Here is a 72089-nt window from a genome sequence, read left to right as displayed (position 1 = left end):
ATTTCTGCAAATCTGCGTTCAGGACAGATCATATGGAATATTAATGGATGAATAATATCATGGGGAACACCATAATGGACTTCCGATTTCTGACTGTCACTGGTTTAACATGGTGTAGCTCTCGTGGTTATACAAAAATAAACTTTTTGTTATGAGCATGCAGGGTGTGAAATGTATTCTTTTTCCCCAATGCATTCATAATCATTACTTAAGCTGGTGCTTTGCTGCAAGCCTTATGAATGCGCTTGAGCATGGGAAAAGCTATAATACACCTAAATTCCTATATTAAAGGATGGTTTAATAGGTAATTATACTCATCAATTTAATATAAATGTGTGACTAGTTGACTACAAAAATCTTTAGTCAGATGCAAGCCTACTTGGCACAAAGGAACCGATCCATTTTTTTAAATAAAATGGTGACATTATGAATTGTGCGTCTGCAAATCACTCATATTGTATTGCAGTGCAGTAGTTATGAATGTGTAATGAGTCATTTTTTTTTTTTTTTTTTATGGGGATGAAATGGGGGTGCTTTGGTTTTTATTGGGGGTGCTGGAGCACCTGCTAGCCCCTCCCTAGTGCAAACCATGTCTGACAGCCATTTCCTTGTCCACAAAATGAGACAAAAAAAAGTGTTGCAATCATCACTGGAAAACACTGGGATGTAGCAGGAGAAACAATGTTGTTAATAGTCTCAAATAGAGTTTTAGGATTCATTTTGCATGCTAATATCAGCTTAGATTCACTAGCATCCTTGAACATCTCATTAATATCTGACAAGAGCTCTTTAATGCAGGTGGTGAACTTGGAGATGAGTTGCTTTCCATAAACGCTCAAGACGCTGAACACCTCTGACTGGCAATTGCATTCATAAGCTCAACAGAATTGTGTTTGATTGGTTATAATGTGGCATGCTGTTTATATGCATAAAAAACATATAAGACGCAACATGAGCAGAGCTAAATTTAATGCCACCATCGATACTTTTAATTTAAATTTCTCTTTATTCATGACAGCCGTAATAGATCATTTTATTGTGCAGTCACAAAAAGTTTTTTTTTTTTTTCTAATTTGGTGACCCCAAGACTTTTTAACTGTGCAAAATTATTAATTGCTTACATCTCCTAGAAATTTCCATGCAATGTACAGAGATGTTGTTCCCTAATGTCTGCCAAAGCCCTTTTATACTTAGGACTCTAAAACAGTGACTGTATTCATAGAAACTCATATGCACAAACTAAAAAATCATTCATATCCTACCAATGGAAATGTTATAATGGGTAAAAAAAAAAAAAAATTTAAATATGCACTTCATCCACAGAGTAAACATAGGAATGAAAATAAACAGCTGTTTGAGTCATTTTTGTGGCCGTCAGGTTGTGATTCATTCTGCAGTGTTTTGATGAGGTGGAAGTCCTCATAACACACACATACTGTATGAAGAGAGACAGCAGAACAAAGATCTATTTTCATAAAGGATCACAGTAATCAGAGCATGGCGCACAGCCCACATCGAGACTTCACCGCTGGTTTAGTGTTATTCTTTTGTTCAGTTTGAAGGCACAATTTTTTTTTCTTCTTCGTCTTCCTCTATTTTACCCTGTTGGCACCCAGACACATCATAAAGTTAAGTTAAATGTTGGTTTTGATCACATCTGTAATGAGAGTGTTCTCAAAGCACACTTTGATTTTATGGTGCACGTCTCCGGATAGCCGCTGTGTCTTTGTGTGCTTCCCCATGTGCTTTTATCCTGTTTTCTTATGGATAAAACTACTACACAGTACATTTTTTGGGTTCATATGACGTCACAAAAAAAAACCTTATTATGTGTATTTGGTGTAATGCAATGTATTTAAGCTGTTTAAGGTAAAAAAAATACATTATTTTCCACGTAAGGTATATTATTGCAGTATCGTCTTTCTGAAGCATGTCAATTTTAACAAAGCTCATCGTTCTAAAAAGTGAGGTGTTCTAAGATTGGCCAGCTATCCAGTGCATTGTGATTGGCCGAAGGCCACAAGCATGTGACGAAATGTTACGCCCCTTATGTGGTGCTGTGTCCCGGCGTTGCGCACATCTGAATGTTTGGGTTGAATTGTTCTGAAACATTGTTGTAAATACTTCACCACTGATTTCTAGTTGTGTCCACTTTTGGACGGCCAAACAAAGTAGTTTCACATTCACAACAAAACACACAGCATCTCCATGACATTGGTGGTGGCTGCAACAATACTACAGCAATAATCAAAGTTATGCCTTCTGTCTTTGCGTGGAAATTTGAGCGGTGTTGTGCAAATCTTCCCACACAGTGATGTAGACATGTGGGGGCGTGTTTAAACGAGGCATTTTAGAAGGACATGGATGAGTCTTTACTTTTATAAAGAATAACGTACTCGGTTACTAAACGTAACCTCGGTTCTCTCTAGAAGAGACGAACGAGTACTGCGTCTTAGCTAAGACGCTACGGGAAAAGTCTCTTTTCACGAAATACTGAAGCAAAAAATTATCCTTAATTTTGTATTTTTGTAAAGCACATTTGCAGCAGTACACAGCCATAGGTGAGACGGCTCGTTTGCTCATTGGCTTGTTCTGCGGCAACTGCACAGCCTATCGAGCGCGGGCTGATGCAATATCAGACCAATAAGGGCGCTTCGCGCCCTTCTTGCCACTTCCCGCCGGAACGGGTGTGGCCCAATCTATAAAAGGAGCTCGAAAAGGCTGACTCACCTGATTTATTTCATCGCCAAAGCGAACCAGAGTGAATCGTGTGCACGGCAGAGAACGCAGTACTCGTTCGCTCTTCTAGAGAGAACCGAGGTTACGTTTAGTAACCGAGTACGTTCTCTTACGAGAGCTCTCTCGTACTGCGTCTTAGCTAAGACGCTACGGGAACCCAATGCAAAACGCCGTGCACGCAGGGATCACACACCAATAAACCTGAAGCAACACCCAGGATTTACAGTGCACAGTCACCTGAGGGACTCACAGAGAGTCCAGGACAGAAAAGGGGGAAAGCCCTCCGTCCCATATCTAGCAGCATCCGTAGATGCGGCAATATGACATCACACAGCCGAGGCAAAGCCTGACCAATGTGGCAATGCGGGTCTTACGCAATACTGCCCATATAACAGTCGGCAGCGCATAGCGCTCTTGAACTCAGAATTCCCCTCAGGGCCCTAATTCGACTATACCGACAGCAGCCTTGCTTGCAAGGCGGGAACCTCCAGGTTATAGAACCTGATAAATGTAGATGGCGAGGCCCAACATGCTGAAAGGCAGCAGAGCGAGACACATAAGCTCTTAAAACCCTGACAGGGCAAAGAAGACTCGAGTCTCTATCCTCTCCTGACACCGGCAGGGCAGACAGGGCAATAACCTGAGCCCGAAACGGCGTGTTGAGGGATTTCGGCACATAACCGTGCCTAGGTTTGAGTATGACCCTTGAGTCATTAGGCCCAAACTCCAAGCACGACTGGCTCACCGAGAGCGCGTGCAAATCACCCACATGCTTCACCGAAGTGAGAGCCAACAAGAATACTGTCTTGAACGACAGATGCTAAAGGCTAACCGATTGGATAGGCTCAAAAGGGGGACCCTTCATGGCCTCCAAAACCGCCGCGAGGTCACACATAGGGACTGACGGAGGTCTGGGAGGATTCAGCCTCCTAGCTCCTCTGAGGAACCGGATGACCAAATCATTCCTTCCTATTGACTGACCGAGCGCTGTTTCAGAAAACGCTGCGATGGCCGCCACATAAACTTGGAGCGTGGATGGGGCTCTGCCCTTATCCAACAGCTCCTGTAGGAAGGAGAGAACCTCCGTCACCTCACAACTAAGGGGTGAATATCCTCGAGCTGTGCACCAGCTGGAGAACACCGACCACTTCGAGACATACAGACGTCGTGTCGACGGAGCTCTAGCCTGAGTGATGGTATTCAGCACTCCCACTGCGAGATCAGCGGGTAACCGTTGAGCGCCCACACATGGAGGGACCACAACTCCGGTTGAGGGTGCCAAATCGAGCCCCTGGCCTGCGAGAGGAGGTCCCTCCTCAACGGTACTGGCCACGGGGCGACATCTGCTAACTGCATCAAATCTGGGAACCATGGTTGGTTCCTCAAAAGAGGTGCTACAAGCAGTATTGAACATCTCGTTTCTCTCACCCGTTCTATCACCTGCGGAAGGAGGGAGACGGGAGGGAAAGCATAAAGCGGGCAGCACGGCCATTCCCGTGACAGCGCACTTTCGTTCTTGCCACTTCGTTCTTGGCATGCGGAGCAGGCCCAGCTGCAGAACCGGAGATGCTGAGGCCATGAGGCGGTCGCGCCGCAGCGGAAAGAACTCGCTGCGCGCTGAATGCCCATCTGTGGTGACAGCCGCGCCGTCATGGAACACGAGTTCAGAACTATACCCAGAAACAGAATCGTCTGACTGGGGTTCAGCGAACTCTTCGCCCAATTGACACTGAGGCCGAGCTTCTCGAGGCGATCGAGTAAAACGGCCCTGTGGTCCACGAGCTCCGCTCGTGATCGGGCCAGAACCAGCCAGTCGTCCAAAAAATCCAGCACTCGCATGTCTCTGGGTCTGAGAGGAGCGAGCGCTGCATCCATGCACCTCGTAAACGTACGAGGAGCCACGGAGGACTGTAAACTGGTATGCCTGGCCCTGGAAGGTGAATCTCAAATATCGCCTGTGGTTTGACGCTATCTGTATTTGAAAATACGCGTCCCTCAGATCTATTGACATGAACCAGTCCCCTCTGCGAATCTGCGCGAGGAGTTTCCTGGTCGTAAGCATTTTGAAACTGTGTTTCATCAATGCCTTGTTCAGCTGTCTTAGATCCAGTATGGGCCTGAGACCCCCGTCTCTCTTGGGCACCAGAAAGTATCTGCTGTACAGCCGCCCCTCGCTTTGAGCTTGAGACACAGGCTCTACAGCCCCTTTGCTCAACAGTTTTGATATTTCGGCCCGAAGTATGTGTGCTACTTCTGTTTTGTCCGTAGTTTCGACGCGTGCTGAAAAGCGCGGAGGGCGTCGAAAAAACTGTAGCGAGTAGCCTCTCTTTATAATGCCTAGTGTAACCCAGGTCATTAACTCGGGTCACTAATATTAATAATTATATTCTTTTTTTTATATCACTATAAAATAATTAGTAAGAAAAGAAGAACATGAAGTAAAATGTATTTACTTTATTATAAATAATCCAGAAATTTAGAAGTTGACTGAATCCTTATTGGTGAGGTGAAAGGTTAGCTCCGCCCCTGTTGGAAAGTTTCCAGAAGTATCGCGTACAAGCAGAGAAGAGAGAGAGTGAGAGATTACGAACGACACGAGAGATCCAGAACGACACGAAAGTGATAGTAGATTACATGATTTGTGAATAGCTGTTTAATAATTCAGCAAAAGATCATTAAAAAGTGAGAAGTAGATTTGTTTAAGCTTTGAGAAGTTTGTTGAGAACCTGATTACGACGAGAAGATGAGAGACGAGAACGAGACGAGAGCACAAACGTGATAGGATAAATCTTCCGATCTTTTTTCCTTGAAACTATTTTTCTATTTTTTTTCTTTTGTTCTCCGATTTATATTTCTTCTTGGTTAGTACCGTTTTCTTTATAAGAAATGTATTTTGGGAATGTAGATACTGTTTTTGTTATTTTAATGTGTAAAATACATTTGGAAAATGATGAATGATGTAAAAAATAGTTTGGAAATGCTTTAAGTGTTTTCTGATATAATATGTGAGTGCATATAGTTATGTTTGAATGTTTGATAGACGTACTTTTTATTGAGATTATATTTTTCTCTATTGTAAAGTGTGTGCCATGCGGTGCTAGCTTTGCTAGCTCTGCATATAGACCCTAGTGTGTTTATTAAGCACATGGTGACTAGCATTTATTTGTTTCCTGTATCCAAATGATTGAAACGGACATCTTAGTAATTTGAAACTGTTTATTTGAATGAGTTTAACTAATGATTGTTTCGGCTTTGTTTTTGCAAGGCCGGGTTTTTTGTGTTTCTTGTTTTATTTCTCTCTTTTGTGAGTTCTGAACTGCTGCTGTGATCTCGAATTCTGTCCTGGCTGTGGATCCTCATCCCTGGTTTGGACTGGCGAGCCATCCCATTTTTCGTACCTGGAAACAGAGTAAAAGAGTTGTGAGAGTTGCGAGTAAGAGTTTTCTGATTGGGTAGGACAGAACTGCACACATCACGTTTTTTTCTCTTTTCCAATTTTTTTCTGGATTTCCCTGAGGACAAAGTTTTTCTTCCCCTTCATGGACTGAACTCATTAACTCATTTTTGATGAACATCCCTTATTTTTTTGGGAATTTGAAATTGAGACTTTGAACTTGAGATTGAAACACTGAGGTCAAATTTCAGAAACTGAGATTGGGAATTCTTGACTGTTTCTGTGTTTATCATTTATTTCAAATACTGTGTGTTACTGTTATCCATTTGTTTTTATTTGTTTTTTTGTTTTATTTCAATCTGTCAATTTCGAAAAAGTACAACATAAGCAAGACAACAACAAAAAAAGAGAAAAGAAATACACTTACCTTTTAATTAGCTGCATTCCAGTAGTTTGAGTGGTTCATTTATTTTATTAATTTTTACTATCATCTTTGCTAATAATTGCTTCTGTGAGTCGATCCAGGTCTTCTGTTTCTGGTCCATGGTTTTTGATTTTGTAGGATCTAGTACCGAGCTGTGTGCTACACTAGCACCCAATCCGAAACCCCTGGAAGCGCTGACCATGGTTCCACGCTGACTCAGGGCTCGTTTTTACAGAAGCCACGCGCCGTATGTGACATAGTGTATGTGGGCACTGGGGAGTGGGCATGTTTACTATGCGGCGCGCTCGACCGATCTGTGTCGATCTTATGTGCGCGAGCCCTGTGTGCAGGGCTGTGCTTACATGTGGAGATGGGCACTGAGGAGTGGGCATCGTCACTGCATTTATAGCACCATCGGCCGTGGCCGGACGAACGTGCACGGGTTTCGTTTTTACAGAAACCACATGACGCGTGTGACATAGTAAATGTGGGCACTGAGGGGTGGGCAAGTCTACTATGTAGTGTGCGTGATCGACTTGAGTCGCTTTTATGGGCGCGAGCCCTGTGTGAAGGGCTGTGCTTATATGTGGAGATGGGCACTGAGCAGTGGGCATCGTCACTACATTTATAGCACCATCGGCCGTGGCCGGGACACCAGAAATATCTGGAAATATCTGGGTAGCCGTGATAACGGTTTTTGCGGCGCGGCGCGGGGCGACGGCCGGTAGAGCGAGAACGGGGATCTCAAGCTGCGTTGCTGAAGCTGTTGTGATAATGGCTTTTGTGTGCAGGCAAGCGGGCAACTGTGCAGGCTTGCGCGTTGCAGAAAACGCTGAGACAGTCACAATTCCTGGAACTGAAACAGCGGCGCGCTTGGGTGAGAGCTCGGCCACAGCGGAACTCGTACACCTGCGCTTCGATGAAGCAGCCATCGCGAGTAGTGCAGACGCAGCGTCACACAGCAGGCTTTAGATGGCAACACCGCTTTTGCCGCCGTCCAGCAGAGGGCGGACAAAGGTGCGTCGCTATCGCCTGTTCCACCGGTGGAAGTGACTGGTAGTTCCTGTTTTTAGCATCATCAGTGTGGAGAATGCTAGTGAGACAGATGAACGAGTTTGCGCTGAATATGGAGCATTCCAAGCCTTCGCCACCTCTTCGTGAAGCTCAGGAAGAAATGAGGCGGGCTTTGAGAAGTACGCTCATCCGAAAGGGAAATACCATCCAGCCGGGAACGAGAGGGGGGGCGCTGGTGCAAACCACTCGCGGCCGAGACTCGTCGCGGCTAACACGAGCATTCGCCCCGGCTCCTTCTCGATGTCAGCTCGTCTGCTGGGCTTCTGAGCAGAAGGCGCGAGATCCTCTGAGCTCGCCCAGCCCTCACCGCCCGAAGCTAGCAGAGAGCGCCTGTCCTCTTCCCCCGACGCGGCCCTGAGATCGACTTCCTCGGACGACGTGCCGGCAAACAGCGGGCGCTGCCCACCGGGAAGCGATGCAGGGGGGGGCGGTGAAGCAGGGCGAACCGGCGAGCTCGGTTGAGCTGAAGAAGGTTCCGGAATCCGCTGGAAGCGATGCTTTTACGGCGCCTCAGCGCAGCGGAGAATGCAGGCTCAGAGAAAAAGGCCAGGCGAGTCCTAAGAGTCACCATGGCAACAGCTCGCAGTGGGGGCATCCGCCGTCAGCGAGCGCGAGCGCTTCATGATCTTCACCCAGGCAGGAGACACAGATGACGTACCGTTCTCCCTCGCTGAGTGGGGCTCTGACGAGCCGCAGGAAGGCATCTTAAAAAAGACGCAAGCTCTTTTGCGAGTGTGTGTCGCAGGGCGAACACACACACACACATAAAGAACAGCTGGATATAACAGAATTGAAAGGATATAGGCGCCGGATAGCGCAGCAGGAACGGCAGTGGAAACGATGCGTGAGCTTCGCTGAAGAGATGAAAAATCAGGTGAGTCAGCCTTTTCGAGCTCCTTTTATAGGTTGGGCCACACCCGTTTCGGCGGGAAGTGGCAAGAAGGGCGCGAAGCCCGCGCTCGATAGGCTGTGCAGTTGCCGCAGAACAAGCCAATGAGCAAACGAGCCGTCTCGCCTATGGCTGTGTACTGCTGCAAATGCGCTTTACAAAAATACAAAATTAAGGATAATTTTTTGCTTCAGTATTTTGTGAAAAGAGACTTTTCCCGTAGCGTCTTAGCTAAGACGCAGTACGAGAGAGCTCTCGTCAGAGAACTCTTTGGGTTTGAGGCTTCAGTCTTTGCAACTTTAGGGATCTTATCTATTCATGAACAGCTTGTAATAAATTGTGTTAAATCACATCAAATGACCCCTTTAAAGTGTGTTAAAAACAGTCATGATGCATGACTTGTTAAGATGCATGATGCGTTCAGACTTTTTAAGAACACTTTAGTGGCTTAAGTTTATTATCTGTTAGTTTTTATAACATTTTAAGAAGTAATTACACTAAAAGTGCACAGTCAAAACAGTTAAGTGAAAATATTTGAGAATCAATTGAAACGTTTCTGAGTTGAAACAATGTCAAAATATTAAAGTTTGAATATAAATGCATTTTGAGTAAGAAACACAGACTCAAATGCTTAGCCAACACATTCCAGCTTGCAAAACTCTGTTCAAACCGTTGCTTTGCTATGACAGTTGTTATCCTGACAGAAAAAGAAAAAACTGACCATAGAAGAAGACATATTATGACACATTTTCCGTCTTTTTGTCTGGAGGACAGTCAGTATGGCTAAAGCTCATGGCTGGTAACCCCGAAGGCTGCTGATTCAATTTTCACAATAAATAAGCAAGGACCTTTTCACTTTCACTTTTGCTTCAAGGTTATTGTCTCTAAAATAAAAGTATTTTAAGTTGCAATGAATGAAGTGTCTATGAATTATTCACTTACAATCTTCTTCACAATTTTGCCATCCACACCATCACTGACAGCCTGCTTGAAAAAAGGGTTTTTCATACTAGCTTCATCCATTATGTTCTTAGCCCCATTTCACCTTTATCTAATAGTGATGATCCAGATGCCTGCAGAAACTTATTCTGATGTCAGACTCTCCTGGTCTCTCTTCCTCTTTATGTGGCTTAATCTCTAGAACACCGTGTATTTAACCAAACTTAACATGTTCTTGCCAGTAATGACTTGCTGACAACTGTGAATAAGGGATCAAATCAAGTCACTCTACCAAAACAGCTTTTTTTGCCATAACCAAAGCTCTCCATTCGCCTGAGTGTTTAAACCTCCAGAATTTGTCCCATATTACATCACTATTCTGGTCTCTACACAGGCATCCATTATATGTTAGTATCTAACTGTACTCTCAGAACAAAATGTTGTAACAGAATAAAAACTGTACCTTTAGAGGTACAACAGCTTGTCACTGCAGTGCCCTCAAAGTGTACCTTCTTTACCCCTAAACAGTCCATAATACCATAAGAGTACATCTTACTACTTAAAAGATACATATTACTGCTTTAAATAATTTATTTAAATTGTACAACCCAGCCCAGACATAAAGTTCAGCCACTTGCTGTGGTTGGCAATGCTTTCACATATACCCATGAAGGGTTTACTTATCATGGTCAAGCTCCCCAAAGGTGACCTTTACTCTGGTAAGAAGGTGGAGAAGGTTAGTCATATGGTAGCTGGAGGTCTGTGTTTTGTGTGTGCTGACTCATTAAAGATCTCTGAAGGTATGATGAAGGACTCCCTTCCTCACCAATTTAAAAACCTTTCAGGTGTGGTCACATTTACCACTACTCGGAAATCTAGTTCAGGGGACCTATTGCCACAAGTTAAATAAATGCATGGTGTAAGTTAAAAATTAAAAGTAAACATTTTTAGTTGCATACTGTATATAATTTTGTTGATCACTGCATTAAATTAATATTGTGTGTAGTGCAAGCTCAAATTTCTGCGTTAATTTAATTTCTTTAAAAAAATAAGATGTAGTAACTCAATTCAATTATTATAATTATTGCAGTAAAACAACTTTTATTATTTTTCACACTAATTATGATTGACAGGTGCCAGTGTTTCGATTAAGAAAGACTAATTTATGTTATGACAAAGATGATGTAACAGTTTGGATGAGAAAGAAAATGCACATGGAGCATTTTCACTCCTGAATCACTTCAGTAATCTTGTTTCTTCGAGCAGCATAGCTTGAAACACATATTTTGCTCACAATATCTTCCAGGCAAGGAAAGTAAACACTGGCAAGCGATTCGTTTGGATTGTGGGAGACTCCGTTGTGATCCCAGAACTGAAGACGTTTCAACGGAACATTCCTAGGAGCAGGTTTGTGCCAGGCATGCTGCATCAGGAGCAGGACATACTGGAGCTCTGTGTGGACTGTTAGCTTAAACTCAGTAGGAAAGAGAAGCTGAGGTATGCTAGAGCACCTACACCTACTGATGCCAATAATCTGTCCCTCACAAGCGAAAGAGGATCTTGGGAGAGAAAGGAATGGGCTGGAGTGGGGAAGGGATAAACATTTCTTTTTTCCAGAGAGGATCCAGCGCTCAGCATTCCTAGCATTGCCACAAGAGCTGGAAAACAATCTTGACTCTATCCTGTGTGTGTATCCAGGCCTGAATGGATGCAGTGTCTGTAGCCCAGCTTATAGTCCAGTGAGCTCCAGGCCAGCTCGCTGCTTCCTCACCACTAACCCAAACACACAGACGTCTCAAGAGCCGGCATGGTGTCACGGCACAAGTCCACCACCACCAAATATACACTCTGTAAAATAAACAGGAGGCCTTCTGCAGGAAGAGAAAATATTTGATTGAGCTTTGAGTGGAGGAGAAAAAAATCTCTTTAAAGTCTTAATTGTTTCTCCTAGACAGCAGGAGATTAAAGGGTGAGCAAAAGGAGACTTTTAGGTTAGTAATTTTTGGGTTAGTTTAGCCAGAAAAGAAAATCCTATCATCATTCATTTCATCTTAATGTCATTCTAAACTCGGATGACTTTTGTTCTTTTGTGAAAAAATGCTTCTGTTTTCATTTACAAAAAGAAATACCCTTGTGGGAAAAAATAAAAATAAATAAATAAATGGAGTACTTTAAAATATTTACTGAAGTAATATACTTTAAAAGAAAAGTTGTGAACTGAATGTAGTTTTCGGACACTTAATGACATGTCACTTGCAATTAAATTGAAATGTTATACAGTTTAAAATTAAACTGAATGCTGTTCTGCTACATCTGCTTTAATTTTATCCTTCAAAGGAATTTTTATTTAAACATGTACACGGGTGTACATGTTTAAATATATTTGTAATTACACATTTGCAATGAAGTTGCAATTTACAAAATACAGTAACATTTTGTAATTTCAAATGACACTACAGTTAAATAATATTCAAGTGCTTTACATTGCATGCTAGTCAACACAACACAAAAATAACCGATAAAATATAAATCAAATAATAATGTAGTTCTTAAAAGCACATCAAAATATTAAGATATAATGATTTAAATGTGCTTAAAAGGAAAACGTTCAATAGTGTGTTAAGAATCAGTCATGAAAGTGTCTCTTTTGTTTCATTGATATATTATTATTTTCAAGTACAGTGTGCTTTTAAGTTTTAAAGTATTCTACAACTGCACATTCAAACTAATGCTAGTACAAATTTAAAGCTGCCAATGAAAATTACTGCACTGTAATTATACTTTGAGGTGAACTATTCCCTGTAAAAAAATATATGAAAATTATTTTCCTGGAAAAAAAAAATCACACGTGTCTCCTCTAGAGTTTCAGAAAAGATCTGAACAACGTCTCAAGCTGTGCTAAGATTTGTCAAGATACCAAAGTCTGCAATCAAAAGCCAGTTTCTTTCATTTATCTCCTTTTTTCTTCTTCTAAAGATTTTCAGACCTCTGATCAATTCAATTGACTTTTTTCTTAAAAAGAGAAAAGAAAGAGGGAAGAAATGTGCTAAGAACTAAAAATGAAATGCTTCTTCTGATATTTATAACAACAGTGCTTATTCAATTTAAAGCTTTGTAAGTAGTATTACAGTAAATGAAAAAGAGGGTAATTGAACTCTCAGTTTAACATCCAAAAACAGTATTTTTTTTGTTAAAAAAAAGTGAAAAAAAAATAGGCAGGGGAATAACTGGGTTATAATTATTTTGTTCATCTACTGAGGTAGCATGGGAAAATAAAGCTCATGTTACACCAAATCCCCAGACATAACTCAGTCTATCGCTCTCCATGCCTGAATAATGTCTTAAAGATTGTTGTTAAAGAGAAATTGTAATTTTATTATTTCCTGTAATGTCAACACAGGATTGAGGATGATAGAAAACAGCACCGATTACACATCAGTCCCATGTGAGTTTGTGTATGTGCATGAGTGATGTCCAGATATCCCGATTATTGCCATGATAAATGACCACAAATGGAAAAGCATGATCACCTGCTCAGCATCAATCATTATGAGTCAGTGTCGTAAACAGTGTGGTTGTGAAGTAAACAAATCCAAAGAAGCCAAATGGTTGACAAACACAATTTTCTGTATAATTAATTGGTGTGCTGGACGCAAGTGAGCAATAGTTTATGCAAATACAACACGTGATCAGGGTTCCTGATTACACAGACAACACATTAGCCATTCACAAGATAATTTACAGATTATTTACTAGTTTAACAAATAATGAGGCAAGACGAGCTGAATAAAGGCACCCATTTCCCATTGAGTTTCACAACTACTTGATGTATAAGTAGAACAGGCCATTCGTCTCTGCATTTTCAACTTGTTTTTCTCATATTCATGGTTCTGAAAGCATTTTCCCCAAACCAACTATTCATAGGCATTTCTTCCACAGGTATTTCAAAACATTCTTCAATAAAGAGGTCTAAACCATCAACCAAACCAACCAGATTAAATGAATCACAGCTTTATAAACACAGCTTTACAAATTCACAAAAAAGGGGAAAACAAGCTACAAATTACACTGAAAAAAAAACTTAAAACAAATATTGTGATTTGTTTCTGACAGAATTCCATTTGTGATGTGGTTCAAATGTTAAAATGTAGATATAATAGGAATATTTATGTTCTCAAATACAAATTTTGCCACAAACACAAAATCTTTAGCTATAATATCAAAGTTGAATATTCCCTAATGAGAAACTAAAAACATTTTGTCAATCAATGTTTAATTTATTTATTTACATATTAAATAACAAATACCACACAACACTTTGGTATTTATTGTGATGTCTTTTTTTATTATTAAATAGGCATCTTATTTTATAACAAAAAAAAGAAAAAAGAATCTGATGTTGTGCAAAATTCACTTTTACATGTTGTTATAACTGAAATGTGTGTTGGTAGTGTGCGTACACTACTACCCTAATGACAAAAATCCACCCAGTGTTTTTATTTTTTCTCAGTTCTCAGATACTTGAATGTGACATCACACAGACCTATGCCCCTCCCATGATTGTTGATTGACACTAGTGTTTTACCTTAGACACGCCCTGAGTGAGCTGTCATCACTCCACCATTGTTTTGATGCAGGAGCAGAATGACCCCTAAGGGATTGAGATGTTCTGTTGTTGGATGTAAATGAATATACTGTAGCAGTCGGCATTTACTCCTGAGCTGCTGAAGACACAGGGGATTACATTAGTTTCTGAAGGTCATGCGCCCTTGATCTACTTAAATGTATCTATGTTTATGCGAATGATCCGTGATCCAGCTTCATCTCCAGGAGATATATATATCTTTTTTTTTTCTTTTTTTGTTATGAATTTTGCCAATCGCCTTTTCTAATAATGTGCTAATTAGCAAGTTTCATGAAGAATGCAGCTAAAGCTTAATGTCTCTCAGAGAGCAGCTCGGGAGAGAGGGGCGGGGTCAGCAGAGCTCATTAGCATTTAAAAACTCTTGTTTTTGATATGTTTTGTAATGATATGTATGATAAAGCTGTATTTTAATATTTTTTACAACGAGATACGTCTTTGCATGCAGTAGTTTTTCCATTGGTTTTAAGGGGAATTAAATTATCACCTTCTCCATGTGTGTAAATATGGGTTGGTGGCTGCAGGTCTAGAATCACAGGGCAAATGTTCAGTATCAGCCCGTCGTTGTTGATGATTTCCAGAAGAGAGGTGAATGTCACATGACTGAGCTCTTTATACCAGCAAACCACGATTACATAATTCTGTTGCATAAGACTCCAGAATAGAGGGGAGACTGAATGGCTGGGGCTGAAAGCTTATTCAGAAAGATGGCCTATTGTGAGTTTTGTATTCCAGACATCAGTCAATCAATCACATATTCACACCTTAAAGCCGGCTGTCATTAGAATGTCTGCTTCAATAAGGCCTTGTGGGTCTGTGACAATAAAACTGAATGGGATCCAGATTTTCTGATGGTCAACATGCCAGCAAATCTTTCTTTACTACCATATGTTGTTGTACAGTCACAGGAACCTGAAGCACTAATATATTTGTCCTTCAAACTCCAGCATGCAAAACAGCAGGCAATTTAATTACAAAATCAATGTAATCGTAATCATTTACAGTTACTGAGAAAGAAATGTGTAATTAAATTACAGTTACTTATGAAAATGTCAACGATTACAAACAGGGTTATAACCATTTATTTGTTTGTTTGTTTATTTGTTTTTTATGCACCCACATACAGATTGAAGTGATTTCTTTAATAAATTGCAGTAACTGCTCTAAAATATGAGACACCAATGTTTTAAGAGTTAAGTAATTAAGATTGAGATAATTAGGATTCAAACTACACTACAGTTGCCCATGTTTGTTACTGTAAAGCTGCTTTGAAACGATCTGTGTCGACTGAAGCACTGCATAAATAAACATGACTTGACTTGGAAATGAATTACTAGAAATTGAGACACTGTAACTTTAGGTTAGGGTGTGCCCAATATGTGACCAATATTACTTAAAATGCCCATTATATAATAACATAATGATATAATGAGACATAATTACCTTAATTAGATAATGAGAGATTTATTATTTTTGTGGGAGGAACATATAAACATCTAGGTGAACTTGGTAGAAGATATTTATCAAATATTGTCATTTGCCCCACAGATTATTTTGAGCTTAAACAATAATGAGCTATAGATGTAAGAAAGCTAAAGGAAAGTAGCAGAAATGGTTGATTGGATAATGTGAGCTCTCACTCCTTCAGTTTCTGCTCAGGGGCCCCTGTAAGATTAGGCTGTATTAATATTCAGAAGGCATTCGCCCCATATGGGGCCCCACAGAGACACACAGACCGAGCTTTCAGAGAGGCCGTGTTTAGATAGCGGCACACAGGATGCTGGGAAGACAGGGGTCCCCCGTCCTTCAGACGAACACGGTTTCACATATGCTGTGAGGCACTCAGGAAATTCAAGTGAGACTGAGCAGGCTCGTGTACGATGTGCTGTCCTTTTCTGCGTGTCTGAAAGATTTTCTGCTTTTTTCTCTAACGCGTTTTGTACTTCAAATTGGATTTAAATTGTGTTTTTCATTAAAACATTTTTGGATCTTGAGTCACACAATTTATTGGTTAGAACGCACAAAAATGCTCTATTTAATAATATAAAGTAAGTATATGAGTCTGTTTTGGTTGTCTGTGTGGTTAAGCATGAGATCAGTATCGTCATGCTTCTGAACTGCTTGTATTCAAGTGGAAATAAAATGACAAATTGTATACATAAGTCATTTTATTTAACGTTACAATCAGTTATTATAAAAACAAAGAGGGGAATCATATTCCAGCAGCTATAAATTTGACCAGATAGATTCGGTGACCCTACTGTATCTAGAAAGATATCAATGTCTCATCAACGTGCTTAATAACATAGATAGTAAAGAAACGACACATCACATGGGTCACCTCATTTAACATTATAATCAGTTGTTATGAACAGAATCCTTTTTTTTTTTACATTTTCTTAAATATATTAGTCAAAACATTGACATACTGTCAACGGAATACTTCTTTAAAGCATGACAAAAAAAAACTATTTAAAATGTAAGTGTAAGTAAAACTTAATTGTGTTAAGAAACACAGTCATTAAAGTATCTCTCTTTAAGTACACTTAAATGGCCTTTTATTTAATTAATTTATAATTATTGTATTATCTGGAAGTAAACTTTTTAAAAGTACATTTTGTTTTCACAAGGGTTGCTAAAAAACATTCAAATGGATTACAGACACATCATTTTTCAAGCTATGATCTTGTTGTTTAGAGGCCTAATATATGAAGATTTACTATGGTAAGTGTTTGGTCTCTTTACATTTCATTCAGACGATCTCTTCTTGTTGAGCTTGGTGGTTCTTGCCCAGAAAAAGTTCCAAAGTGAACCAGACTTTACGACGCAAGTCAGAGGTTACTGAGGTCAAAAGTTTAAACAGGAGCACTTGGACTTCCTTACATTTTCCCTCTTGGTTAACGCCAATGCGCTAAACGTCAACAAACACCTGTGAACTTCGACCTTAAAAAGAGAAATCATAATGACAGGCAAGTATGTTCAAAGAAGGTGAGAAGATGATAGCAACCCATAGTATTTTTTAAACCTCACTTGAGATTTGGTGTTGTTTAGTCTGTGTTTGTTACTTTGTTTTATTTGTTTTCCTCGGTTACCCTGGCAACCACTTCAAGTGTTCTAAAGTGGGATGAGGGGTGAGCACTGAAACAGTTTGGTTCTCGCTTCCATGGGAACAAAGATTCCCTCTTCAACACACACACACACACACACATCTGGGAATTCTTTTGCATGTCATTACAGGTGGCTTCCCTCACAGAATGAGTGGAAAAGTAATTAAACTCCACGTTCCTCAGAGAATTAATGTTTTTCACCATTAAACACACACACACAATGGCATGTGTCAGTGACACTGACTGCAAAAAAGTGGCAATGCCTTAAATAACAGCTGATATGCCATGGTTGGAGTCGCCCACCCAAGTGGCAACAGAAACTGAGCGTTGACACTGGTTTTTCTCATTATAGTAGAAGGCTGCTTTTCCCAAATGCTTCTTGAAGCTACACCTTTCGTAAGTTATAGCTCAAGCTGTACCTTAAGGATAATACGTGTTTCCCGAAATGTTCTTAGTTAAGTATACCTTCACAGTTCTTCACATCTCAGTCAATACGAACATAATTCTGAAGTTGTAATACACCCAGTGTTCAATTACGCTAACTAAAGTGTTTTCATGCAAAGAACTGATGGTTGTTAGCTTTTTATTATTTTATCCAAAGGTACATCTGTTTGCAAACCTTAGGCAGTAAAGGCTTAGGAGTCTACTTAAAGGGAATTACTGAGGAGTTTGGTCAAACTATGGCAACGATATAATGAATGGTTGTGCTAAATCAAAGTGTGTGTGCACCAAAACTTTAGTCTCCAGGATACCATGTCAGAAGCTGTAATTCTTCAATTCTGGCAGAAAATTCAGTAGCTTTTAGATCTTGTTGGTCCATAATAACTCTTCCATAATCAGTGCTGGGTAGATTACTTACAAATTATATACTGTTACTGATTTCAGAATACATAACAAAAATTGTAGTTCATAATGTAATCCATTACATTACACATTTTAGGTAATATAATCGGACTAATTTAGATTACATAGAAGTTACTCTGCTACAGTACATACGCCATGGAAATCATCCCATGGAAGACTATGTGGAGGAGTTTTGTGGGCCATGCTACAAGGTAGGATTCAATGTTTTGACATTTTCTGGAATGGATAAGGTGTCTGGATAAAGCCTCCACCATGGTTGTCTTTTTCTCCACTGTGGTGATCATCTGCTCCACTGGATCTGCCCTAGTGGTCTCTATCACCACTGGCTCCCCCATGCCAACATGATCCTCCATGGCCGGATTCACTGACCCAAGGGTCCAAGATATTGTCTACTGCTCCATGATCCAAGCCCACTACTGCTCCAGAGTCTATGATTGCCACCATGTCATAAGCCAGGCTCCCTTTTTCTCATTGGTCCCAGTCTGCCATGATCCAGGCCCACTTCCACTTCACAGCACAACCCTCCATCGCAAAGACAGAATGCACGGTTTTAAGTATCACAGTAGGGTTGTTGCCAAATTGTTGTGGAGACTATGTGTTGTAGGAGTTTCTATGTAAAAATAAAAGCACTTTATTGGCTTGGTCATCTGCATTTTCAGAATCTGACTCAGGCTCGAACTGATGGTAAAACTGACTACATCATTAACTATTAATATAATTGCTTTGGAAACTGAAGCTCACAATTATGGTAACAGGCATACATTTCCAACAAACTTGAGATGTTCAGCCAGTAACAATGCTCTGGATCTGCTGGCCAATCAGCACACTGTGATTTTCGAAGGAGGGGCTTTGTAGAAATCAATGTGTTTAAAAAAGACCAGACATAGAGGATCTACAATAGCGAACAGTACATGAAGAAATTATGTGTTTTTAAGCATTAAAGCATGCTAACCTATTCTATTACACTCAGTATTCGAAAATAACATCAAATGACCCCTTTAAAGCACAACAAAAGATTTTTAAAGGAGTAGTTCATCAAAACTATTTAAAATTATGCCATGAATTACTTACCCTCAAGCCATCCTAGGTGTAGATGTCTAGGTCTAGGCTAAATGCCTTTATTCTTTCAGGCAAACACAGTCAGGGTTATATTAAATAATATCTTGGCTCTTCCTAGCTTTGTAATGTTAGTGAATCGTGTCTGAGCTCCAAAAAGTGCATCCATCGATCCATCATAAAAGTAATCCATACAACTGCAGTGGGTAAATGAATGCTTATTTTAAAATGGCCACTTTTAAAAACTATTATCACTTAAATTCTGTCATACACAAGTTCACAAGAGTCACATTATGACGTATGATGTTGGCGTAGCAGAAGCTAAGGTGAGAACTGATGCCAAATCTCAAGAAACATTTATTTTTATTATTATCAATGTTAAAAACAGATGTGTTGCTTCATATTTCATGGAAACTATGATACTTTTTGTTCAATAATAGTTCTTTTGATATATAGAAAGTTCAAAGGATCATAATTTCTTTTAAATGTAAGTCTTTGGAAACATTCTAAATGCCTTTAACACCAAGTGTGATCAACTTAATGTATTATTTTTTAACTCTAGCATATATTTTGAGTTTAGAGAAAAGCCCTATTTTGACAGTAATGTGATGAGAGGGGGATAAACCGAGAAAGGAGAAATAAATGGAGACTGAAACACAAAATGAAGCTAATGTATCTCTAATGTCTTCCTTACTGGAGACCAATTTTGACTATTACTACTAGTTCTGGTTTATGCTGGTCTGGTTGGTGGAACAGTATAATAATGCCAAAACTTTGCATCCCAAAACACGGCATATGCTGATCTTTTTAACATCACTGTCACTCAGGGAGAGTTTCCCATATTTGCTTGAAAATATAAATCATGATCTGACCTGATTAGTCTCCAGTTTCAGATAGAGAAAGAGGAAGAGAGAAACACACAGATGAGCAGAAAAGATGATGGGCTAATTCTGATGGCAAAAGTTGTGTGATTTTATTTTTAAACTCAGGCTTAAACATCAACCAGATGCCTCTGTGCAACTCTTACTTTGTCAACTGTCATTTACTCCATTTACAGAAAACAGCAGTGAGCATGTAAACAATACCGTATTTTGAACTGCAAAACATGTGGTCCTCCATCTCAGCCTGGCTCCCTTGAGGGCCCGTTTTGTTTCCACAAACAGTAAGTTTCATGATTTACATCACGATTCCATTGCTTATGAACAGTTTGGAACAGAAATATTTGGACTGAAGCAATCAAAATAAGCTTCAATCTGATCATTGGAGAATCAGTTATCAAGCGTTTGTCACAGCAAGCCATGCTTCATGGTACACATGCACGGCTGTCTGAATCTGACAGCAAGCTGTATTTATGCTTCCCATAAGAGTCTTAAATTAATATCCCAGGGAACGATCTGTCACACTTGAATGGTCGAGGCGCCCTGTTTGCCATAGTTTTTTCACCAAGTGGTTTTTACTGTTCTTCTATTAATTGCAATTCCATATTCTATAACTCATGCTGTGCAATTACAGTTACAGCCTTTGCTGCCCAGAAATCATTAACTTGTTTAAGAAATAAGATATTTTCTGTCTAGTACACTAGTTTGTGTTTCCTTTTATTTATTTTTATGTGACATTTACAACTTCTGTAATGGATGAAGCTAGGCCAGGGTTCCGGAAACAGATTTTTAATTTTTTTTTCTTGTTTTTTTTTTCAAATACACAACTAATTAGATTGGATTTCCTGAGGCAAACACCAGTGCAGCAAAACAATAGTTTTCAATAAAATAAGAGTATGGAAAGTTGGTAACCCTAACTATGCAAAACAGGTGAATAAGTAAAGGTGGTTTCAGAATTCTGTAAATCATTTCAGAATTAGAGTTATTAAGAGTTTTGTATCTTTCAACTTGTAATCTAGCTGGAAATTCTGGATTTTATGAAAGCTTTGACTTTTCTCTTTTGTGATGTCATGTAAAAACATCCAAAATGGCTTCAAAAGTAGTCAGGTAGTAACTTCTAAACACAATTGAATTTGATATGTCATTGTATTTTTGCTAGCATTAATTGCATTTTATTTCTTTTAAAACGTATTCAAATGCTAATCTTGAATTGCTGAATTAGTATTTAAGTTTGTAAAGACAAAAAAATAAAAATAGCAAAGCTAAGTCAATTAATTCAAGAAGTTGAAGAGAAAGAAGCAGATCAGTTAATTCAGTGTTTGCCTTCCTTTGTGAAAAAAAAGTATGAAAAACTTTTTTCTTATTACAGAAATAGTATACTTTCAAAGAATATACTTAAGTGTGAGCTGATGTTTTCAGACACTTAACTGCACGTTATTCTCATAGCTTCAATAAAAAAGAAAGTAAGAAAGAAAATACAGTTGTGATGTCACATGGACTATTTTAACAATGTCCTTACTGCCTTTATGGGCCTTGATTGTGGTACTACCCTTGCTGTCTATGGAGGTTCAGAAAGCTCACAGATTTCATCAAAAATATCTTAAAGGGATAGTTCATCCAAAAATGAAAATTATGTCATTAATTACTCACCCTTATGTTGTTCCAAACCTGTAAGACCTTCAATCATCAGAACGCAAAGATATTTTTTTTTTAAGTGAAGTGACATTCAGCCAAGTTTGGTGACCCATACTCAGAATTTGTGCTCTGCATTTAACCCATCCGAAATGCGCACACACACAGAGCAGTGAACACACACACACACTGTGAACACACACCCGGAGCAGTGGGCAGCCATTTATGCTGCGGCACCCGGGGAGCAGTTGGGGGTTCAATGCCTTGCTCAAGGGCACCTAAGTTGTGGTATTGAAGGCGGAGAGAGAACTGTACATGCACTCCCCCCACCCACAATTCCTGCCGGCCCGAGACTCAAACCCACAACCCTTCGATTTGGAGTCCGACTCTCTAACCATTAAGCCACGACTTCCCGAACATATTTATGATTAAATCCAAAAGCTTTCTAACCCTGCATAGACAGCAATGCAACTGAAATGTTCCCAGGCCCAGAAACGTATAGACATCGGTAAAATAGTCCATGTGACAGTGTAGTCAGTGGTCCAACCGTAATTTTATAAAGCACCAAGAATACCTTTGACTTCCGCCATTATTAAGAGTACCTCTGCATGTAAACAACACATGCATGCGCTCACATTGTGATACGCTATATAATGGCACCCTAGGGTAACGCAAAGGAGAAGTTGTTATTTTTGCATTGTTTTTTCTGCATGCAAAAATGAATTTTCACTGCTTCCTAAAAATTACGGTTGAACCACTGATGTCACATGGACTATTTTAATGATGTCATTGCTACGTTTCTGGGTCTGGGTACCTTTCAGTTGCATTGCTGTCCATGCAGGGGTCAGAAAGCTCTTGGATTTCATCAAAAATCTTTATTTGTGTTTCGAAGATGCTCTTACAGGTTTAGAACAACATGAGGATGAATAATTAATGACAGAATTTTCATTTATGGATAAACTATCCCTTTAAGAATCATGAACGTGAACTCTCTTTAAGCAAACGTAATGTGTCTTTTATTTAATTCAGGTTATTTTTTTCTTCTTTTTTTAAATATCCTTTTAAGATTTTAAGTACACTACAAGTGCACAATCATTGTACTTCTTTTTCACAAGGGTTAAAAGCAGTAAATATCCATTCTGAGCTAAACACATGTGCTGTACACACCTGATATCTCAGTTTAAGAACAGCCCATGGCACAGTTTCCCGTCTGTCACACCGAATGATATTATTAGTCAGTGGTACATTAGGTACCATGACGCCAGTGCTTCAATGATGGCCTGTAGCATATACACAGAGTACAACAACATGTGGAGCGTCTGTTTCTAAACTGCATATTCAGCAAGCAGCACATTCACTGCTCTCCTAACAGCTGTTCATCAGCTGTGTCCTCAGCAACAATGAGCACAACACGGCCAACACAAGCACAGCCTGCCCTATGAGAGAAATAAACCCTCCACATCCCACAGACATACATTACAATGGCCCAAAAACATATTTAGACATTAAAATATCAGAATGTCACTTAATTAGATAATAAAATAACAATAAAATATAATCATAATTTTATAAATGACTTGTAATCATTTGGCATTCAGTTAATTTTTTTTTTGCAATGACTTTAATCAACTGGAGATTTTTAGTGGATGGGTGAATAAATTTTTCCCCAAATTCACAGATGTGTCCTATAGAGCAACCACAGGCTCATCATTAGTGTCATAATACTTAAGATATTTTTGTTTGTTTGTTTTTAAATTGGCTAAAAAATAATAATATATAATAATAATATAATATCATCCACCATAAAGTTTAGCAACATTCATGTTATTATTATTTTGTAACACTCCATGAATATTTTCCTGTACTCTTTATATTGTGATATATGTTCATGCATATATACAAATATAGGAAAAAGACTAGGAGCAATTTTAGCTTTATTTCTTTTTTTTATGATTTGGAAAGGAAACGCCATTACCCTGAAAATAAAAAATACTGTACTATACAGTAGCCTGGAGAACAAAAGAATAAACATTTATAATTTACATACAGATCAGTTTGTAGTTGGTTTCAGGCACTTGAAGTCACAGAAGTAACATTCCACTTAAACTGCAACATATAAAGTCTTTGGTACTGCGTTTTTCAAATAAGGAAAGTAGCAACTGAACTGAACATAGTCTCCAAGATTTACTGTTTTTCTTGATTTTGTTTCTTTCTTTTTTTCATAACCTCAACAAAAGCGGTTTCATAACTTAAAAATGTTTCACTTATAAAACATGAATGGGTTACACATACATAGAGTAAAGAAGTGCTTTAGACATTTCCCCACCTTCCTCCCAATGATCATTGTTGTCATTTCATCCAAACTGGAAAAAAATCCTCAAAAAAGAGAGCAATCTGAAATATTTTGAGTCTTCCAGTATAGTAGAGTTCAGTAAAACAGGTGTGGATTGGTGGCATCCACATTAAGACACAATATCTCACATTTGGTCTCTATCCAATTTTGCACAAAAGCAAAAAAAAAAAGGTAAAATTGGATACTGAATCTCATGAAATCATATATTATAATATATATGATTATATTATGACAATATTATGCATAAAGAAATTTAAGCCTACTTGTAAGACCATTATTTTTTTTATTTTTTTATTTTCAGCGTGAAATAATTTTAAAGAAATATTTAGTACAAGAATTTTCCAAATCCCAAAATATCTCGTATTTGCTGTAATGTCTTGATTTACACTTTAATTCTCATAAAAAATATGAAAGTATAATGAGAATCACAATTGAGAAATGGTCATTTCTTTGTAAAAAATATATGTTATTTTTCTGTGAGTTGTGACATCAACATGTTTTAATGAGATTCCCCCTGGAAAGTCTGAGGATTTTAACCAAACATCATCTGAAAACTGCAAATATATAACCAAACATCATCTGAAAACTGCAAATATTCCTCAGCAGTGTTTTCGTCCTTTTATAGCTCAGCTACAAGGCAGCCATGTCTGATAGGAGTTGTTACAGGCAGAAATGGGCGAATGCACATGTGCTACATAATAGTTGCTGAAGTTGACGTCTCTGACGTAGGGCGCCGGTTGGTAGTAACACGTAACATTAGACAGTGCAGGAATCGCGTTCTGTTCGGCCAGCACACGTAGTGCCAGAGAGGAGATGAGCATGAGCGTCTGCCTCCGCTCGTGGCCCATGAGACACACGGTGCTTTCATCTACCACACGATGGAGAGTCACGAGGCAATCATACCTTTTGTGCTCCATGCCGTTAAAGTGGTTCTGCAGGTACGCCTCCAGCTTCCTCTGCTGCTCATTGATGTCTGGGAAGTCGATGAAGAAACGTGAGCACATGTAGCGCTGGAGCGTCTTCATCTGCGTCTCAGACGCTGGACGGAAACCTCTTACCAGCAGGTGGCAGTATTTCAAGAGCCCGCCACCACGGATCTCTTCCGGACTGTGCGTAGCGATGATTTTGGCATGTAGGTGTCCCAACGCTTCTTTAAAGTCTCCAAACATGCTCTCTCCAAGCACAGTGGGATGGAAACTCTCGGACATGGGTGTCTCGGAGCAGCGGTCGAAAAGCAGCAGCGAGTCCAAGCCGATCTGAAAAGAGTCCACACTGAACTCAAACTGCCGTCGCAGGGAATCCACAAATTTTAGCTCCACGTTTTTGCCAGTGTTGTTTGAAAGTGAGATGAGGCTCCAGCGGTCCGTGTCATTGCAAACCTTCACCAGCTTCTGCACGTACGCTTCCTTCAGGGTCAGGGCGTTGATGCGGTCCCGGCTCACGCCGGCGGGCAGGAACTCCAGGAGGCTGTCCAGGACCACGTCCTTCACCAGACGGAAGGTCCTGTCATCGGTCAGACTCAGACCGAAGATCAGGTCAAGATCTTTGTAGCCCAGTCCAGTGTCCTGGTGGAGCACATAACTGGCAGCTGAGCCATTCAGCTTCACATCACGCACCACAACGCCTCGCTCCTCCAGACGAGCACGCACCACCTAAAGGTGAAGGAGACACAGAAAGAGACACTATTAAAGGCAGGGTAGGCGATTTGGTTCAGAAACATTGTTTGTTTTGCTGGTTGAAAGTGTCTTCCCATGCAGAACCTGATTTTACCAAGTGTGAAATGTTCCTGAATCAACATCTATGTTGACTCTGGAACAACATTGTGATTAACCAATCAGATTTGAAGAACAAAATTATAGTTTTTTGTGAAGTTTGGGCTTGCAATCAATGTTTGATGCTTGTACGTCAGTGTCATACATCTATAATTTCCTCTGATTTTAGAGATTATTCATGGTTAAGGATGGGTTTAGGTGTAGGGATAGGTATAGGGATAGGGTCAAGACTAAATTTTTTGATTAAAATGTTGTGAAAGGGTCAACAAAATATGTCAGAAATCTTCATCCATCCGGTCCGAACATTACAATAGACTGTCCTGCCTGCCTGTCAAATATGTATTTGCAAACCTCTGCGCACCGTTTCCAGAGACATGATACGTCAGCAGTGCATTCTGGCATGAATGAAAGGTGCTATTATTGTAACATTATGCACTTTTTACTGTAATGTTTTCTCACTGGTGAATGAGACCTGAGATAATCTGACAGTGTTGCATTCAATCCTCCACAAAAACTCAGTCCTCCCAGCAAGCACAGGATGTCAATATAAAGTCAGGTTGACAATGAACATGATATCAGACAGATGGAGTATTTTGGCTGAGAATGAAAATTGTGTTGATGTCAGTATTTGATACCAGTTTGAGGTTGACTTTGCATTGGTTTTGGTTACACAACCTAAAAACAACAAATAGCAACATCATCTGATGTTGGTATTGGACATCTTTTAATATTGACATAAAATGCTGAACTGATATTGAATTTTGGTCATCCGACGTTGTTACCAAAATGTAACCAAATCTTATGGCACCGTGTTGCTCCTGGGTTGACTCTGACTCAAACTATGCAGATGTTCTGGGGTCTTTGATGACTAAATTTGTGCTATTGCTTATCTCTGGACCAAAGTACATTTTGTGGCACATCTTGTGTGACAATGGCACAAAACCAGGCTACATATACCCAGAAATAAAAGGATATTTACACTGACTCCGCTGGTCTCTGTCTCGACTTGGTCTCAGTTTCAGACCTTGGTCCAAGTCAAAACCGAGATCAAAAAGGGTCCATTATTCAACCCTCTTCTGGTCTCATTCTTGACTCTGACTCAGTTTACCTGGGTCTTAAATAGCCTGGACTCTTGAAACAATTGATTTTGAACTCTTGAACTGGTCTTGACACAAAAAACTAAAGCATTCTACAAACTGTATAATTTTAGCAATCCTGTAAGACCATTGCAAATCACACTGTGCAACAGATCTAATAAACTTGGGTATGGCATGCATGTAGACTATACATGACATCTATTTACGCATGTTACTATCATCAGTATGCGCTAGTGGTAAAGTGGCGAAAGAGGTAGGGATAAGAGCTTGAGGTAAGCATATCGTGTTGATTTCCTGTTGCATTTTTATTGGCTGGTCAGTAAATATAAAGGTAAATCGGTAGCAAAACTCGAGAGGTTGAAGATCTGAATATGAGAACTTGTCATATTAATATTTGTATTTGTAAGTTAAAATTTACACTCACAGCTCTGATGTGAAAAGCTGAATCTTTCAATTTGCACACACAGACAATGATCAAAACACCCGTGTTTTGAATTGGAAGTTGTAGATTAATAGTCACAAATGTGTAGAATGACATTCACACAAAGAAAATGACATACACACATGTTTACGACATATTTACTTTTGCACTTTACTTCAGTTTCGCTGCACAACGTCAAGTCGGCACTTACAACCTCTCAGATCTGGAAGTACAAGTTCAAATCCTAGCGCTCTGACTTTTGCTACTCTTTTTGCGGTATTCTGTTGCAAAACTCACTTGTGCACTTGTATATGCAGATGTGAGAGAGCAGAGCTGGGGGCGGGGCTTTGGTGCGAATGAAGACATTTTATTGGTCGATGCCCGACCAATGAACAACGCCAACTGTTTTCACTGAATATCCTTAGCTTTGACAGGATTTTAAGACACTGCATTAATTTTGCCATTCAGGTATTATCTAGTAGACAAATAATGCAACATATTTTATATGTATATCCCACTGCATATTGCAGAGTAAACTCGCTGTACCAGAGCATGCTTTGATCTCACCGCCACGCGGTCACGTGGTTCATGGAGCTATCAATAGTACTAAACTAAACTAAACGTTTAGTCAATATGCTTGAAATGTATTAAATGGGACAGACAGTAGTTTCATTATATTTGCAGCAATTTCTAGTAATTTGTAACACATAAAGTGCATTGTAGTGATGGGATTTATGGCTCTTTGAGGGGATCCAGATCTTCGCGATCCGTTCCTTTCAAAGAGCCGACTCTTTTGGCTCTTTTTAAATATTTAGTCAGTTTTAAGAAGCCAGCTTGGGGGCATCTCAGTTTATCCTGGAAATAATCACTGGGAGGAATGATGAGGTGAGATTTGTAGTCAAATAATTAAAACTCAGATATCACACACCAATATCTGAGTTTGAATTATTCTGAAATATTGATTATTACCTCATTTGTCATGTGTGGACTATATTCCATAGGGTTGCACAAATCCCTCTGCTTAGACAGTGACATCACTATTTTGGATTTACCTTTAGTACAAAGTGTGTGTGTGTGTGTGTGTGTGTGTGTGTGTGTGTGTGTGTGTGTGTGTGTGTGTGTGTGTGTGTGTAAAGCTACGTTGACTTATGTTATTCATACAATACCTACTCAAATAAACATCAAAAAGAAAGCCGGCTGCAATGAATTTCTGTGCAAAACAGCTTTTACTACAAACACTTTCACACAAGAACATTGTTATCACACAAGAACATTTTGATAGAAAACAAAAAATATTTAAAGTAGATAAAATTAGAATAAATAAAATGGAAATGTCTACATACTACATATTATTACTAGTGTAAACTTTGCAAATAGGACATCAGCCCCTTCAAGTCAATGAACAATAACAAAGTGGGCTGCAATGAACATGCACAACTAATATCATCACGCTATAAAGGGTTGGCCTGCGCTGGGTGCGCCCCTCCCCCTACAACTGTTCTGTCTCGCGGAGGAGCTCATTTGTGTGCATCTGTGTGAAACACGCATAGGATAAAAGAACGACAGAAAGAACGGCTCCCCTCCAGCCGCGACTCGGCTCCCATCGTTCATGTTTATGAGCCGTTCAAAAGAATCGGTTCGTTCGCGAACGTCACAACTCTAGTGCATTGATTATGCATGGATAACTACGTTGACTAATGACTATGCCTTACAATAGCATTTTAAACTGGAAAATGGAACAGCATTATGTTCTCATACTCCTCCTTGGCAGTTAAATGTAACTAAACAATTAAGTGTAACTTTTAACCAATAAAATAACTGTACTACATGTTAACTCAGTCCTGTTTAGTTAATTTGAAGAGATCATGGTACTAAATAATATGCGCAATAATTATGATCCATGAATGACCATTTGAAATATAAGATTTTCTAATATGGTTATTATTTATACTACAATAACTGTAGTATTTAGTGTTAAATTCCAGTGCAAAGAGGCACGCTTTAAATTAGAGGCATTTGGTGGACAGAAAGATAATATTCATATGCAATTCCATTGCTTAAACACTAGATGGCCTTGTTGATGTTTAATAAATACATGTATTTAGCTCTACTAGCTGCTCAAAACAGTAGGCTATTTCTGGTCATAAGTGCTTATTTTTTAGGTTTTGCTGTTTAATGTACATTTAGACATTATTAAACACTCGATTTTTTTTTTTTTTTTAAATAATAATAATAATGTTGCATTTAAAAAGATTCATTACTGACAAGCAAATTAGGAATTTAACCCAATGAAGATGTTAAAATTATTTTTACAAAACATAAAAATAATAAAAACAGCATTATATTGCAACTCTGGTACAGTGATATGCAGTGGGATATACATATAAAATATGTTGCATTATATGTCAACTAGATAATACCTGAATGGCAAAATTAATGCAGTGTCTTAAAATCCTGTCAAAGCAAAGGATATTCAGTGAAAACAGTTGGCGTTGTTAATTGGTCGGGCATCGACCAATAAAATGTCTTCATTCACACCAAAGCCCCGCCCCCAGCTCTGCTCTCTCACATCTGCATATACAAGTGCACAAGTGAGTTTTGCAACAGAATACCGCAAAAAGAGTAGCAAAAGTCAGAGCGCTAGGATTTGAACTTGTACTTCCAGATCTGAGAGGTTGTAAGTGCCGACTTGACGTTGTGCAGCGAAACTGAAGTAAAGTGCAAAAGTAAATATGTCGTAAACATGTGTGTATGTCATTTTCTTTGTGTGAATGTCATTCTACACATTTGTAACTATTAATCTACAACTTCCAATTCAAAACACGGGTGTTTTGATCATTGTCTGTGTGTGCAAATTGAAAGATTCAGCTTTTCACATCAGAGCTGTGAGTGTAAATTTTAACTTACAAATACAAATATTAATATGACAAGTTCTCACATTCAGATCTTCAACCTCTCGAGTTTAGCTACTGATTTACCTCCATAGTAAACGTGGGTTATAGCAGCACTGTGCAATGATCATGCTGAATTTCTCACACTGTCTTAAGACCATGACTATGGACATCTTTGAACCTCACTGTATGACATAGGACCACCAATTAGGAGCCACGATCACAGAAATCACCACGATTGTTTCACGATGCCAATCTTTTATCTGGGACAGCCAAAAATCGAGCAGTGTGTCTCAGGCTTAATTCCACAAAACATCACGTGATTCCACAAATCTATTAATAAACCTTTCACATGTATGGGCTGTTGTTTTTCCACTAAAATGTATGTAATTTCCTGAAGGATGATGTCACTACCCAATATTATCTAAGTAACAGATCGATGTATATAGAGAATTTTACAAATCTTGTGTAAAACAGAGCAAGATAGTACTACACTCTCACTAACTGGTTACTGAAGCAACCCATTCCGTCAAAATATATAAAAATCAATTATGTAAGGGGGAATTTGGGGAATTGTGAATGATGGGCTTGCAATTTTCTGAATAAGGCTTGCAATCCTACAGAAACTGTGGAGATAAATGTGACCCTGTTCACACCTCATTTGAAATGTGTTGCAAAACTAGGCATCCACAATGCACAAAAAAAAACAAGTACAGAAATTCAAGAAGAAGAGGAATTGCGTTGGTTTAACAGACCAGCTACATTAGAAGGAAATGGCAACCTTTCTTTCTGAGGTTCATGCAGTGCAGTACTGTAATTTAAGTAAGCTTCTGCACACAACCTCAGAGTTCTCAGAAACAAACACACACCTCTATCAGACTGAACACAGGTGAGAAGTGAGATGTACGCAAGTCTTCACTAGAGAACAGATTCAGTTTTCCCTGGGAAATGACAAGTCACTGCTGGCCTTGGCAGCTTTCTTGCTTTTCTGTCCCTAATCTGTACATCTTTCTCTCAAACACACACAAAGCCAAGATGGCCTCCAAAGAGACTCCAAAGCCAGCTGACATCAGCTAAGAACAACTTTTAAAACAATTGACATTCTCAGTGATTAGAGAAAATAGCTATAAAATAAATGGAGCATTATATTAGACTGAGTGTGACCCACATATTTGACCAAACCAGTAGTGCATCCAAGAGCACTGAGGAAATGGAGAATCTCCTCTTAACTTGATAAGATGTGATTTAGTCTGTGTCAAAGACCTAGAAAATTGAGAATCTGTGGAACTCTTTACTCTAGTTCTCCAGTCTATTTCTAGACTCTTCTTCTCTTTTCTCTTTGTCTGTCTCTGATTTATGAATGTGGGCTTACGCATTGTCTACCCATCACACCATATGATAGTGGTTGACCTATTTGTCTGCAGAGTTACATAATCCCAGCAGTGTCTGTAGCTTTCACAAACTACATGGCAAACTTTTTATTTCATTTCACAAGATATCTGTCTGAACACTTCAGACAACCAGTATAAAAAACAATCAGGTGAAAAATCTAAGTTATAAAAACAAACTACAAGACGCTGGAAAAGCACTCGATATGAAGAACAACACAGTGCTCCAGAACAAATGTTGGTTTTCCGTTTTTATAGCAAAGATCGGGACATAAAATGAAGCTTTCAGATTGGTTTCCACAAATGGAATTATACATTTGAATGACCATAAAAAAACCATTTTTCCAGCATGGAGAACTAGTTAATTACAGTGGTAACATTACACTTTCAGACAGATGGCTAACTAAAATAGGGACTTTTTTTTTTTTAATCATAACGATTAATCGTTTATTGGCAGGATGCACCAACTATTTAGTTTACAGACAAATTCTCAGTATTAACTGGTTGTTTATTAACATGTATAAAACAGGTATATTGGCTGTTTATTAGTCATTATAAAGCACATATTAATGCCTTATTCTGCATGATCATATTTTAGATCCCTTGATCCATCTCATACCTAAATCTACCAACTACTTTACTAATAATAAGCAGCAAATTAGGAGTTTATACAGAAAAAAAAGTCATAGTTAATAGTTAGAAAATAGAGAACTTGTCCCTGAAATAAAGAGCACTCATACAAAAGACATGTTAACTAACAGCACACAAATACACACACACACTGAGAGAGAGAGAAAGAAAGAGAGAGGGGGGTGGGGATGGGGTGCATTCACTTTAAAAATACAGCCAAATTAACGCAAAATCTTGAGAAGAGTTTTTTAAAATTAACTGCTTAAAAAACATGCTACGATTAAAAGGTAACGCCGATTGCTGAACCTCTATCAAGCCAGTGACTACAAAAATAGTGCACATTTATTGTGATTACAATATCTTTATAATATGTCTTCATTGAGTTCACCAGGGATTCTTTATCAAGTTATGTTTCTTCATAACAAAAAAATAAATAAAAATAATCTTCTTAGCAAGATTACTGAGACTAATTTCTCAATTCAATGTCATTGTTATATAAAAACATTTTGCTTTACTGCTAAATCCTTGTATGACCATTTACAGTAAATCAGAGATGTCCAATCCTGTCTCTAAGACCGGTTTACACCTGATCATTTCATGCGTTTTCACTGATCAGATATCTATCTGATTTATTAAAATGTATCCATTTACACTTGACCGCATAAAAGTGTCATCACAAAATGGATATAAATCCGATCTCCAATTCCTGCTCTATATTTAAATTTAACGGAGCTCACATCACCGAAATCAAAAGATAAGCACTGCATTTTATTAATGATCAGCTCAATATTTCAATATCAAACCCGCAATAGGAGAGCGCACGGCATCAGCACTGGAAAGATAAGTTAGTCACAATACTTTTAATGAAGATGATTGTGTGTTGAATGTCTGCGTCTTACTTTCAGTTTCATTCGCAACAGTTTGCGCTTCGGCTTGCTGAAGAGCTGCTCAGCTACTCGTCCACGCAATGTGTGTTGCATTAGCACTGTCATATCTGACTATAATGTCATAAAGCCTATAACACGCTCTCACACATTTATTGTTTGAATATTTTGGGAGGAGTAAAATTTGCATATGTGGTTTCAATAACCAGATGCATTTACACTTGTCCAGTGTGTCCCAGGAATGTGGCCCAGACCACCTCCTGTAGTGGTTTGAGCGATCAGATTTATATCCTTCTCAAATGCGTTTCAGAGGGCATTCACACCTGATCTTTTCACGATCGGATAGCTATCCATTCAGAAAAAATGCATGATTTGACCAGGTGTAAACAGGCCCTAAAGGTCTACCTACCTCCAAAGTTCAGCTCCAACCCCTGAACACCTCCAACACCTGAGCCAGCTGATTAGGACCTTCAGCAGCACTGGATAATTACAGACAGGTGTGTTTGATCAGGGTTGAAACTGAACTCTGCAGGTAGGTACTGTACAGTAGATCTCCAGAAGTAGAATTAGGCATCCCTGGTTTAAACCAAAGAGATCTGGTATTCCGTACAAGGTAATACCTCAAGGCTACTTCCTTTGATCCTATGTGAAAGACTTGTAAAAAGGCACAAATGCACTGGTCTGACTGTAGCTGACAAAGCCTTGGTGACACGTAAACTCACGTCCTGTTTGGTTTTCCAACCTAGCTAAAAAGGTCCTCTGTTTTATTTGTGGGATGACTGCAAGGCAGATTTCCACACTGCATTTTACAGGTTCAGGCTGGGGAACAGGCCAGCAGAACAGCATCATTGCCCCCTGGACACCCACAACCAGAGGTGGAAAGAGTACAAAAATATTCTACTCAAGTAAAAGTACCATTACATTAATGAAATTTTACTTAAGTACAGGTAAAAGTACCAGTCTAAAAATCTACTCAAGTAAAAGTAAAAAGTAGCTCATTTAAACTTTACTCAGAGTAAAAATTACTTAGTTACATTTTAACAGTGGGAGGGAGTCAAAATGGGACAGGCCAAGAGTGTCAAACTCAGTTCCTAGAGGGCCACAGTCCTGCACAGTTTAGATTTAACCCTAATTAAACACACCTGATCTAGCTAATCTAATCATTTAGGTTTATTTGAAAACTACATGATATGTGTGCTGGAGCAGGGTTAGAACTAAACTCTGCAGGGCTATGGCCCTCCAGGAACTGAGTTTGACACCCCTGGGATAGGTCTATTAATCTCAAACTAGTTGTTTTTAATTAAAGGAATCAGTTATTTAGAATAATAAAACATTTGGGCTGTTACCAGGCAAATCAGTATCAACAAACTCATCTTTTAATGCAGAGGAAATGCAGAAGATTAATTGGAAGTGGCATTTAGATGTATTACACTGTTTAGTGCAGACAAGAATGCATTTAACCTGCAGTTACAAATGCATGAATAATGTTTTGATATACAAGACATAAAATGTTGAATACTCATTTGAAATGATAAGAAATTAATTATTTAAAAAAATCAAAAGATACTTTAAATGTGAAATTAAAATGGCCAGTATGTGTCAGCAAGTCACTGTTAATAAGTGAGTCATTGCGATTGAACCGAATCATTTAAACGGTTGATTCATTCAGGAACGAAACACTCTCACGTTGCTCAGAGACGCAAAACTGTGCTTTGGTGGCTGTGTTTGGAATTATTTTCTGTTGTAGAAATAGAGCTAAAAAGGCAATATGGTGTCTAAAACGCAAGTCTCTTAATTAACTTGTTTACTGAACTGTTATATATATGTATGTATATATTCATGATGATTTTTGGAGGAAACGATGGCATTCTTTGTGTGATTTTGATTTAATATATGAAATTATATAAATATGTGAATTTTCTGCCCCTATATCTTCAATTTTGTGATCATTCTAAATGCATTTTAGGAGACTGAATCACACAGTGAAAGAACGCACTATAAATGCGCGCACACATCATTAAAACAAAAATAGCACACTCCTCGCCACGGTCTTTTTAGCTAATTTGTGCTAAACCTCTTGCTAAAATGTCAAAGCTTCATTTTAACCACCAATGCAACGATGCAATTATTTAGCTTACCTCTACATTCTTGCGCAGGGTTGATGTTTTGTCGAGATTTTATAAGCTGCTAGTTTGGTCTTCCTAGGCAAGTACAGCTTACACTGCATAATAGAGCATACATATGGCCAGGGGTTCACTTCATTTCCTTCGAGTTCAACTTCAGAATATGACGGGGTTTCGTTTTCAGCGGTGTGTCTGCACCACTAACGCCTGTTTTGTCTGTCTGCATCTTTCTTGTGATTTTAGCGCCAGTTTGCCCTCCTGCCCATTATTTACTGACGTAGTTTCCAGGGAGCGATCTTTTTTTTTTTTTTTTTTTTTTACTCAGTAATTAATGTGTTTCAAAATGTAGCGAAGTACAATACTTCAAACAAAATATACTTAAGTAAAAGTAAAATTACAGATTTAAAAAATTACTTTAAAAAGTATTAGTACACAAAAAAGCTACTCAATTACAGTAACGCGAGTAAATGTAATTCGTTACTTTCCACCTCTGCCCACAACCACTGTGAGCACAGTGAACTGCCAAATGTAAAGGGATGAATGAACCACTTACGAGTCTCTGACACTGGCCCAGGCTCAGGAGATGAGTCAGTGAATCCACTGTACTAGAATAGACTATGAAGAGTTTTACCCGTTAAAGCTTTCCCAAAAATTCACTTAATGGAATCTCTGAAATTCTAGCTATTGGATGGCCATGTGGATAATCCTAGGTGCTATATGAAGCCTGGATAAAGCTTTAAGGACTTACTCATACGTAACTTCCATTACACCAGTTCTGTACTCCATTAGTAAAGACTTTGTTTAAAGAATCATTCATCTGATTTTCCAAACAATAACCCAAAATGAAAAGTGTATCATAATTTGCTCACCCTTTAAATATTCCATACCAAAACATTTTTATATACAATAACATTTTTTTTTTTTTTTTGTGGGTGACAAAAGAAAATCCTAGCATGTCCAAAGCGCTTTTTTTTTTCAAAATGAACACTAGGGATGTTGAGCTCCATAAAAGTGGTCCACACGACTCGAGCGCTGTAGTCTTCTGAAGCCAAATGATCAGTGATGGGGGTACGCATCACAAGCAACACAAGTTACGTAATGACACGACTTTTTCCAAGTAACTAGGAAAGTTTAAAACAAGTGCTCAGCCATCTTTGAATCATGTCTTTTTTTTCAATAGCACTGTTGGATCATCTTAAAGTTAAATTTGCTCTTGAAGTGGGTTTACTTAATGTAGAGTTAACGAAAGTTATCATGTGCATTGTAATGTTCGAAGCGGATGTAATAACAAATGGCAGTAGCCCGAGAAGCTTTTAAAACGAGTGGTTTATTCATAAATTCACAATGTGGAAATAAAAGACAGAAGACAAAGAGTGCACCTCTGAAAAGAGGCTGAGAGGTCTACATTTGACGGAAAGTCTTACAGGTTTGGAACAACATGAGTAAATGCTGACAAAACTTATACTAGCTTTTAGATTCTTGAATTTCTTTAAACTGAATTTCTCTGGAGGCCAATATTACCACTATTTTTTTTTAAATATGCATTTTACAATAAATGATTAGCTCCCCCTGCAGGTAAGGGTGTATGGTGTAATCCAGTGGTCTCAAACTCAATTCCTGGAGGGCCACAGCTCTGCACAGTTTAGCTCCAACTCTAATCAAACACATCTGATCCAGCTAATCAAGATCTTCAGGATCACTAGATACTTCCAAGCAGGTGTGATTTGGAGCTGGTTGCTTGGAGCTGTGACCCTCCAGGAATTGAGTTTGAGACCAATGGTGTAATCTAGACCTCACACTGATTCCAGCCCCTGGTTTTAACCAGGATTATGTTACGTGCTGGAGGGATGTATTTCTTTAAGACATTCATTCACATACTTAGAAAAGCACCTGTTCTAAGACAGGAACAATGGGAATGGCTTAGATGTGGAGTCTGTGTATCCTTTCAGATAAAAAAAAAAAAAAATGTAATCCTGAGGATTTAGTTTACACTCTGGCCAAACAGAAAGACTTACCAGGCTCCTCTTTACAACATGGATGCCATGTCAGCTCTGGCCCACAAGTCTACTGTTTCCAACAGGATTAATCCACTGTTAACCTTATGTGCCACAAACAAGCCAACTTTGTCTGCTAAACGGGCCAGTGTAAGCCAAGCAACACTGCAGTAATGATACCACTGAGAAAAATGAAATGGTGGTGATTTGTGTCAAGAGTGTTCTTTCTGCACTTGGTAATAAGGAAGGTGAATCCTTTAAAACATCACTAAATACTGATACCAGGAAACAAACCACCTTCTGGTGGGATGATGGCCAACACATTTAAAAATGTTTGCCTCCTAGTGGTTGTAGATGTGTTATATTGCAGACAAAACTACAAAAATACGACAAGCTTTAATCAGATTGCCAGAATGTTTCTTAACAGATGAGATGCACAGGTTTCTATCACTCTTTCAGGAAACAAAATAATGTTTTCACTGTACAAAAAAAAAAAAAAAGAAAAAAAAATGATACAATTAATAAGTTTTGGCCACCTGTGTTTTTCTATTTACTCATCAAAATAAGTTGAGCAATTTCAACTTTTCATATGGGTTTAATTTAAAGTCAGTTTAATATAAATTAAGTTGAAATGCCTTTAGTTTTTAAGTTGAAATAATAGGTGGAGTTTTATTCAGTGTAAAGGATTCTGTGTAAAAATGAACTAATCACTGGACTTGATTCAAATCTTTGAAAGATATTAGAAATAAGAGTAACAATGATAATTGATGAGAGTTTTTCAGGCAGTTGCAAGCAAACTACATAGTCATGAGCAGAACTGTTTACTGTTTGTCTTCTGTCTGGGAAATAATCTGTACTTATTACGTTTGGATGGACAGTAATTCTGTGAATGTAATTGGATGGAAAGTAATAAAGGTGTTTTAAGTACAGAATATTCAGAGTTTTGAAAAATACTTTCAGATAAACCTGCTCCTAAACAACAACAATGGTTGCTTTATATGTCAGTCAGGCAGTCTCATCCTGTCTAAATAGGCAGTTTTAACCAGCCTAAACTACAAAGTGAACCATTTTATGCTAAGTCAAAGGTCTGGCTCTGCAAGACTACAGTTATTAGGTTGTAACCACGAACTGTTGAGTAACTGTAATGACTGTTCATCGTGTAAATGACCTACTGGCCTTACTGAGAGAGTCTTATTTATAATAAAAGTGGATAGTTTTCATAAAGACTAAATTAAAAACTTAATTAAAGATGGGATACTGCAAGACCTAAAACCTTCTGGACATGTATGTGGTTCTCACATTAGATACAACCAGATGGTAGAGTAATGAGCACATTCGTTGGAAAGGTCAGTGATGTCACCAGAGAGTGGCCTAATTTCGAATAACCCATTTAATACGGCTGGGTAAAAAATACTAATATATATATCTTGTTTTACTGATAATTGTGTGAACTGGCTTTTTTGCAACTATGAGGCTGCAATTAAAACAAGGTAAATGAAGGGAAATACTCCATTTAAAATAATAATAATAAGCAGACCCAGAGGCTTTTTAATTAGTCACACAAAATAAGTATACATTTGAAACATTTATCTCTGCTAATAAAAATGATCTATGATCTATTCGATCTACGATCTAATGATCTATGATCATTCTAGTTGTTGTCACTTTTTAGTTATTATTAAAAATGAATCTGTTGAGTGTATATTCGTGTATGGAATAATATCATAAATAATATGAAGAGTCTCCCTGGATGTTAAATAGATTAAAGGGAGAGAAATGAAGTGATTGCACAAACACCTGCTGATATCTGCTGGAATTCAGCTCGGAAGAAAAACGGCCACATACACCTTTTCCAGTAAGACTGCAAAAGTCATGACTGACTGCAAAAGAATGTATCTATTACAGTAAAATAATCATGAAAAAAATTATCTTCTTGGCTACTCGTTGTGAAACTGACAGATTATACTGAAATGTAAAATGAAGATGAGATGCTTAAGTAGAGACTATCACTTGAAAAAAAACTACCACAGAACTTTAAACACTAGTATGTTAACATTTTTTAACAATATCTTAGTGTAACAAATTGTGCATCAAGATGTCAATGCATAAACATGAGTAAATTATTATTACATTAATACATCTTTACTGAAACGAGATGAACAGGCCTACTATCATTTCCCTTCGGCTGATAATGGCAGATTAATCATCCAGTTATTTCCTGAATGACAGTGAACTGTTCATGACACCGGAGAAAAAGCATGGATTAACAAGTCATTTCTCATAAACAATGATCCTTATGTAAATATTTTTTCATAAATCCAATCCTGCTCTAGATGGATGAGGTTAAAACATTATAAAATAGCCAATAAACTCATACCCAGTTTTGTCGCTTGGCAACAATGAACAGCCTATAGTTCCAACAATAAACTATATTACTTGGATTTTCTTTCTTTATTATTTTATTATTATTATTTATTTTATTATTTTTTTCATTCTGGTGCTGTACAGAAATAATATTAGAATCCTATCCGTTTCATAACCGTAACAGTTTGAACTGGGAAACAGAACTTTTTCAAATCTTAGATCAAGAATTACAGCAGCTGATTATTATGAATAATAGTCCTACGTTTTAATAATAATAGTGACTAACGCCAATTTGCTGTGGCCTTATAAAATAATGATTTTTTTTGTTTATTATTATTATTTTATTTTTTTTAGGATTTGTGAATAAAATAAATTGTCATCGTAACAGTGCTAGCTTATAATGCCTTGTTTTGTTTTGCGTCTGAGAGAATTTATTAGAATCCTTCAGGAATGTTCCAAATTACTGTAACACTTAGAATTCTATTCACATCCTTACTGCATTCCATTTTTAACATAGAAAAACCCATACAGTAGCGATTTCAACCGAGGTTTCGTAGGCTAGCCTACTGTTTGATGTGAGCCTGAGATCCTGTACCTGCACGATATGCCGTGGCTGAACGGAGAGTGTTGGGAAGTTTCCTCGGCCGTGGATCGGGACACATTCTCCCAGGATGGAGTCCAGACGCTGCACCTGCTCCCACGACAGAACACAGCAGCGCCGGCTCTGCTCCGACTCATCCGCGGAGGACATGGCGAGCTCAGTCTGGTGAAGACTCGCGTCTGCTCGGTGGATGTCTGCTGGATGCCCCGGCTATATGACCTCCGGTTATTTCGGTTTAGGAGTAGAACGTCAAATCGGTTTCAAAGCGTGAGTTATAAAAAATTTTATCAAAGCAAAAGAATCCAGATAATTATCGTCTCCTACAGTCGCGCTGCTCACTCCAGTCTAGCGTTCATGACACTGAGTCTGGGATAAGCCTACAAATACATTTAAACCTGACTCATTTACATACGCCTCTCAATTGGTCCGCTTTATGAATAATTAGAACCTCCATAAGAACTGAATTCCATGTGCCCGCCCACCTCGGCTACGTCATATTCCCCGCTGCGCTCACTGGCTGTGGGAGGAGCGTACGGTTGTGTGGCAGCATGTGTTCGGTTTGTTGTAAACTCGAACAAGGATTCTCAAAGGCCAGTTAGTTTATTACATAGCTAGTTCAATAGTACGTTCAACCCTTAAGCGTTTGACTTACAATAGATTTTGCCTAAATATATACACTCCCATGAAGAAAAAAAGGTTCAAAAGATGTCACTGGGGTGGAACCTTTTCAAAAAGTACACTCTTTTTATTTTTACCTTATTTACCCCTAAAGGATGCACATAAGTACCTTAAAGGTACATATTAGCACCCAAAGTGTACATATTAGACCTGAATGGTACATATTTGTACCTGACTGCTTTTGTACATTTTCCTGAACGTGTAGGTTGTACAGAAATGTATTTCTCTCATTGCTTTATAAGCTGGTTAAATGCCATTTGTCTCTGGTCACTGTGCTATTGTGACACAATCTATCAGTTGTTATAATATTATTACAGCAGCTGTTCTAAAAAGAGTTAAGTAACCTGTTATATATTTTTCATTTGTCCAAAGCATGAGAACTCAGCTCAAAAGGAAATTAAACTGAAGAAAAACAATATAATTTATACACATATACTGGAAATCTGATATCTTTTTGTGTGACGTTGAAGCAATGCTTTGGGTGGTTTCAAGCAGTCCAAACTGAAAATTCTTCATAATAATTTGTATAAACAAAACATTTATTTCAAGGGAGTACCATAGAACAACATTCTACAAACATTATGTATGTACAGGAAGGCAGTTTACAGAACAACATATAGACATAAGCTGTACAGAGCAATAAAGTGAAGAAAAAAAAATGACATCTTGAATGATCTCAGTAGATAATGAGACAGTTTTACTGCTGTGGTGAAAACTATTATTGATCTGCACTGTAAAAGCATTTTGTTAGGTAACCAAAACCGTATTGATTAGTATATTATGACTGAATCAACAGCCAAATGAAAAACTGAAAGTCATTTCAAGGGTCCGATCAGGTAGAATGGCTGCATTTTTTATAAATACAGTGTATTTCCTTGTTGATTTGGCTCCTGGAAGTCTTAAACTTTGAGTCTGGTATTATATTTGATAAGTCCCAAAGGAAGTTTAGGCCTTTTATAACCTGATCAAACAGTAAGGCCTTACCTCTGCAAACATCCTTTATTTTCCCAGGTTCCTTATAGCAAACAGAGAATGTCCTTAGATAGAAACGCTGCTTGTATATGACTTTAATCCTGCTTCTATTCCGTCATAGAAATGTGATCTATACCTGCTGGCCATTTAAAAGACGTCATCAAGTCGACCAGCATGTTAAGTGTAAAGTATCATGTGAGGGGGCAGAAACGAAACTCTGGCAGAGAATACAAAACAGAAACCTTTTAGAATGCTCTCATTGTGATGATCTCTGTGTGCTCATGAGGGACAGGTTAAGAAACTGAATAGATGTGACAAATGCTAGACCATCGGGCTGTCACAACACATTCAGATATACACGACTGATTGATTCTCTATCATTTGAGGTATTTCCCTGCTGTACTGAATCACACAGTTATACAACCTCGTCTTGTAGTTTGTGCTGCTTTAACAGAGCTTTTTAAATGCTCACAAATGTTACTATAAATATGTTGGCCGTTGTAGTAGTGCTACTACTGCTTCCAGACTAGCTGGTGGATCATTTCCAGCAAAAAAAAAAAAAAAGATCAGATTTGTTAAAGGTTTAGAAATAAAAGTCTTCTGCTCAGTAAAATTGCATTCATAAAAAATAAATAAATAAAAACAAAAGCAGTAAATCTACATTTTGAAAGAACTGCTTTGTTTGCTGTATCCTCTCATGATAAAGCTCTATTTCTCCAGCTTTCAGTGTCGTTCAAGTTGCTCAAGTAACATTTCTTCTTCTTATTATAGCTGGAATACCACGCTGAAAAATCAAAGCAAGATTTGAAATTTAATTGACCATAACAAATATGTAAAACACTAAAACAGAAGCTATTTTAAAAATGAGGAGCATATGTTTCCCATCTTTGCAATTCCAGAAAAGTTGGGACATTTTTGGAAATGCCATAAAATCATGAATATGTCATTTGTTCATTCTCTGTAACCTTTTATAATTGCGTCTGCATCTTTCACTGATTAAAGTCTGGATGATCCCTTTGGTCTTTGGAAATTGGAACTTGACATCCATTTTTCCCAGAAGCAAGTTGAAATGTGGACTCATGTGAGTCTTTTTGACTGTCTGAGATGAGCTCTGGTCCAGAGAACTCTGCGGCATCACTGCATAAAAAATGTGTTTAGTTTTCTCTTTGTGTTACATTGATTCAGGTTGCATTTCTTGATACAGCATAAAATTGTAAAAAGTGACAGTGGTTTTCTGAAGTACTCCTGAGCCAATGTGGCTATATTTATCACATGCAGCATAATAGTTTCTTATGCAATGCCATCTGAGGGCTCAAACTAAGGTCAAGCACATTCACCTGAGCTTTCCTGCCTTGCCCTACATGCATTGAGATTTCTCTGGATTCTTTGAATATTTTCTATAGGGCCTTTGCACCACTTTTAATCCAGAACTAAATGTACAGTACTAAAGTACTGGGATGATTTTGTGTGTACTATTTCCCAGTACCATTTAAAGGGTTGCATTCGCACCGACAATGTGTACTAGTGAGTGACGGAAGCCAGTCGACAGCGATCTCATTTGTACGCTACATTCAACAACGTTAACAAAGAACAACGTTAACAACCGGAGGATGGAGGATGCTGTGATCGAAGCTGTGTTTTTGTTGTGTCTCATCAACAGTGTTGGGGAAAGTTACTTTTAAAAGTAATGCATTACAATATTGCGTTACTCCCTAAACATGTAACTAATTACGTTTGTTAGTTCCCTTTCAGTCGGTCACTCGATGCCACGTCGGTGACCGACGCAAAATGGGATATCGCTTTGATAGACCAATCTACTTCGAGTGTAAACTAAGTGAGCCAATGCACATTGGCATGCAATTATTGCATCCAGCTGCCGCTGATCACTGCGTGAGTATAAGAAGGCAGCAGGTGCAATGCATACCAGCTTTTCGCTTCAGAGCTGATCAACGGATCGTCCTTATCAGGATGCCGTTTCACCTGTGCGTTTCTGGATGCGGTCGTTACCTGGCACCAGGTGATGGTCACGATCGCTGCCTCACGTGTCTGGGCATCGAGCACGCTGAGGTGGCATTCGTGGATGCGTCATGTTTGGATGCCGTAGCCCTGGCTTATCAGGCTGAGGGTGTGCCCTGCCCATTCAGGTTGCGAGCTCACTCAACTAGAAGTGTTGAATCCTCCTGGGCGCTGGCTCGTGGCGCCTCGCTGACAGATATTTGTAGAGGTGCGGGCTGGGCGACCCCTAACACGTTCGCTAGGTTCTATAGCCTTCGTGTAGAGCCGGTATCCTCATGTGTTCTCACCTCAAACGGGTAGTGGCACTGAGAGGCCCCGGTTAGTGTCGGCTTGCTTAAACTGCTCCAGAGTGTCCGTACTGTAGACCCTGTTGAAATCCTCCATCACCCTAAGCAGCTGGACGCGGTGGAACGTCCGGCGCCAGGCCTTCATGATGAATCCATGAGAACCATGGAAGGCTGGGTTCCGTAATGAGACCTAAGTGGTACTCGTATGTGTATAGTCCATGGTATAGCCTTAGAGCCCGTGTTTCCCCGGCAGACTTCTGCCTTCCCAAGAGGGTTTTAATCATCTCAAATTTCTCCATATATATCTAAATGGATGCTATATGTGTTTTTGCTCCCGAGACCTCCTTCGGGAAGGATGGGGCTTCCGCAGCGTCCCTGTTCCAAGCGGAACGGGTACGTTTTCCCTGGGTTATCCAATCTCACCCAGTGAGGTAGTGCTTTGACAATGGTGAGTGGAACTACTTGGGAAGGGGCAGCACCCATGGCGCTTTGGTAGATCCCATTTTGCATCGGTCACCGATGTCCCATCGCCATGGTTGCTCGTTTAGTTTAAACTCGAAGTAGATTGGTCTATCGAAGCGATATCCCATTATGCTGTTTATATAAACAGTTATTTTAAATAGTAAAAAAATCTTTCAAAATTTTACTGTGTTTGCTGTACTTTGGATCAAATACATGCAGGCTTGATGAGCAGAAGATAATTCTTTAAAAACAATGTTACTGTTCAAAAATGTTTGACTGGTAGTATATATTGTGAATAAAATTGTATATCCAAAAATAAAACATCTAATCACTTACCTTTATTTTGTTTCTTATCCATGTTATATACTTACGAAAGGTGATGTTAGGCAGAATGAGGTGTCATTCAGTTAATTTTCATATAGTAATTAAATGGTAAATAAGAAGGTTTCTCTGCCATCTCATTTTATGTGTCAAATATATTTATTTGTATAAATTAATTAATAATTGTAAGTGAAGTGAAGTGACATTCAGCCAAGTATGGTGACCCATACTCAGAATTCATGCTCTGCATTTAACCCATCCGAAGTGCACACACACAGAGCAGTGAACACACACAGAGCAGTGAACACACACACACACACTGTGAGCACACACCCGGAGCAGTGGGCAGCCATTTATGCTGCGGCGCCCGGGGAGCAGTTGGGGGTTCGGTGCCTTGCTCAAGGGCACCTAAGTCGTGGTATTGAGGGTGGTGAGAGAACTGTACACGCACTCCCCCCACCCACAATTCCTGCCGGCCCAAGACTCGAACCCACAACCCTTCGATTGGGAGTCCGATTCTCTAACCACCAGGCCACGACTTCCCTAATTACATAATATTATTTTTCAAAGCTAAAGTGATTAGACTATCTTTTATTTATTATTTTATTTCGTATTTTAACTAATTGCAAGAGCTGAATAATCAATCAAATTGTATTGATTAATCAACGAAATAATCAACGATTAGTCGATTAATCGTTCTAATAATTGTTAGATTAATTGACTATCAAAATAATCGTTTGTTGCAGCCGAAGTGTTCCCGGTTCTGGTTAACCTAATTAATGCAGCCTAACAATCGTTTAATTGATTTGAATAACAGAAATGTGTTATTGTGTTATGTGTAAACTAAGTTAAAGAGATGGGTCTTTAATCTAGATTTAAACTGCAACTGTTTGGGAGCTAAATAGGAAAAGGATCTGCAACCTGCAGTTGATTTTAATATTCTAGATATTATCAAATGGCCAGAATTTTGAGATTGTAGCAGATGTGAAGGACTATAATGCAAAAAGAGTTCTCTCAAATACTGAGGTGCTAAACCAGTAGGGCTTTATAGGTAATTAGCAAGATTTTTAAATAATTAAATTGTTTAATAGGGAGCCAGTACAGTGTTGACAGAACTGGGCTAATATGGTTATACTTCTTGGTTCTAGCTACTGCATTTTGAACCAGCTGGAGTATTAAGTTGTGTATTAAGCATGCAGAACAACCACCCAATAAAGCATTACAATAATCTAACCTTGAGGTAATGAACACATGAAAAATGTTTCGGCATTTGCCACTGAGAACCTAGGTCGTAATTTAGATATACTTTTGAGATGGAAAAATGTGGTTTCACAAATGCTAGAAATGTGGTTTTTGAAGGAACGATTGCTATCAATTATCACACCTAGGTTCCCAACAGATGACGAAGAATTGACAGAGCAACCATTAAGTCTTAGACAGTGTTCTAGGTTATTACATGCAGAGATTTTTGGTCCCATAATTAACACCTGTTTCTTTTCTTTCTTTCTTTTTTTTTAAGAAGTTAACAGTATGAAAATTACTAGTCATCCTGTTTTTTTAAATATATATATATATATATATATATATATATATATCAACTATGCATTTTGTTAGTTTTGCAAATTGGTATGTTTCGCTGGGCCGTGAAGAAATATAGAGCTAAGTATCATCAGTATAACAGTGAAAGCTAAGACTAAGAAGTATACTAATAAAATCTTGCAAGGGTGCAAATGTAAAGAATGAAAAGTAACGGCCCTAGTACTGAGCCTTGATGTACTCTATACTGCACTTGTAAGTGGTATGATACGTCTTCATTCACTGCCACAAATTGATTGTGGAAAGATAAGTATGATTTGAACCATACCAGTGCACTTCCTCTAATGACAACATAATTTTCTAGTCTACTCTAAAGAATGTAATCAACTTTAATATTCAGTGAAGACAGTTAGACTAATATTTTATGGGGCGGTGATGGACCTGGATGATGTGTAGGGTGCGATGGCACAAAAAAAATTCATTAAAAGTTGATACCACACAAACTTTAAAACTTTAAAATGTTCATAAAGCAATGTCCATAAAGCAAGGATAAAAGTCATCAATATGAATCAAGAAGTTTAAAAAAAACTTCAGATCTGCAAAATGACTAAAAACACTGAATTATTAATTCAGTGTCACTTTGTAAAGGAGCACTACGCATCTGTGCATATACCTATAGACTATACATGTAATATGTATGTGCATGATGTCACCATTTTCATAAATTAGCATTTTTGTAGTTTACACATTGTTGAGTAAATGAATAGCCAAAACCCATAAAACATTTTCCATTTTTAGTTGATGAGACGTGTAAATGCCCCAAGTTTTCTGAAAAGGCATGTTCGCTTGATATGATCATTTAAAAAATGCAATATATATACAAAATGTCATACAGCAGGAAAAATTACAAGGTACTTTTTTACAGTTTTCTTGAAAACACTGATCATTTCCTCCTCTTTACTTCCTTGTTGTGCTCACAATCAACAAGTTCACAGTGACAGGCAGTGATGAGACATTAAACAGATGTGTTCACCAAACAAAAAACCTGTATGACCCGGAGAGGTTTTTGAAGTGGCTGTCACATTTTTAGATAATAATCTTGTTATAGACATTGGGTGTCCAATACTGCTTCTGAGGGGCCGGTGTCCTGCTGGATTTAGCTCCAACCCCAGTTAAACACACCTGAACAAGTTAATCAAGGTCTCACCAGGCAAGCTAGTAACTTCTATGCAGGTGATATAAAGCTACAGAAAAAAAAAGAAAAGAAAAAAAAAACAGAGGAAAAGAAACCTTAAGTTTTAAGACATAATTCTTGAAGACAAAAAAAGGGGGCAGCTGCACACTTGTTTTTCTGACGCATAAGGTCTATAAAAGTGAGAAACACTTGTCTTTTTGACAATCATCCTCCCAACATCTCCTTAGTTTTTCTATGCCACGTTCACATTTCCTTTTGGAAAGAACCCACATAAAATCCCATTCATTTCAGTTGTTTCTCTGAGACATCAATGAAATCAAATGCAGACCCAGATTAGCCAAACATCATCTCATTCATAAGTTTTCATATGATTTTAAAGAACCAAGTGGTGAAACTTCATTCTTACAGTTTTTGTAAGATTTGATCATTGGTATCTATACAAAATCTCCCGTTTGTACAATACTTAGGTTTTCCCATGAAATTGGGTTGGAAATCTTGCATAGAAAAATATAGTTTACAGTAACAGGCCTCCGTCAGTGGGCTCTCTTACCAGCACCGACCAGACTTTGTTAAATCGTTCAGATCGGTCTCAGGAGAGTTTCTATACTGTTGTTCCTGGAATGAGCTGCTTTCCAGCCCTCAGATCTGCTATTTACATTCACTACAACTCTTACACAAGACCATACACACCTACTCACGTCAACATGACAAATGAACATGCCAGCGAGCCTGTGTGTGTGTATGGTACGGAAAAATGTGGTTGTTTATGTCATTACTGTCAAAATGTGGACTGGGATATCAGTAGCGTTGGAAAATTATCCAGAGGTTTGGGATTCAGTCTGAACAACTGGGAATTGAAATGTGGCTCCACAGGTGAAACCAACTCTCTTAAAAGCGTGGAAAGAAAGCCAGGAGTGAATTGGAGAAGATAAAGAGGAGAAGCAGAGACACGTGTGACACGTGTGTTTGGGGGTTTTGCACATCACACATCTTGGAAACAACCCAATCAAACCTCAAATAGTACATTCCTTATGTATCTACTCTATGGCACTGGATCAAGCTAGTGAACCTTTAGGTGTTTAAAGTGTATGAAAAAGTCAGCTGCAGTTATTTGAAATCCATGGTAAAAAGACAATGACAATGTTTCAGATATTACAGGATTGCCCATTAGTACCTGTATGTTATTCAACTTATATCTGTAAATCTGCTTTGTTTTCTGAAATAAAATAAAAAATCACATGAAATAAATAAAAATACACATTATGCCACATTATGAATAAGAGTTTATCAAAAGTCATTATAAACCAATAACAGATGGTGCACATGGTCATGCACAAAAGACAAAACACCATTAGGGTAAAACATGACTAAAGTATAGCAATAAACATTAACTAAATAACAGAAAATTCAACACAAACCCCCTAATGATTAACAGAAATGGAAAAAAACACATTTCATGCAGGCACTTCTGTGAAAGTACTTTTACCGTGTTTCACAGTAAACTGTATAGTTTTTACTTTTAAAGCACTACACTGTAAAAACGAACTTTTTGGTATAGTAATATATATTAAATTAACCATCATAATTTTTACTTCGTAAAATTAAAATTCAGTGAGAACTAGAATTTCCTAAGTAAAATTTTAAATATCTACGCATTTAATTCATGTAATAAATTAACTGGTTGTAAAGAGTACATCTTATTATATATTTGCTTGTAATATTTAAACGTTTCATAGTCACTGCACATAAACATAGTAATTTTAAGTAAATTTTAATCGAAAAGTATAGCGCGTTTGAATCCGCACATGCGTGTTTGGACAAGACAGTAACTGCGCACTTTGGATCATCAGAGACGAATTGGCGGGCTGCTGCGTGGCTGCTTTTTGTCGTGTTTGAGGCTTTTACAGTCTATGGTTTGAGGTAAGTTTGTCTTTCTGTTTTACATTTAATAAAACATGGGTCTGTGTGGATTTGATTGATTATTCTTGTTTATTTGACTCAATAAACATTAATGCTCATCTTATAACATGACCTCATATTAGTGTAACGTTAACGCGCGTAGATTAGGCCTATCCATAGAACATTAGCTGCTATAACCCTATTCACAATCACTTCCTACATTAACTTATTTATATTTACTCGGAACCGTTTTCAATAGTTTCACAAAGCACTGTTTTTCGTGTAAAAATTTCAAACTGATTGGAAATTATTAGAAAATATTTACCGTTGTAACTGCTAGCTAGCTAAAATTAGGCCTTAATATTAATTAACGTAACCACTTTCCTGCTGAAGTAACGTTATACTGTTGACTAAGTTATGGAAAAGTTTGAATGTTCTTACTGAATATTGCTCAGGAACGTCTAACTTACACATAACGTTAAAGCTAAATTTTTTTCAAAATGATCCATGAGTTTTAATATTTTTCCTATTTAAAACTTGACTCTTCTGTAGTTAAACCGTGTACTAAGATCGACAGAAAATTAAAAGTTGCGATTTTCTAAGCCTGTATGGCTAGGAACTATACTCTCACTCCAGCGTAATAATCAAGGAACTGTGCGGCCGTACCATGAGTCCAGCAGGCGTAATAATATGACGCAGCGCCTGATAATAGTCCCCGCTACCAGGCTACCGAGCTGGGGACTATTGTCAGGCGCTGCATCATATCATTACGACAGCGCTCGAATGCAGAATTGATTACTCTTTCGCGTTTCCTTGCCCTTGAACGGACACATAAACACAAAATTGTCGTCTCGACAAGTATTCTCTCGTATGTCATATGTGCACAGCTGAGAAAGAAACGGATATTTGTCAGGTTTTTTCGGTCCGTGCAGTCGGTCTTAAAGTGACAGCACACACTTAATATTATATATATATATATATATATATTAGGGGTGCACCGAAATTTCGGCCGCCGAAATTTTTCGGCCGAAATGGCATTATCGGTTTCGGGCCGAAATAAAAAAAACAGCCGAAAACGTAAACCGAAAATGAATGTCACCCGCCCCTCCCATCCGTGCACAAGCGCTAAGGTTTCACTCACGGTCGAGCTGTTATCACGCGTCTGCCTATCAAAGATTAAGCATGTCAAAGGGCTGTCACAATAAAAAAAAAGCTTGTCACAAAAGCTGCAATCGATCGGACCAACCAACACAAGTTTCGAAAACGAAAACAGGGAATCGATTTTAACGGCCTTCTCTCGGAGCGCGTCCAGCTCGTCACTATACGCTCGCAGCGAACGCGCGTCACACAGCAACTGCAGGTTCTGACACACACACACACACACACTATTAGTGCATAATATCAATGTAGCCTTCAGTAATGTTTTTCATTGATGTTATGGCAGTCCACATTGCTGACTTGTGCGCGTCTCAAGCGCCCTCTTTACGTTCGCCCTAATGCCTGTTTAGTTGTCGGTGGATTTGCCTATATTTGGCGTTGAAAAACGGATCAACGCCAAATATAGGCAATTTACTAACGATTCAATGAACACTTTGCCTATGTTTCAAAAATCGAAAAAGTATTTTTTTTTCACAATAGTGACAGCCCTATACGAGAGGACACCAAAGTTGCAATATGTAGCATTTGTTCTGCAAAAATCTCCAAAATTGTGGATTTTTTTGCACAATTTTTAAAAAACTATCTTATTTGATGGAACATAAAACTTGAAGAATAATTATTATTTATATTTATTGTAAAAAATATTTTATGTTTTGTTATGTAACTGTTAATAAAAGTTTGATTATTATATTGTGATTTTTCAATTCAGATCCATTAAATCCAAACAATATATATATACGTTTTTAAAAGAAGCCATTTTCGGCTTCAGTTTCGGTTTTCGGCCAAGTGCATCCTAAATTTTCGGTTTCGGTTTCGGCGCAGAATTTTCATTTCGGTGCATCACTAATATATATATATACCGTTTTCTTTGTCATTGATATAAATAAAACAATAAAATACAGCTTTAACAAAGCTTAAACTATATTTAATTTATAATTTATGATTTTTATTACAGTGTTATTTTACATTTAGGCTTAATTATTAATTTCTGTACCTGAATATACTGTTAGACTTTCAAATAACTTTATTTAGTATTCATCTCTGCTTGTAATTTGCAGATTCTACCCGGCCTAAAAATCCTTGGTATCCATCTAAAAAGCACCATGACCAGAAGCACATTAAAACACGGATAAATCAACTATCAACTTACAGTGTAAGGCTCATCGCTTTCAGTTGTAAATTGCACTCATGCCTGTTGCGCATCCCCATGTGATCATCAAGAAGGAGAAGGAGGGCGGGAGAAAGACTCTCCCCAATATAGTATGTGTTTGTTCATTCTGTTGTGATAATGAAGTCACTTTAAATAATTTCAGCAATTCTATTTTTGTTTCTCAAAAGACTTATATTTTTTCTTCTAAATTGTATGCAGGAGGACAGCTGCAGTGACATCACTCAGCACATCATAAAAATACTGGTTGTCCATGGTGCTGATGGAGAAGATCCGATCAATGTATCCATCCTTCTTGAAGGGAAGGAAATGCTGCCAGGATGCGGCAATACTGCAAAAGGCATGCATGCTGCTTATGGGCCTGATTTAACTGAATGCACCTTTGTCAAGAGATGACTGAATGTCCATTTTTGGAGGAAGAACATTTTTTGATGACTGAAAAATAAAACTGTTAAATTGTATTTTATTTGTGTGATTTGTGAAAAATATGGAGAAAATTATTTATGTTCATGATTATTTATAAAAAAGAAATTAGCAATGTTTACATAATTATATATAGTAAATGAAAATCTCAACAAAAAAAACTTAAATAAAATCTACTTATTTTACTTAATTAAATGGTAAGATTTACTTAATAATTTCATAAAAGCAAGCTTCCTAATTATAAAACAAGAAATAAACTTTACTTAATTTCTTTAAATAAATATAGCTTCTAAATTAAATGTAAATAGGTAATTTTTACTTAATTTCTTCATGAGCATTACGTTTAATACTAAGTAGATTTTACTTGATAATGACACGTGAGTTGTACTTGATATTATAGCAGTAAAATTTACTTAAAATATACTTGTGCAAATTGTTACGAGGATTTTAATTAAGTAAATCTTACAAGTAGTTTTTTTCAGTGTATACATTTGACAGTTAATTTACATATAATACTAAACCATTTATAGTTTTCCTCTTGTGTAAGTTAATGTACCTTACAGGAAACCAATTAACAGGTTTTACTGTAACATTTTTAGTCTTATTTTTTTTCTGAGAAAATGACAAACATTTTACAGTGTCATAGCTGCCAATGCATCTGTATTGACTACACACCACACCTTTTTTCTTGATATTGTTATTCACTTTTAAATATATTTGTCCTTACCTACACAATATAACAGATATTTGATATGTTCTCTCCGTGTCTTGAGTTTGTGGCATAGTGCAAGCTACGTTTCACACCAGTATGTGGTCAGTTAAGTTTAAAAGTCAATTTCATAAGTACATTTGGTAACACTTTAGAATAGGTAACACTTTTTTGTGTTTTGGAGGGGAAACAATAGTCAATGGTCAACAGTGACATAATCATGTGCATTCAGATCTCTCATTGTGAGTGTTCTGCTTTTCATAAATGTTCACTGAAAGCAAAAAAAGCCACCTGTGTAAATGTTCAAATACTGAAGACTGTGTGGGAGGATGTGTCGAAATGACTTGGAACTGGCCTCCTGTCATGCAACTTTGAAGTCAACCTGTTCTCATTTACATGTAGGAGAATAGAATGCCTTTTTTCATAGTTTTTGTGATTTCCCCAAACACCCACCCAACCAACCAAACCTTGGACCTTGGCAAGACTTCTTTCTAGCTATACTGTTTTTTAAAGACTACAAGACTACCAGTTTAAGAAAGTATTTCTTTACTTTAAAATGTTTGCATTTCATTGCATTACATAATAAAATATCAAATGAATATGTGCTCTTATGCTGCTAAAGCTTTTTCCAGAACACCCCCACCCCCCTTCACAAAAAAAAAAAAACATACTGAATATAATCATTGTCATGTTGCTTAAGTGTCAGGGTTACAGTATATTGCATAACTGCTTTTAAAACTCTCTCTCTCACACACACGCACATAGCCATTTTTAAAGGTTTAATATAGTTCTTGATAAAGAGGTGTTGGTTCATTTTCACTTGCATAATCCTGGGCTTTCTTTTTCCATCATTGTGCATTGTGATAAAATTGTTTGCACTTAACGATGTGTCAGTTCAGCTCATTTTTATTCTTCAATCATATAGCTGTGTAATCTGTACCTTAACAACATCCATATTCAAACACAAAGAATATAAAGAGTATAATACAAGTTGTGCAAGTAAACAAAACATAAATCATTTGATCTTCCTTGTTTTGGCTTTAACTGCACAGTGACTTGTGAATGAGTGAATGAAAGTGTCTGATCAGAACACATAAGTGTGTAATGAGTGTAAACGTACACAAGGTGCTAAAGCTCAAACAAGGCAAGAGTACAAAATCATCGAATTTTAGTAAGATTGGATGTGAAAATATATGCTCAAAATGGTGAGTCAACAAAAGCAGCAAATCTAAATGAGTGAAATTTCAGTGAAAGCATCAGAGGTCCACCGGCCGAGCATTTCGGGTGACAAGCGAACACAGGTCAGGACACATTTGACATATGAAAAATTATTCAGGATTTAGCCTTTGTTGCGAAATAGCAGTGACCTGCCATGATGCAACCTGTGCTTCAGGTCATCTGTCAAAGAAACAACAAATGTATAACAAAACACTGTCATTAATATTCACGTCACATTTAAGACAAGTTCAAAGACAGCAGAACTGATGAGGAGAAAAACAGCTCGGCCAACACATCAGCACCTTTGGAGAAAACTCAAGAAGTTATCTCAAGATCCTTATACTTCATTCTGTAAATAAACAAACAAACCATACATGTGCATTTTCTGCAGATTTCTGTTTCTCAGTTCTGAAAACTCTTCTGATTTGGATAAATAAAAACCTTTTAGGAATGGAAAAGAGCTTGCCAAAGATTCACATGTTTATGTGAACACCTGGATTCTTGCTTCTTCTTGTTTCCTCTGCTTAGGGTACATCTGCTCTTAAAAGTTACAAGTTGACTCAAAGTGAGTTTGTTTGGCAGACTGTATCCAGTGCTTCCAAAGCCAAAGCTTACACCTGGGTTTAAAATGATCAGAGAATCACAAAATCAATACCCATGACTCCTGATGATATATTTAGGTCTTATAAATCAAAATGATTGCTCAGTGCGAGAAACTGAACATTATTTACAACTGTATTCCAGGAAGATCAACATACTGATTATTTCGGACAGATTGTTTCAATGAACTGGTTCTGTTCACTTGTTTTACGTAATCGCGCAGTGACATCACATATGCCCAATCATATTATTAAAGCACCAATAAGGATGTGAAAAATGGATGTTTTATATGTCTAAACCATATAGAGTAAATAAACTATCCTTCGTTCAAGAGTTCGGCCCATGCATGTGCATATCATAGCATGTGCAATTTGTTTCCTCAGTTCAGTGATTGTTGGAGGAACTGGAGCACTGAATGCATTCATTCATCACAGGATCACATATGTCGGTATTTTGGCTCGCTGCAAGACTGTCAGACATCTGAAAGTCAGTTTTGATTCAATAACGTAAATCAGTGCTGTTCTAGCTGCGAACAGATTCAGACGTTTCAGTCTGATTTAGTGAACTGGTTCAAATAGCTCATTAAAAAGAAGAAGAAAAAAAAGTCACCTATTTCTTAAGCAGCCTGAGAGTGAGTAACTTTATAGCATTTTTTTTTTTTTTCAGGGTGAACTGTCCCTTTAAGAACTAGACTGGCCAACTAGCAGTGAGCCAAGTAGCAGTGATGCTTGCCTTTGCAAACACACAACTGCACGCTGCCTAACGCAAAATTGCCAAGATGTTATGATGCAGATTTATGGTGTTTCTTTAAGATGTTACAAATACTGAATATAAACTATAAAGCGTTTTTATACTACGGTTAGAAAATCCTCCACTTGCGTCCAAAACAGAAGCAGATCCTGCTAAACTGTATTGAGAGTTTAAAGGAGAAGTTGCTTTGGGCTACACCTCCAGATCAGGCCTCTTTTCCTCTGCTGGACCGCAGCACGAACCCCCGCCTGACACCCCTCGAGAGAACAAAGGCCTGCTGCACACTTATATATGCTATGCTAGAAATTAAGCACAGATGTCAACCAGTTTGAGAGAAGCCCAAAATCCTTTTTTATGGCCACATAAATTTATCACAACCCATGTGTTTGAAGTAGTGTTGAGAAGTATGTGCGTTATATTACAGACATACGCCTGCACTTTGAAGTTGATCTGGGATGATTCTGATATCTTTAAAAGCATATCTGATGACACCAGTGCCTTGATCGATGCTTATCAACTTATAAACCGACAACTTAAAAATATAATAATAATAAAATACAAAAATAAAAAAAATAAAAAGATGTGCACTTAATTGTAGTTGATGTGTACTTATAGTGTAATTCTAATCTTAAAAATAAACTGTACTTGCAGATAATGTTATTATAATAAATTTACACCTTAGTGTGCATAAAATGCACTTTCATGATTGTTTCTAAATGGTTTATGTTTTATGTTTTTAATACTCGTTTGTCACGCTTTAAAGAAGTGCACTTATTTTAATGTGTTGACTAACATATTAAATCACAAGCAAAGTACTTGATTATAATTTTAACTGTAGTGTAATGTTCAATATTACATTTGAAGTTAATATATTTTAAATGTACTGAACTGCAACTTCATCCAAATGTAGAATTACAGACATATTTTTTAAGTTCATAACACACAAATTCCAATTATGAAATTTCATATTTTATAGTCCTACTTGCATCAAAGTGCATCAAAACTCGCACTAAGGTTCATTTAACTGTGTTTAATATAAATGAATCTACAATACATTTTCATTTAATTGTAATTAATTAAAGTGGCAGAAATTTTAGTTTTTTAATAGTATATTATTTCTGTAATAAGAAGTACTTTTTTTGTGTGATTTTTGTTTGTTTGTTTGTTTGTTTGTTTGCTTGTTTGTTTCACAAGGGCTTAGCAACAGCCCAGAAAAAAATGGCATAGAAATATTCCAGTATATTTTTAAAAGGATACAGAATATTTCTACATTTATTTATTTTATATTTTTTTATCCCCCCCAGTGACAATGATGAGCCTATAACTTATAACAACATAATAACAAATAACAACATAAAATACAGGTTGAAATCTTAGGTTAGACAGTGTAATGCCTCTTGGCAGTGAGTTTTGTAATTACAATATAAGCGCAGGGATAAATCTCATTAATGTGCTGAAATTTAAATGGAGACTGTGGTTTGTCGAGGGTGGTCTCGCCCCTGCAGGGGGACACTTTCACATTAAACGGCCTGTAATCTCTGCTACACGGCTTTGGGTTCCTCATTCATCATCTCTACCTGCCAACACACATCAAAACAGCAAGAGGATGGCAACAACATTCATTTATTCCTAAATCATAGCATCATAGCAAGGCTTTGGAGGTTATTACTTTCATCTGTCAGTGCAATGCCACAAAGACTTGGTTAATGTTGCATGCTGGACTTGTGCTGGGCTGTGTGATAAATTGAACAATCCATGCTCATATTATATAATGTGTCATTTGTTCCTTTAAATTAATATATAAGAAGAGGACTCCCTCTACAGTGATATACCCTCTGTACATAAGGGCTTTATACTGACTCTTTTCATTAATAACAGAATACTACTTGAAAAGAACATGCAAAATAACAATTTGAATAATGCGTTTATGGTGCGTTGTCTTCTTTTGTGGGAGCTTGATTACCATATACTGCACTTTTAATCTATGGTAGCCATTTCCAGAGCAAAGTTATTGAAGAGACATGAAAGTAGTGATGGTATGTTGCCATGGACAGCAGTGAAATATGGGTCATTGTACTAGCTAACTAACTAAATAAATACAAATGTAATTAAATAAATGCATAGTGGTTCAATTGACTAATCATAATCATGTATTCCAGAAATCCACAGATTTGCAGATCAAAATCCACTATTAACCCTCATGCTGTGCTCTTGTCATTATGACTGGGAGAGGATTTAGTTTTTTGTTTTTTGTATTTTTTACCCAAAGTGCTATTTTATTTTATTGCATTGGACTAAAATGTACTGACTTTGCTCACACAGAGTAGAACCACTTTCCAAAAAAATTAGTGATAATTTTTGTACTTTTCTGGGATTTTATACCCCAGACTTGTGGTATTTCAGTCAAAAATGACTGGCCTACAAATTATTATTATTTTTTTAAATGACTTTAACATTTCTTGTTGTTATATTATTACCAAATATTGAATTTAACCTTTTTTTTTTTTGGAACCACCTGATTGTACTATACCTCGTTGAGTGAACATAGGGCCTATGATCAATCAGCTGCTAAAAGAACACAAAATCTGTATTATTTGAGTGAAAACATATTCATAAACAGTCCAAGATTTGGCAATAATATAGCATAACAAAATATTAACAACCATTTTTTTTTAAAAGGCAGGTCCTTTTTAGACACCAAATTAGGTAAAAGATTTTCAGCAAAGCACAAGAGATAAAAATTACTAAAGAAAATGGAACAATAATGCATAGACTATCAGCTTGCATTATTCACACAACTAATATAACTGATTATTTTCCTAAATGGCAATCTATGAATATGACGTGTGTTGTAATAGGCAGACAGACCTGAAAATTAAAACTGAAAGTGCGAACAGTATTAATGACTTGATAAATGTTTACACAGCTATATCCGATGAAGCTCAGCCATGCAATCTTTAATTGAACACAAACACTGTGTTATTGGAAAAAAAAACACCAAGACTTCGGTTTCAGCTTAAGGAACTGTATTGAGCAACAAACAAAATGTTTTTTTTATATGCTGCTGCGTGTTCAGACTCTGGAAACAATTACTAACAGTTCCCTGACGGATGAAAAGTGATGTTTTGAACAGTGGTAAACCACATTCTTACCGCCACCATAACTTGCCACAGATATAATGACCTTGCTCGCAAAGTTGATTCAGAGGTTTTCCATGCAGATTTGCTGGAGACCCCCTCTCTCAGGGCTTCCCTCGGGGCACGGGGTCCTTCCCTGGAGCTTGTGGGAGAGAAGGAGCTTTATGTGTCTCGTGGTGATTCATTTGAGTGTAAAACCTTCCACTGCTGGAGACCACAGTCTGCTGACAGCTCACTTTTCAGCCTGTAATGAACCCACTTTCTCCACACATTTAGAACAATTTTGACCATAAGCTTAAAGAAAAGTTCACAAAAAAATTAAGATTGTCACTCAATCTCATGTTATTCCAAACCTGTGTTACTATTTTCTTTCTGAAAGTAATACAGAAATGTTTTGAAGAGTGTTTACTTCTCCTATCTGTCACGGTTCGTGAACGCACCGTCTCCAGCTGTAGTCATGTTATGTCATGTTGATTGGTTCATGTGGGTGTGGCCACTGATCGCCTGATCAGCGGCAGGTGCATCTCATTCCACCGCCTATATAACGCCCTGTCTTTCGTCTCCTGTTTGTCAGATCGTTGTTTGAGGTCCATGTATTGATGTCTGTTCGTGCTCCTGTGTTCCTGTCCTTGCCCTGTTTCCTGTTCGGTCTACTTTGGATTATCACAGTCACTCACGGATCATCACCACGGATCACCGATCTACCACCACCGTCATCTCTACCAACGCACTCAAATCACCTACCCACCTGTCTGTGCTGCCATCGTGGTTCCTGCGTCACTCACCAGCATTCATCCATCACAACTCCTGTCAATAAACTACCTTTACTTGCATCTGCCTCCTGTCCTCCATTGTTAGCGTCACAGAACGATCTGACCAACATGGAGGCAGCGAGTAACCAACCCTCCTCTCTCGAAGCTTTCCTCAGCGCCAGTGTTCGGAGGATGGACTCCCAGGAGCGGACTCTTAACGACACTGGTCGCGCGGTTCAGGCTTTAGTGACGCAGGTGTCCGAGCTCACCCAACAGTTCCAGCTATTACGAGCTCCCACTGCGCCACTCACACCGCCTGTTCCACCAGCACCATCGGAGGCCCCCTCCCAGCCGGAACCACGCCTCCCGATTCCGGAGGCTTACTCAGGTGAACCCGATTATTGTAGAGCTTTCCTTAACCGTTGTGATATGCATTTTGCCCTCCAGCCTAGAACGTTCGCCACTGAGAGGGCCAAGGTGGCGTTCGTCCTGACCCTGCTCTCTGGGAGGGCGGCATTGTGGGGAACAGCGGTGTGGGAGAACCAGGACCCATGCTGCACCTCGTTCCAGGCCCTCTCCGCCGAGATGAGACGGGTCTTTGATCGGGCCGCCGCAGGACGGGAGGCGGCCAGGAGGCTGGCGGAGTTACGCCAGCACGAGAGATCCGTCTCGGACTATTCCATCGAGTTCCGGACCCTGGCGGTGGAGTGCCATTGGAACGAGGAGGCGCAGTGGGACATGTTCCTGCATGGGCTGGCTGACCGCGTCCAGAGGGAGATCTACGCCCTGGACCTTCCCCCGTCGTTCAATGGACTTATTGAGCTGGCCCTTCGGGTCGATGCACGTCTGGCACGGATGGAGAGGAGGGGGCTACTCAACACCCCATCCAGGGGACCGGCAGACGTGCGGTTCAGCGGCGGGGACGTGGCCAGCCCCGTCTACGATCACGAGCCCATGCAGGTAGGGCGAGCTCGGCTTTCCCGGGAGGAGAAGGAGAGGCGGAGGTCCCTGGGCCTTTGCCTTTACTGCGGGGGAGCCGGACATCGAGCCCACGCCTGTCCGGTAAAAGGGCCAGGCCCGGTAGTACGCATGAGGCTACTATCGGGTGGGATCTCCGCCGAGAAGACCTCATCATCATCATCATCATCATCACCATCATCTTCTACGCTCCTCCCGGTATGGCTGCGGTGGTCAGCACAGACACATCACTGTCAGGCACTACTGGATTCCGGGGCTGAGGGTAACTTCATGGACAGCACATTAGCCCACAAGCTCCACATTCCCCTCAGACCTCTTCCGCACCACATCACGGTTCACGCCCTCACTGGTCAGCAACTTCCCACCATATCATACATCACTGAAGACATTACACTCATCACCTCTGGCAATCACTCTGAGACCATCTCTTTTCACATCCTTGACTCTCCCCTGGCACCCATTGTCCTCGGACACCCTTGGCTCCTCCTCCACAACCCTAGCATTGACTGGCTCTCTAACTCCGTTTTGTCTTGGTGTAAAAGATGTCATGAGTCTTGTCTAGTGTCTGCCTGTCCGTCTGTGTCTGTGTCTGTGTTGCAGGAGGAGGCGGTGGATTTGTCTAACGTGCCCGCTGAGTACCTCCATCTGAAGGAAGTGTTCAGTAAGTCTCGGGCTGCTTCTCTTCCTCCGCATCGTCCTTACGACTGTGCCATAGATTTACTATCAGGTAAGTCTCCGCCTAAGGGCAAACTCTATTCACTTTCTGTTCCAGAGAGGGAGGCTATGGAGAAATATATTTCTGATTCTCTAGCTTCTAAATTCATCCGCCCTTCCTCTTCTCCTGCGGGGGCGGGGTTCTTTTTTGTGGGAAAGAAGGACGGATCTCTGCGACCTTGTATTGATTACCGGGGACTGAACAACATCACGGTAAAGAATACTTATCCTTTGCCGTTGATGTCTTCGGCCTTCGAGAGGTTGCAGGGAGCGTCAATTTTCACAAAACTGGACTTACGCAATGCGTATCATTTGGTTCGGATCAGGGAGGGGGATGAATGGAAGACCGCTTTTAACACCCCCAGAGGGCACTTTGAATACTTGGTTATGCCCTTTGGGCTCTCCAACTCCCCAGCGGTCTTCCAGGCACTTGTCAACGACGTGCTGCGAGATATGATCGATCAGTTCATTTATGTCTACCTGGACGACATATTGATTTTTTCTTCTTCTCTCCAGGAACATGTGCAGCACGTCCAACGAGTGCTTCAGAGGTTGCTAGAGAATGGGCTTTTTGTCAAGGCGGAGAAATGCGAATTTCATGCACAGTCAATTCCATTTTTGGGGTATATCGTGTCGACTGAGGGAATACGCATGGATCCCGAGAAGGTTAAGGCTGTGGTAGAATGGCCAAGCCCAGATTCCCGTAAGGCCCTACAGAGGTTTCTGGGGTTCGCTAACTTCTACCGGCGTTTTATTCGCAACTTCAGCCAACTAGCCGCACCTCTGACCGCCTTGACCTCCGCCAAGACTGCGTTCAGGTGGTCGGACACAGCTGAGGCTGTGTTTGCCAAACTGAAGAGCCGTTTTACTTCAGCCCCTATTCTGATTACCCCTGACCCTACACGTCAGTTCGTGGTGGAGGTCGACGCATCAGAGGTGGGGGTAGGAGCGGTGTTATCTCAACGTTCTCCCTTAGACGACAAGGTCCACCCTTGCGCGTATTTTTCATATCGTTTATCTCCGGCAGAACGAAATTATGATATTGGTAACCGAGAATTGTTGGCAGTTAAGATGGCATTAGAGGAATGGCGACACTGGTTAGAGGGATCGGGGGTTCCTTTTATAGTATGGACTGACCACAAGAATTTAGAGTACATTAGCACCGCCAAGAGGTTGAACTCCAGGCAGGCTCGGTGGGCACTTTTTTTCGGACGTTTTGACTTTACTATCTCGTACCGCCCGGGTTCCAAAAATATCAAACCCGATTCTTTGTCGCGTATTTTTGACCATTCCGAACGCCCGTCCACTCCCGAGTGTATTTTTCCTGAGACATTAGTGGTCTCCACTCTCACATGGGAGATCGAATCGAAGGTCAGAACGGCCTTAGAAGGGGTAACGCCTCCGCCCGGGTGTCCACCGAACCGTTTATTTGTGCCGGAGGGATTAAGGTCCAACGTTATCCAGTGGGGACATTGCTCGAATGTAGCTTGCCATCCAGGGGTTAACCGTACTAGATTTTTAGTCAAGCAACGATTCTGGTGGCCACTTATGGCTCGCGACATTCACAGTTTTGTTTTGGCTTGCTCGGTTTGTGCCACTGGTAAGACTTCCAATCGGCCCCCTGATGGGTTACTCCAACCGCTGCCGGTTCCTTCGAGACCCTGGTCCCACATCGCTCTAGATTTTATTACCGCCCTCCCACCCTCCCAGGGAAACACGGTAGTTTTAACCGTGGTGGACCGGTTCTCGAAGGCGGCCCACTTTATTCCCTTGCCCAAATTACCCTCAGCCAAGGAGACAGCGTTGACCGTCGTAGACCACGTCTTTCGTTTACATGGCCTCCCGATAGACGTGGTTTCCGACAGGGGACCCCAATTTGTGGCTAAATTTTGGCAAGAATTCTGTAGACTACTGGGAGCGACTGTAAGTCTGTCCTCAGGGTTTCACCCCCAGAGCAATGGTCAAACCGAGAGAGCCAACCAAGATTTGGAAAGGGTGTTGCGATGTTTGGTCTCCAAGAATCCTTCCTCCTGGAGCCAACAATTGTCTATGGTGGAGTACGCCCACAATACCTTACCAGTATCAGCTACGGGCCTATCTCCCTTTGAGTGTAGTGTAGGTTACCAGCCACCTATTTTTCCCAGTATGGAGTCCGAAGTTGCGGTCCCCTCCGCTCACGCCTTCGTCCAGAGGTGCCACCGCACTTGGACCAGAGCCCGTGAGACTCTACTCCAAGCGGGGGCGCGCACCAAGGCCAAGGCCGATCGCCACCGGTCTAGGCCTCCCGTATACGTCGTGGGTCAAAAGGTGTGGCTTTCAACCAAGAATATTCCTCTCCGGTCCGTATCTAATAAGTTGGCTCCCAAATTTATTGGCCCGTTTACTGTCACCAAAATCATTAGTCCGGTGGCAGTCCGCCTTAAACTCCCTCCTACGTACAGGAGAATTCATCCCGCCTTTCATGTGTCCAAAATTAAGCCCGTATTTCATTCTCCCATTAATCCGCCTACCCCGGTCCCTCCCCCGCCGCGTCTCGTTGATGGGGAGACCACCTATTTGGTAAATCGTATTCTGGACTCTAGAAGGAGGGGACGCGGATTTCAGTACTTGGTGGACTGGGAGGGTTACGGTCCGGAGGAGAGAAGTTGGGTACCTGCCAGGGACATCCTGGATCACTCCCTTATCGATGATTACAATCGACAGGTAAGAGATTCTGGGGACGCCAGGAGGCGTCCTTAGGAGGAGGGGTACTGTCACGGTTCGTGAACGCACCGTCTCCAGCTGTAGTCATGTTATGTCATGTTGATTGGTTCATGTGGGTGTGGCCACTGATCGCCTGATCAGCGGCAGGTGCATCTCATTCCACCGCCTATATAACGCCCTGTCTTTCGTCTCCTGTTTGTCAGATCGTTGTTTGAGGTCCATGTATTGATGTCTGTTCGTGCTCCTGTGTTCCTGTCCTTGCCCTGTTTCCTGTTCGGTCTACTTTGGATTATCACAGTCACTCACGGATCATCACCACGGATCACCGATCTACCACCACCGTCATCTCTACCAACGCACTCAAATCACCTACCCACCTGTCTGTGCTGCCATCGTGGTTCCTGCGTCACTCACCAGCATTCATCCATCACAACTCCTGTCAATAAACTACCTTTACTTGCATCTGCCTCCTGTCCTCCATTGTTAGCGTCACACTATCCAGACAGTGAGAACCTTCAAAAAGGTACTATAAAAATATCATACAAAAATCTTTGTGCTACTTAATCTTTCCAGAATCCTTTAATAGTTATGGTAATTTGTGAATTTAACCCTCCTAGTGTGTTAAAAATGGGTACAACTTTTGTGTTGTGGGCATTACAAGTAACCCTTGTGACATAATCAGATTACTTTTTCCAAGTTACTAATAATGTAACACATTACTTTTAAATTTACAATAAAGTATCAAATAATTATTTTTTTATTTTTAACAAATAAATAATGCAAGTTACTTTGTTTACCCATTTATTCACCGACACATTTCCTGTCCATGTTGAGTGAGTGAAGAATCACTTCCTTCAATCTGCTTATTAATGAATTCATATACACTCACTAGCCACTTTATTAAGTCCACCTGTTCAATTGCTTGGTAACACAAATTGCTAATCAGCCAATCACATTGCAGCAACTCAATGCATTTATGCATCTAGATGTGCTGAAGATGACTCGCTGAAGTTCAAACCGAGCATCAGAATGGAGAAGAAAGGGGATTTAAGTGACTTTGAACCTGGAATGGTTGTTGGTGCCAGATGGGCTGCTCTGAGTATTTCAAAAACTGCTGATCTACTGGGATTTTCATGCACAACCATCTCTAGGGTTTTTCAGAAAAAGATAAAATATGTAGTGAGGGACAATTGTGTGGACGAAGATGCCTTGGTGATGTCAGAGGTCAGAGAAGAATGGGCAGACTGGTTAGAGATGATAGAAAGGCAACAGTAACTCAAATAACCGCTCATTACAACCAAGGTATGCAGAATACCATCTCTGAATGCACAACATGTCGAATCATGAAGCAGATGGGCTACAGCAGCAGAAGACCAGGGACGGGTCTACGTGGTGGCCAGGGCCCCCCCCTGAAATTCGATTGGCTACCCCAGGTGCCCCCCCCCCCTATAAGATGTCTTGTGATTGGTTCATTTTATATCCAATCATTTTATAGACTCTACTGAAGTTCGTGATTCAAAGAAGTGCAGCATCGTCAGAAAAAAAACGCTCGTGCGGACTTGGACTTTTACTTTATCAAGTGTGGGAAGTCGAGACACTAGTGATGGGAAGTTCGGATCATTATACCGCAAAATGAACGAATCTTTTTTCGAGTCATTTCATTAATTTTAGCAAAATGTAATTAAAATGTTACGTGTTACTTCCCCAACAAAACTAAAATGCTATAAAGATACAGAAAAGATTAATTAATTCTTTACCATGTGATTAATTTGCCTCTTGTCTGACAAGTCTTCGGGTTCAAATCGTTCCTTAATCACATGACAGATCCATGAGCTATTTCTGACATTTCTGTCACAGTGTTTTTGTAACTGTTTCTTAAAGGATCTGTGGTGTGTTATTATTTTATAAATAAATAAAACCTTGTTATAAATAAAATATTGATTAATTTGTCTTTTTGACTGTCTATCAGTAAATAAACACTAGGCTATATAATGATATAATAATCCAAGTATTTATAGCCTAGTTTAATTTTTAATCCAGTTTTGAGTTTGCTGGTATAATAATTGCTTAAATTGGTCTAATATATGTATAAGATGCTTGCTCAAAAAGGACATCCTAAACAAGTAACACTTCAAGCTCTATAGTGTAATCTGAACTCAAAAGACATAAATCATACAACAAGGTCATTTTTGAAGATTAGAATCCACTGTAAAAAAAAAAAAAAAAAAAAATCAAAATGATGTCGCCGTCATAAAGACGACTCGTTCTAAAGATTCGATTTGTTCAAGAACGACACATCACGAGACACCAAACAAAGAGCTATAGGTAGCCTTTATGTATGGTTTAATATGTTTGTATGGTTTTCTCAGATCAATTTTTTTTTACCCCGTCTGGCTCTGCTCGCGTTGGTCGTGGTTGATTTCAATCGAATGTTCAGTCAACGTTTAATAAAACAAAATAAAAGTAAAATACGCTGGGCGCTATCAAAAATAAACAGTCATGGTGATTTGCATATTTTGTATCAGTTTATTTTGTGACAGTGACCACATAGCAAGATTGCACCAAATGACAATATGCACAGAATGTTCCATAATAATAATTGTCTGGTGACACAAGTAAATCAGTTAGATAGTCAGTTAAATTGTCAGGCCTAACTTAGTCATTTACATGTGAAATGACATGTATGCATTCTGTGCATTTCATTCACAATTTGAATTTTTTTTTTTTTTGAGATTGAGAATAACAGACACACATAAGTGTTTCTTTTGAAGGCAGCGAAGAGAGCAGTGCCAAGCCATGAAGTTAAGATATAGGGAGTTTCTTTCAAATAAAAAATATATTTATTCCCAAATGTAACTTAATGGATATATACAGGGATGACAAAAAACTAAATTAATCAAAAATGTGCTTTATTACTGCATTTGTTTACAAGTAACTTTATTCAAGTAAAAAAAAAACAATAAAATCAAAAGGATTTACGTAATATACTGTAGAATTTAGCTTTTTTTTTTGGGTCACTGGCGGCCACCCCATTCGGAGGTAGTGCCCCGGCATGGCCCCCCCCCCACTGAAAATGCTCTAGACACGCCCCTGCAGAAGACCACACCGGGTGTCATGATCTGTTCACTGAACTTCTGTTAATTCACCATGATAGGTCATCATCCACAACACTCTCACACTACAAAGTACACCCTGGACTATATTTCCCATGCTCCATTGCACCAATCACATTCACCTGAAAACAGTCACACCATGCGCATTTATATATTCAGACTTAAAAGCATATATTCAGATTTGCATATACAGGTGCATCTCATCTCATCTAAATTAAAATGTATTGGAAAAGTTCATTTACTTCAGTAATTCAACTCAAATTGTGAAACTCATGAATTAAATAAATTAAATGCACACAGACTGAAGTAGTTTGTCTCATTTTTTGGTCTCTTGTTTCTCATTTTCCTCTTGACAAGATTCTCTACTGGGTTCAGGTCTGGTGTGTTTGCTAGCCAGTCAAGCACACCAAGACCATGGTCATTTAACCAACTTTTGGTGCTTTTGGAAGTGTGGGCAGGTGCCAAATCCTGCTGGAAAATGAAATCAGCATCTTCAAATACCTGGTCAGCAGAAGGAAGCATGAAGTGCTCCAAGATTTCTTGGTAAACGGGTGCAGTGACTTTCAAAAAACACAATGGACCAACACCAGCAGATGACATTGCACCCCAAATCATCACAGACTGTGGAAACTTAAGAGTGGACTTCAAGCAACTTGGGCTATGAGCTTCTCCCCCCTTCCTCTAGACTCTAGGACCTTGGTTTCCAAATGAAATACAAAACTTGCTCTCATCTGAAAAGAGGACTTTGGACCACTGGACAACAGTCCAGTTCTTGAATCAATTTTGCTTGACAGTCCTCATAAGGCTGCAGTTCTCTCGGTTGGTTGTGCATCTTTTTCTTCCACACTTTTTCCTTCTACTCAACTTTCTGTTAACATGCTTGGATACAGCACTCTGTGAACAGCCAGCTTCTTTGGCAATGAATGTTTGTGCCCTACCCTCCTTGTGAAGGGTGTTAATGATTGTCTTCTGGACAACTGTCAGATCAGCAGTCTTTCCCATGATTGTGTACTGGAATCCTCGTGCCCTCCGTCTCGAGTCAAGAATACGACTGACCGAATAGGTGGGTTCCCCATCTACGAGACGATAGGTGGGTCCCCCATCTACAAGATGATGGGTGCCACTGGGGAGTCCATGAGGAGGAAGGGAAGGGTTTCTGTGTGGTTTCCGAAGGTGAGGAGAGTTATGGGTCCTGTGGTGTGTGTGATGTGGGGCAGTTCCTGGCCATTGAGTGTGCTGACGGTGATCTGGTGTGAAAGGGGCGTGATAGGGAGTCTCAGGTGTTGTGCAAGGGTGGTGTCCATAAAGTTACCTTCTGCTCCTGAGTCCAGAAGAGCGTGACAGGTGTAAGTGTTGTTGGCCCACCTCAGTTTCACCGGAAGAAGAGTAGAAGATGTTGAGGACTTCCCAGCGGAGATCCCACCCAATAGTAGCCTCAAGTTTACTACCGGTCTGGCTCTTTTACCGGGCAGGAGAGTAGAAGATGACCAGAGCCACCGCAATACATGCAGAGTCCTCGGGACCTCCACTTCTCTCTCGCCTCCCGGGTCAGTCAAGCTCTACCCACCTGCATGGGTTCGTGATCGACGCCGGGACTGGCAATTAACGGAGACGCCCACATGAAACAATCAGTGCTGACGCGAGACACACACAAACTCCACCCACATAGTGCAAATCCCGAGGCCATGGTTTACCAACCGTGACAGAAAGCCTTTCCATCTGATTAAGCATCAATCCACTTCACTAAAATAATTGTTTAGGTGAATGTAAACACAGCTACTCTCCTCTTTTCACATGTGTCTCTAACTTCTTCTCAGGCTAGCACATGGTTAAAGCCCTCGCTCTTCCTTATCTTAATATTTTCAGTGTGAACTCCCACAAAAGGTAACAAATAAAAAAAACACTGAACAAAAGCAAGCGATATAAGATGCCACCTTTTACAGTGACTGAAACTTTAGTTCCCACTCGGCAGTGCAACACAACAAAGGAGAGCGGTCTGGATCGCTTCAATGGATGTTATCGAGTAAGACTATAGACAAAGGATCAAATTAAACCTCGGTCAGAAATCAGTGACCCAGAAAACCTTTGGAGCCTGAAGAGCAGGCAGGTGGGGTTCCCTAGAGAGCATCAGCCTCGGGCGCTCGGTGACGTCCTTCATGAACACACTGACACTAATCAACAGGCTATAAAATAGGTCTGTGGACTACATTACAGTGACATTTCACTCCACCAAATTATCTGAATTTCAAAGAGCCAAACAGCTCTGAAACTAAGAGAAAGTCAAAAATATATATATTTTATCCCAATATATTATGATTAGGTTAAATATCTTAATATATATATAACATAGAGATTAGAGATAAATATCTATGAAGAACACAACAATTTCAGTATTTGCACCAAAACTGAATAGGGTAAATGTCTGGCTGATGATACTGTAATAATATGAACAATGCTTAAACAGTGGCTTAAGGAAGAGTGTTTTAGAGAAACTTTATTATGTATACTTTGCTAGTACTGGGTTGGACTGTCTTTTGCCTTCAGAACTGCTTTAAATCTTCATGGCAGTGATTCAGTTTAGTACTGGAAACATTCCTCAGAGATGTTGGTCCATTGACATGAGGGTTACATGTAAAGCGGGAAAACAAACTGTCCTAGTACTGAGCCTTGTGGTACTCCAAACTGCACTTGTGATTGATATGATAGCTTTCTTTTCACTGTTACAAGTTGATGCAGGTCAGAAAAGTATGATTTAAACCATGCCAATGCAATTCCACTAATTCCAACATAATTTTCTAGTCTATTCTAGACAATAGTGTCAAATGCAGTGCTAAGATCCAAAAGCACTTATAGAGAAATACAACCACAATTGATAAGAGCAGGTTATTTGTAACTCTTATGAGAGCAGTCTCAGTACAACCATGTCTGGATTTGAATCCAAGTGTATATTTAAACATTCAAGAAAGTGATCTAATACTTAGATTTAAAAGTGCAATCTGGCATTTTTTTCAAAAACTGCATGCAAAGTATCTTGGGATAGTGTGGACCATGAAGGATCCATCAGTAGTATCCTTCATTCCCCTGGAAATGAAAGACACATTTGAAGGAGCCTTTGAAATGGGACAGCCTTCATCATGATGCAGTGATGCAATCAGGCTTTAAATTCAGTCTTCAAAAGAGGGAAAATCTGAATTGGGATGCAGTTTATGATAACTGTGATAAGTACAATTATAATAATAATTTTTACATATCAGACAGAAAGATTGTGCTTCCAAATTTTCATAACAGATTAAGTCTTAACAGAACAAACTCTTCTGCAATATAAAACCCGAAATAATGATTATAATACAAATTATGGGATTATATACAGTATTCAATGGTGAAATGGAAATGTTCTCTCAGTAGTTCGCAATTCATATGAGAAACAGTTTTTTTATATACTTTTTGTCCAATAAAAAAAAGGTTTTTATGGATTGCTGCACAAGACCACCCACATTCTTCACACATATACCTGATGCTGAACAGTGAAGCAGGCGGGAGACCTTTAACTGAAAGCCAGGAGGATTCTGAGATCATTGTAATGAATTTGTAGAGGCTTAAAATGCAAAACCCTTAACCCTTGTATGGTGTTCAGGTTTGTGGGACCTGTTTTCACTTTTTAGCAAAAGAAAAACTATACTTTTAATTATTTTTTCAGACTCATTGCCCTTGAACACATTTTCAATGACCACTCACTGTACACCCCCACCCCCTACACATTTATATTACATACAGGATGTTCGGGTTCACTGGACCCGGAGCTAGTAATAGAGTAGAAATTTTAGGTTTTGTGTACCTTCATTCTGTCTTCCTATTGTCTGGGCCTGCATTAGTATGTGTGTGTGTGTGTGTGTGTGTGTGTGTGTGTGTGTGTGTGTGTGTGTGTGTGTGTGTGTGTGTGTGTGTGTGTGTGTGTGTGTGCATGAGTGAGAGAGAGAGAGTCTGTAAGAGTGTGAGTGTAAAAACCCAAATCTGCAGTGGGTCCACCAGACCCAGGAACACTGGCTGAGTAACAAACATATGAACACCACACAAGGGTTAAGAAAAAAGAGTGTGCCAACTAGAGTTGAAGGGGTTCAAGCCAGTAAAAAACCTCACCCACTCTTAAACTGGACTCACACGATTGCTGCCAATGGTGCATTCTGGGTATTTGTTGGGTAACTGACTTCTCTGAATCCACAGTCTTTGTACTGATGCTCTGCTTACCTGCAAGGTAACAGTTTACTGATGCTGAGAATATTGCATAACCAAACTTTTTTAGACTAACATGTGAAGCTTCCAACCACGTGTGCAAATCTGATGTCTATAGCAGACATCTGGGTTTACTTGCTACCAAGTTCATTAAACAAAACTTGAATATATTTAAAATATCAGATGACATTAACTAGATGCAGTTTTATTACAAGGTTCTCTGAAATACTTGATTCTAATTGGTCAGTCGCAACTGAGCAGTCAGATGTCCATGGCAATGCTGCCGCCAAACTTCTCAACCGGGTAACTGAAACTGCATCTACTTTCATGTGCATACTCTATTACTGTAATGCTGTTGTAGTGTTTGTCTTTTTGCTGGGCAGATTTTTTAATGGACTTTAATTTCTTTTTAAAGGTGCCATGTGTTATGTCTGGCAAAAAATCAAGTCATACTCCACATTCCATACCAGATGGGGGCAGTATGCCTCAATAAAGTGAATTGGTCTACTCTAGAGTAACAAACGAGAAACGGCATAGTCTCTATGCTCCGCCACTACCTTCACAACAACCCTAGAGCCATAGCCGAAGCCTAAGAGGGCTTTTTTCCTCCAGAGGAACGTTGGGTGATGTCAAGAGATTTTGAAACATGACATCTTCAAGCTACTCCCCTTCACCTTTACCAGTGAATATGTTCATATTTGTTTTGTTCATATTACATTTTGAGTTGTATATGCACATTATTTGAATTAAATTAATTTGACAGACAGCATTCTGTCAACATCATTGGTCAACATCAGACAGCTGATGTTGACCAAGCTAGTGCCAACCAACGTAACCAGAGCTGCCAACTCTCAAGCATTCACCGTGAGACACACGCAATTGACTCTTTTCACACGCTTTCATGCCACACATCA

General features: G+C 39.1%; 1 protein-coding gene across 1 annotated transcript; it reads right to left on the bottom strand.

Annotated features, from left to right (window-relative positions):
- Positions 1-24562: 24562 nt before the first annotated feature.
- Positions 24563-40466, bottom strand: LOC132145674 (terminal nucleotidyltransferase 5A-like). The gene is made up of 2 exons (XM_059556856.1): positions 40151-40466; positions 24563-25643 (listed from the first exon to the last, which is right to left on the bottom strand). Exons 1-2 carry the CDS (start codon positions 40304-40306, stop codon positions 24618-24620), a joined length of 1182 nt encoding a protein of 393 aa, XP_059412839.1. The 5' UTR covers positions 40307-40466; the 3' UTR covers positions 24563-24617.
- Between the last annotated feature and the right edge of the window lie 31623 nt (positions 40467-72089).

Source organism: Carassius carassius, chromosome 8 (assembly GCF_963082965.1).
Source record: "Carassius carassius chromosome 8, fCarCar2.1, whole genome shotgun sequence".
Classification (NCBI taxonomy): domain Eukaryota; kingdom Metazoa; phylum Chordata; class Actinopteri; order Cypriniformes; family Cyprinidae; genus Carassius; species Carassius carassius.
The sequence above is the reverse complement of the archived record's forward strand: the minus strand, read 5'-3'. Positions and strand labels throughout refer to the sequence as shown.

Bases quoted from the DNA above. Each gene is read 5' to 3' on its own strand.
- LOC132145674 (XM_059556856.1), bottom strand. From the start codon at position 40,306: ATGTCCTCCGCGGATGAGTCGGAGCAGAGCCGGCGCTGCTGTGTTCTG. The intron at 25,644-40,150 runs GTACAGGATCTC...CTTCACCTTTAG, and splicing joins AGCCACGGCATATCGTGCAG to GTGGTGCGTGCTCGTCTGGA.